General features: G+C 41.5%; 4 protein-coding genes across 5 annotated transcripts in view; 3 read left to right on the top strand and 1 right to left on the bottom strand.

Annotated features, from left to right (window-relative positions):
- The window catches only part of LOC100539497 (carboxymethylenebutenolidase homolog), a 6,658-nt gene extending 1,141 nt beyond the window's left edge, over positions 1-5,517 (top strand). The window contains exons 3-5 of the mRNA XM_031552782.1: positions 1,634-1,776; positions 2,179-2,270; positions 3,930-5,517. Coding sequence (XP_031408642.1) covers positions 1,634-1,776; positions 2,179-2,270; positions 3,930-4,109 — 415 coding nt within the window. The 3' untranslated portion in view covers positions 4,110-5,517. The remainder of the gene's footprint in view (positions 1-1,633; positions 1,777-2,178; positions 2,271-3,929) is intronic.
- A 9,416-nt stretch (positions 5,518-14,933) lies between these two features.
- On the top strand, positions 14,934-26,621 carry LOC100538725 (carboxymethylenebutenolidase homolog). Of its 2 annotated transcripts, none has more exons than XM_019613834.2 (7): positions 14,934-14,958; positions 19,751-19,914; positions 22,414-22,628; positions 23,369-23,476; positions 24,573-24,715; positions 25,117-25,208; positions 26,117-26,621. In XM_019613834.2, the coding sequence occupies exons 3-7, from the start codon at positions 22,414-22,416 to the stop codon at positions 26,294-26,296; spliced, it is 738 nt and encodes a 245-aa protein (XP_019469379.1). In that variant the 5' UTR covers positions 14,934-14,958; positions 19,751-19,914; the 3' UTR covers positions 26,297-26,621. The 2 variants fall into 2 exon arrangements, with proteins under 2 accessions (XP_019469379.1, XP_010706811.1); XM_010708509.3 differs by having other exon boundaries at positions 14,941-14,958; positions 22,354-22,628.
- Positions 26,622-42,838: 16,217 nt separating this feature from the next.
- Positions 42,839-59,866, top strand: SBK2 (SH3 domain binding kinase family member 2). The gene is given in 5 exon segments (XM_003204831.4): positions 42,839-42,880; positions 42,883-43,089; positions 49,993-50,182; positions 50,954-51,156; positions 51,413-59,866. Coding segments are annotated over 5 exon segments (1,197 nt in total). The 5' UTR covers positions 42,839-42,853; the 3' UTR covers positions 51,983-59,866.
- An 8,734-nt stretch (positions 59,867-68,600) lies between these two features.
- The window catches only part of CCT5 (chaperonin containing TCP1 subunit 5), a 7,246-nt gene continuing 6,384 nt past the window's right edge, over positions 68,601-69,462 (bottom strand). Inside the window, exon 11 of the mRNA XM_010708510.1 lies at positions 68,601-68,884. Coding sequence (XP_010706812.1) covers positions 68,757-68,884 — 128 coding nt within the window. The 3' untranslated portion in view covers positions 68,601-68,756. The remainder of the gene's footprint in view (positions 68,885-69,462) is intronic.

Raw genomic sequence — 69,462 nt, forward strand, 5'->3', positions numbered from 1 at the left:
TGCTGCTTGTTGTCCCCTCCTCACAAACTCTTTTCTAACTATGTCACACTGCCTGCACAGGCCCATAACTGGTGTCTCACAGGCTATGAAACACCTAGAAATCTCACTCATTAGTGTGGATACTGCTTCCAGGTCCTCAGGATAAGGAGGAAAACTCTTCCACAAGTACGCATGCTATCTACCAGTTATCACTTGCCCATCTTTCTTTCTGCCTTGTAAATGATAGATGCAGCTGATAATCTCCTGAGCAGTACTAGGTCAAAATTTGCAGAATTTGCCCAAATACTCATCTGATCAACTATGCTGTTTTTCTCAATATATGGAGTGGCCACTATCTGTACATCCTAGCAGAACCAGTAAAAAAAAAAGCTTCCTTAAATTAAGGCAGGCATTACTGCTTCTTTAGTATCTGTTACCACAACCTGAAACTTCAGAGAACAATAGACAGTGACACCCTATTACTCAGCTATCATCTTGTAAGCCGCAAAGTGTTTATCTGGCCCCTGCAGCACTCAGGGCCCAACCAACATTTCTCAGCAAAGCTTTTGACAGTACAGTTGCAGAGTTGTGACTGAAATTTTGGAAAAGACAAATGATTAATACCTATAAGAATTCCTACTCCAGACAACTATCTTAACCATTTAAGACCTGAAGAACATAGCTGTGTGGTCTACTAAGTGTTGACTTGTAGCTGCCCTTAAGATGTCTCAGAGCACCAGGAATCCTGCATACTCATGACTTACGTTATACTATCTCAAATAAACCAGAGCTGAAAGAGCTCATTCATTCATAACGTGCTGCTCATACAGCCCTGAACATGATCTGCTGATCATGGCACTTTCATACTGCTTTTTTGTCAGACTATCCAAATTTGTGATAGACATACTAATATACCTAATACTTGAAAATATGGTTATTAGTGTACGCAGTCTGCATTTAAAACTCACTTAAAATTCTGTAGATAATGAAAAAGATAAAAACATTACCCCCATGAAGTTAGCAATAAAAAATTAATTAAAAAAAATTAATTTAAAAAGTGACCTGCTCTGATCTATACAATTTTTTGTATTTAATTCATTATACCTCATGCAATACTCATTTTTGAAAACATTGTAGCTGGTGACATGTTAATATTGAGTAATCATTATTTAATATAGTAATTTTGTATATGGCTTGGTTGGATATTATTAACTCATGAAACAGGAATGACACACTCGAGATAATTCCTTATCTAAATAGGTAGACTCTAGAGATAACACATTCAAGCTCATCTATTTCCACATTCCATAATGCAAGATGTTGTTCTGCTTGCAGATATGTCTTGTCTTTAGTTGTCCTGTCCTAAACAAAATGATTCAGTGAAAAAATGCTTCTTTTGAAAACAAAGGAGCAGGTCACAATTCAGGTAAGTATTTAAGCACTACAACTGTGTATGGCTACTTCCCTAAATTAGGACCAGAAATGTTAACTCCCATCTAAGAATAGAAGCCATTGCTTTTTAATGTACTCTCTGTTTTAAATGATTGGAGGTGCAGGTACAGAAAATTTCATGTCTCTTTTAATTTACTTCTTAAGCAGTCAAATATTGATTATGCTACAGATCCCTTAGTTCTCTTTTGTTTGTATGTCTTAGGGAAGCTGATGTTGTCTTGAAGTATCTAAAGGAACAATGCGATGCAAAGAAGATTGGTATCGTTGGGTTTTCCTGGGGTGGAATGGCAGTACATCACTTGATGCTGAAAAATCCTCAATTATCCGCTGGGGTGTCCCTCTATGGTAGTGTAGAAATGAAAACTTACACGGGCTCACATCACTATATGTAGTTTGTAAGTCTAGTTACTGCTTTGTAGTGTTTTCTGTAAGTACCCAACTTAAAGGTGAGTTGAAAATTTTAAATATGGCTGTTTCAGCAATGTGCTATATTGCTATCAACATTATAAGAATACTGTAAATTGGAAAAAAAAGTGTTTCGTTGTGCACATATATTTTCTAATATTTTTTCAGTGCTTGGAGAATGGAAAAAATATTTTCCAAATGCTCTTTTCATCCATCAGAATAGAAACTCTCCTCAAGTAAAAAAAGTATCTAACAAATAAACCTAAGTAGAAATTTTGTCACATAATTTTTCATTCATCTTGCAAGAATGATAACCTCATTAACATTCTTTTTCTCAAATAGGAATAATAAGGGACTCTGAAGAAAGATACAATTTACTAAATCCCACGTTTTTTATATTTGGTGAGAAAGACCATACTATTTCTTATGACCAGGTAGGTTGTATTAGAAATGATTTTTATTTTCCCTTCTTTCTTCTATCCTAGAGAGAATTCCTAGCCTGTCAGAAACCATTTTCAGATATGAAAAATCACATAGGCTGGATTGTTTTGCTTATATTTCAGCTTACTTCCCCCATATCTTGCTTAGGTTATTCAGAGCTTCTCTTTGAGTTGAGAAATGCAGTAAAGATCTATTATTGGTCTCTCAGAGGCTATGCAAGTAAAGTGTGAAACTGGGCAGGAAGGTCCAACTTGTATGAACCAAACACCTCAAGAATTTGGATACCACAGTCATATATGGGAGAAGAGATAGTTAAATTACTGAATTTGGACCTTCCTTGAATGGAAAAAAATAGTGTCAGCTCAGTGACAAAACTTTCTAATGATGTAGACCAATGACAGTTGCTTTTGGTACAAGACAAAGTAAACTCTGTCAGAAGAGTGGTTGTGAATTTTTAATAAGTTGATGACAACTTGTGGATTCTATTTTGACTCCTGACTGCAAGCTATATTTTTACATAACCCATATAATAAACTCATCTGAAAGATTGGATAAGTATATGTGTAGTAAACTGAGGCCCTCTTCTGTTGCTTCATTTTTTCTCTTTATAGGCAATGATAGCATACCACCTCTAGCACGGTTTGTTGCTGCAATAATAGAGTCTCACTGGGGACCAAGCAGCATGCTCTGTGAATGAAGAAGCCAACCAAAATTTACTTCTCACTGTGTATTCCAATGTGTTGATCTACACCTCAAATATGAAACTTCTCTGTGCAGGAAAACAAATTTTTCATTCACTCTCCCTCTTTTCTGGCTAAAGCATTTTTTACCAGTCATAATTTTAATTTTAATTTTTATTTTTTCCCATCATATGTCAGACACTGAAATATCCCATTTTCTCCAGAGATTTTCCCTTTCAGAGTTTTTGTATCCAGAGTTTAATTTAAAAAATCATCCTCAAACACATTATTTTCTGCACTGAATAATGAAGGGTTATGTGAAAAAAGAAACAACATAAACATTAAATTACATGAGATTAAATGCACAATGAGTAGAATTAATCTTGCAGAGGTAAAATAAGTGATCATCCCCTATTTCCTGACTTCCTTATGGAAATAAGCACAAAGTGTGTCTATAAACATGTTCAGGTACAGTGTCATATGGCTAGCACTCTGCATGTACTTAACATCAAAAGATTGTGCAAGAACAGTGCCTTTTTGTTGTACAGTAAAGTAAGAAAAAACAACTGCTTTCTTAAATGTTATTACTAAGTTTATCAAAATATTTAGGACTGTCAATTATTAAAACTTAGGCAATATGTTCTCTTGGGAAATATGTCCTCTCAAGATCAGAGTTTAAAATCAGGTTATAAGCCATGTTATGCCTCTGAATAGAAGTGCACTTATTCATTGACAGCAACAAGATTCACCAAACCATCTTAGCAGTAGCTGTTGGGGATACTTAGGCACCCCCAATGGTTCGAAAACCATTTCAGTCTTACATTCCAAAGAGGGATTTTCTCATGTACTGAATAACAGAATCCACATCAGTTGTGACAACGGAGAAAAAGCAAAGATGTAGCAATATGATTAATGGCAGGTTTGTCAAACTTAAAAAACCACAGCCTAACAGAAAAATGCTTTATTTTACAGATAACCTTATTGGATGAGAAGTTGAAACAGTACTGTAAAGTTCTGTATAAAATTAAAGTTTATCCTGGTCAGGTTCATGGGTTTGCACAACTGAAGCCAGAAGATATGAAACCTGTTGATAAACCTTATATTGAAGAAGCTAGAAAGGATATGGTTGATTGGATCAAGACATTTATTTGACAAAAACATAAAGGAACACCGGGCTTCAAAATCAGAGTTCAATTAATTTTAGAGAAGAAAACAGTCAAGAGGAAGATGGATAGAAACAAGGAACAGAAACAGTTTAACTTACACTAATTTATTTTTTGCAAGGTTTACTGAAGATTGTGAACTCAAAATTGGATTGAAGGACCATTAAGCATTAAAGCACTGTTTGAATTTATCTTGATTTGTATTTGTTCATTATTCTACATTGTGACAACAACAGTAATGAAACTGTTTTGCCACTCATGTGTCCTAAAGAGTATGACTTTTCATTCTGACATTACCTGAGTATTTTCAGGTTTTATTTTGGTATGAGAATTCTTAGTTGCAGTTATTAGCATAGAACTACCCTAAATTTGCATGAAGAATATTTTTATTACCTACAATGCATTTGTCTCAGATATACTGCTGTAGTGATCAAAATTCCCATTCATGAAGTGAACAGTTGGCTGTGTTAAGGACTTAGGAGGGAATGATGCTGTTTGGCAACTTCCAGGTATTCCATTAGCACTGTTAAAAAAAAGTACTTCCAGTATTGCTTCATTGACATCAAGGAAAAACATAGACAGCCCCTCCTGACTGTGAAAGTAAGTCAGGCATGAACATTGTGGAAACAGTGAGTTCACTGTGCTGCTCCAAGATATGATGATCAGGCACAGGGCTGACCAACAGGTAAGCCAGGTAAACAAACAATCAAAAAATATAAACAATAATAAACATTCCTGTTAACTTTTACTGCACTAGTTCCAGTTTTGCTGACCAGATGACCTTTTTTTTGAGTATTTTGAATTTAATTGCCTTGGCGATAACTGGGTAGTTTGTGCTTATTCAGAGATCCTCAGTCTTCATCTCTTCTTATTTTATTTTCTAAAACATCTGCCAGTTTCTCACATGATTACCTTAACAAGGTCCATAAATCAAAGCCACCATAGGCATGGATATTACTTTCCCTCTGATAGCAAGAAGATTTGGCAGTTTCACAGATTGCTGTGCTCTCGACCTAACTATATTGTGTGCCATTTGTCTGCATACCTCAACAAGATGAATGTGTTAGACAATATTGCTGCAAGGTGTGAAGTCAGAGATGCTATAAGTGGCATGAAGCTCAGCTCTTGGGCTGAGGTGCCCAAAGTATGCTTGCCTTTCTGTCTGCTGTCAGCGTGTCCATCTTGCCTTTTGGGCAGCTGTATCAGTGGAGGTATTGCCAAAGAGATGATAAGCAAAGATGGGAAGCAATGGAGAACATTCACTAGCTGTAGGAGAGAAGGAAACATTGGTAAAGTCCACTAAGATAATCCAGTCTAGCCATTAGCCACCGTGCCTACTAACCCATATCCCTCAGTGCCACATCTACACATTTTTTGAACACATCCACGGATGGTGACTCCACTGCCTCCCTGGGCAGCCTCACCACTCTTTCTGAGAACAATTTTTCTTAACAACCAACTTGAACCTCCTCTGGTGCAACTAAAGGCCTTTATCTGTCATTCTATCCCTGTTACTTCAGAGAAGAGGCCAACCCCATCTTGCTACAAGCTCACTTCCAGCAGTAGCAGAATGTCATAAGGTCTTCTCTGAGCTCCCGCTTTTCCAGACCGAACAATCCCGGTCCTCTCAGCCGCTCCCCATAAGAGCAGTGCTCCAGACCCCTCACAGCTTCCACACCTCCCCCCCCATGCTCCGGATCCCCGCAGCCGGTGCCGTCCGACCCGTTCCACTCTTGTCTCCATTCATTCCTGGCTGCCCTCATCCTACCCTCCCCTGAGCACAAGGATGGAGCCAAAATTTAGGCTGGGCTCCTCACACCACCTGCAGGACAGGTAGGAATAGCCCAAGTAAAAGGAGGTGCTTTCAGCACATGGATCCTGGCCGCTCGGCCGAGACACAAATCCCAAGCTCAGGTTAAGTCCCGGTGATAGCTACGGGAGCTGGCTTTACAGCGCTGCTTTACGAGCACGGAGGCTGCCACAGCCGTGCGTACTCCAGGAAACGTCCACAAGATGGGGCCCCTCTCCGTGGTCGTCATCAAGGAGGCCTAGGGGAGGTTTGGCTCAGGCTGTGGTAACCAACGCTCAGAACGCCCCGTGTCAAACACTGAGAGCAGTGCGCTGCTCTCACACGCAGCCTGGCTTATCAGTGCTCAGCCGAGCTGCTGAGTATTGTGTCTGAATGCAGCACGGAGCTGTAGGATGCTGGATTTGGGTAAAGTGTGGATTTTCACCTGCTCGGGACTCTGAAAGGAGGAGCCCTGGTTGTGTTACATCATCGTGACACCTTGTATTTCGTTTTGTGTTGCTGAATGTTTGTTATCTGGAAGATTAGCTTATCTCCAGTATGCAACAAAATCAAATCGTCTTGGGACATCATTAAAGCTTGATAAGGCAGTAAATTGGAGGAAGCATGCTTTTGATTGTGCCCCGAGGGCATTCTGTTTGTGCTTGCTCATCGTGAGTGTGAGCTTTCTTCTCATGCAAATATAAATAGTGGCATGCTGAGCTACTGAAGGGAATTGTAACCATGTTAAATGGCATTAGTTCCAGTAGCTGAATTTGTCTTACAATTCTCTGTTATATAAACTTGTATGGCCAAATAGTACAAAATCACATTAAAATGACTCAGCAAACTGAAACACAACTGAGGAAGGATAGACCTTATGCAACCCAGATACATTTATTTGATGAAGCAGCTTTGAAAGAACAGCAACCAGCAAACCCAAACCTCTTCCACCCAGCATCATCAGCGCTATGAAAGGCAGGAGGAACATCTGCCAGCTCTTCTGCAAACCATTCTTCCCAGTTTTGTCTCTGATGTTCTTAGCATGTGGGGATAAGAACTCACTGGGTGAGGAGATGGGGAGGTGCCACTTTGACACGGTGCCTAGGAGGAAGCAGGAAAAGGGCTTTCAGAAAGGTGTTTCTGAGCAACGGGAAAAATAAACGGAGGGATGAAAGAGGTTGCTGAGAGACAAAATGAGAGCTGTTAAGAGTCTGTTTCTGTGTTGATACTGTGTTGGTAGTGTAGCCTCAGGCTCTGCACGGGGTAGGATAACAGTCTATTTGTTGTGCAGTGGTCTCAGAATTAAAAGTAAACTGATCAGTCTGTTAGCCTAAACTGAGCCTTACCAAAATTGTTTGATTGTTTTGTTTTTAGAGGAGGCCAATTTGATAGCTTAACTCCTGTAGCTGGGAAGAGTGAATCAAGACAATGGAAATGCTAGATTTGGGCTGTAAATACATCATATGTGGTCTTGATGAAAGTGTGATGAAGTTTCTAAAACTGTGAGACTGTACAGTATTGCATAGAGAGTAATTGTTTGAATAAAAGTGAGACATACAGTACTGTAAAGTCATGACAAAATTCACAGCTCAAAAAGCTTTGAAAGCAAAGTCGAAGAGAGGTGGCAGTGCAACTGATTTCTTTGGTGGAGATCAAGTCATTACCTGATAGCGCAGAATCACAGAATGGTAGGGGTTGGAAGGGACCTCTGGAGACCATCTAGTCCAGCCCTGCTGACCACGTAGGTGCTCTACAGTAGGTTGCACAGGAAAATGTCCAGGAGAATTTTGAATATCTGCAGAGAAGGAGATTTCACAGCCTCTTTGGGCAGACTGTTCCATATGCATCAGGCCATAGACACATTTACCTATTTTTTATGCAATTTCAGGAAGAACAGATGTCAACTACAAATACAAAGAGCTGACCTAAACTGCAGTTACAGTCAGCTTCCCTGAACAACCACTTCCTTCTTGTTAGATTTGTGGTGGTAGAAATACGTATGGAAAATCACAATACAGGTAATAAATAATGTCAATAATTTTGCATTCCTAAATTTTTATTTAAATGCATATTTCTCATCAATACCAGATAAATTCTACATTGAGAATGGTGTGGTGGAAACCTTTTTTTTGGTGGTCTAATCAGTATATCGACCAATCCCTTTTGTGAACTGTTCTTATGTGCTTCTAAAATCTACATCCATGTCAGTTTAATTAACATTTCATAGCATAACTTCACTCTCCTTAAAGGAATGTTAAGCATTTTGGCATGTTTCCAGTGGTAGAAACAAAGAATTTTATCCTGTGAAAAGAGCATAAGTGATGTAAGGTAATTAGTTTTGATGTTCATTGTGCTTTCCTCATTTGGTCTTAATACTATTCTTATTATGTTAAAGAGATTTGTAGCAGAGGGAAGGATGTACTGGAGGCATATTAAAGGGCTTAGCTGAGATGTGTTTGAATTAATTAAAAAATCTAAAATGAGATTCATGATTGAGATATTTTCCTAGCAAAGAGTAGACAAGAATGCATTTCATTTTTATTGCCTGCACACTGCAGAGACCAAGGAATGTTTTTACAGTGCATGCATTCACATAGGAAGAGAGATTAGCTCTTGTTAATAAGCAACCAGTGCCATTTTGATTTGCTAGGAGTGGTAGCAGAATCACGATAAACAGAGGGCAGTGAGGCCCTAACACAGCTGCCCAGAAAAGTTGTGGGTGCCCCATCCCTGGAGGTGCTCAAGGCCATGTTGGATGGGGCCCTGGGCAGCTGAACTGGTGAGTGGCAGCCCTGCCCGTGGTATGGGGTCGGGGCTGAGTGGGCTTTGAGGTCCCTTCCAACTCAAGCCATTCTATGATTCTATGATTCTACAGTTCTGTGATTCTATGATTCTATAATTCTACAATTTTATGATTCTATGAAACAGCTTCCCAAAGAGTTGTGGGCAAGAAGTATAAGTTGAGCACATTCGAGCATATGTCTGCAAACCACAGCCAGCACAGATAAAGCTGTGATTGCGATTCAGGATATATTTGGATAGCTTCAAGCTTAAAGAGGGTGGATTTAGGATATAAGGAAGAAGTCTTTTCACTAAAGATGGTGAGGCATTGGAACAGGTTGCTCAGAGATATGGTGGATGTCCCAACCCCAGAGACTTTCAAGGTGAGGCTGGATCAGGCCCTAGCAACCTGATCTAGCTGGAGGTGTTCCTCTTCACTGCAGGAGAATTGAACTAGATGGCCTTCAGAGGTCCCTTCCAACTCTAAGGATTCTATGATTCTGTGATTCTATAATTCTATATATCTTAAATATGATATTGAATGTACATTGAATGTCATATGCACCCCTGCCTTATTAAATACAGTCCCTTTCAGCCTTCCGAATCTTCATGCTCATTTTTGGTGCTTTACAAGGGTTAAATTCTAAAATGAAGCAGTACCTTATGATAATTGAATATACTACAAGCTTCCCTGCTTGTATTGTACAATATATTAATGTAGAGTTGGGACTGGGCTCCAGTTCCAAAGAGCAAGGCTCCACATAACTGTATAGCCATTAGTTTCATAAGATGTTGCCTTTAGTGGTTTCAGCCATTAGAGCATAACAGAAGTCAGATTTCAGCGGACAGTTTCCATGTGACTAAGATCTCTTTGTAAAGCAGAAAGGAGCCGAAAAACAAAACAAAACAAAAGAACATGCTTTCAACACACTTTGGTTTGCCTTAGGCAAAGCTGATGCAACCATTTCATCACGATCCTTGAGGTACATATAGTATCTCTGAGCAGGGAAGTGAGCCAAAGACACTTAGTAAGTGAAAGACAACTGTGGTTTCCCAAGGATCCCATTGCTACCCTGTGGCCTGGGCTTGGCAGAACACATAAAAGTATCTGAGGGTGATCTAGTGATGGCAGAGCCAGCTTGTTTCCTTCTGCATGCCAAGACTGTGCAATCCCCTGGTGACCGCACCTTCCTGATTCTGCTGCTGGTCATGCAACACATCTTAGCTGAGCTCACCCTGAGTCAGAGTTTGGCTTCCTTCATGGTACAGGAACTATGTAGTACTGAGTGGACTTTTACTGTACTTCTCTTTTACCAGTCACTGAATGACGTCCACAGTAAAACTCTCAGTCCATCATTATTTTTTTAATTTGTAAGTAAGGCTCATGATGTGCTCCTTAAATAATTATTTTCTGTAAATTTTCTTTTTACAGAGTCCATTAATGATGGACTTGTGTGAAATGCTATGATGCAAAATGTGATGTTTTGTGCAAAATGTTAAATTGTAAGCAGGACCTTGTTTTATCATTTCACATGGAAACATTGAAAAAATCACATATTAGATGCTTAGAAATGTTTTCTAAAACATATAGATCTTTCTGTAGAATAATTAACATGGTATTTATATGTGATTTTCTCAGGGAAAAGAAATCAAAATAATATTATGACTTAGTAGAAGTATCTCATTGTATAAAAGGCCAAAAAGTCATAGTTTGAAGATTTTGTTGAATTTTTATTTTGTCTGTGTCTGTTTGTACATGCAGAGCCATCTGTATAGTCTTTGCAGGAAAAAATGTTTGGAAAACTTCGGATGATTGGTCCAAGAACAACTGTCTCAGTGGTGGCTCAGTGAAGACATAATTATGTCATATGATGTTGATATCATAGACTACTAATTTCTTCCTCTGCCACAAAAACCACTGTTTAAAATGGCCAGTGACACAAGAAGTGAGAAAGCATAATTGCAACTGTGTAACTGATGCTCTAAGTTGTTGTGTGGAAAGAAGATAAGAGTAGTTGATTCCAGCTCTGACCAGTGTTCCTGGACCCAGGCAGCTGACATCTGGGTCATCTGTTCTCAGCATCTCTTATCTCACATTGCTCCTGCACAGGGGCAGGGCAGGCCCCTCAGAACTGACTTGGGCAGGTCTGAAGTCAAGCTGGGAATGTAAATCTGGAAGCAGGAGCAGGTTCAGAGATGTTAACCATTACAGGGACAAATCAGGAAGGTCCATAGTGATGTGGCAGGGCTGAGACGAAGCTCATAGGACAGTCTGTGGGTTTGTTACCCAGGGCCAGACATGGCCTGGCACAGGTATGGCTGCAGCATGGGAAGAACTGTAGCTCAGGCAAGGCCAAGTGGCAGTCTCAGCTGAAAAGAAGATCTCATGGCAGACAGGGTCTGAGGTCACTGCATAGTGCTGCCCAGGAGCCTTCCCCTTGGTCACTGAGGGACTGGAGCAGCCCACAGCTGTGATCCCTCCACATCAGCTCTCAGCACTTGCCAGGAAGCCCCTCAGGGGAAAGAGGATATGCGTTCAGGTGCCTGACTGCAGATTTGGCATGCAGTCTTCTTTGCACTTTTCACGAGCTTTTAAAACTACGTTTGCTGTAATTCCAGACCACAGTGCATTGATTGACTTGAACAAAATATTAACTTCAGACAGTATGTCCGAAGAGTCCTCTGCTAGTGCCTTAGAGTCAAACTTTTGGCCAAAGGAAAGGTACAAGGCTGTACACACATCCAGACTGTTTGTCCTTGCAGTTAGTGAGATCAAGTATATCTTCATTAGCTCCTAAAAATGTTATCTTGATACTGCTGCTGAAGAAACACTGTTAATTCCAGTTCAGTCCAGCTGGAACAGCTAAAATAATAGGCAAGTACTAACTGCTGCTCTTCATTGAAAAGGTTTTGACACTGTTTATATACCAGGTATGATCTGTTGAACCCAGGCTGCTACAGGATGCTGAGGTCTTTTCCCAAGCAAAGGTGTTTTTGTCTCTGCAACTTGGACAAGAATCTTTAAACCTTTAAAGCCTGGTATAGATGTAGTGCCCCACAGTCATGTGACTGTTCCTATGGTAGATGACTGTCATATCTTCAGAGAACAAGTTTGCATTGGGTCCACTGCAAAACAGAAGCTAGTGCATAACACTTGAAGTAGTCTGTGAGGAACACAGAATAAGCAGTTGTCTGTACCTGCTATGGCTCCTATTAGCTTGGGATTTAACCTGTTCTTTGATTTTAACTTGTCAGTGTTAGCATGTGAAGTGTCCTGTTACAGTCTCCTGAAGAGATCAGGCCTAGTCCTCTCACACTTTCAACACTGTCCAAACATTTCGTAGAATCACAGAATTGCAGGGTTTGGAAGGGACCTCGGGAGATTAATGAGTCTGCTAAAGCAGATACCCTACAACAGGTCACACAGGTAGGTGTTCAGATGGGTCTTGAATATCTCCATAGAAGGGCATTCCACAACCTATCTGGGCAACCTATTCCAGTGCTCCATCACCCTTACTGTGAAGAAGTTCTTTTGCATGTTATTACAGAACTTCCTATGTACAAGTTTTAGGCCATCATTCCTTGTCCTATCACTGCACATCCCCAAGAAGAGCCTGGCCTCATCCCTTTGCCTCTCACCTCCCTTTAGGTATTTATAAATATTTATGAGATTCCTTCTCTGTCTTCTTTTCCCTAGGCTGAACAGACCCAGGTTACTCAGCCTTTCCTCATACAGGAGATGCTGCAAGCCCTTAATCATCTTTGCAGCCCTCTGCTGGACTCCTTCTAGGAGATCCCTATCTCTTTTGAACCAAGAAGCCCAGAACTGGACACAATAATCTAAATGTGGCCCCCCTAGGGCAGAGTAGATGGTGAGGATCACCTCCCTCAACCTGCTGGCCATGCTCTTTTTAATACACCCCCACGTATCCCACTGGCCTTGGACACAAGGGCACACTGCTGGCTCATGGCCAACCTATTTTTTTTGGCATTTAATTTGTATGTATGTGTTGGCAGATAAGTTGATATTTGCAAGGCTAATGTATCGTGATCGTAAACAGACTGCATGCCCAGGAGAAAGGGGCTGAAAATAGTCTCAAGGTGATATAAAACACTACTGTGATACCCCTCTCTCCCACCAGTACTTTCCCTTTACTCTGCCTGCATGTTGAAACCTACTTCTGGAGTAAATGCTTTCTGAGTACAGTGCCTGGGTAAGGTGTATTTCAAATGACAATGTGAATTCTCAAAGCATCTTCCATTACTTATGTGTTGACTTTCCTGCAGTTAAAATATCTCAGATGCTAACTTACAGTTATTGTCAACATTTTGACTTTCTAATAAGTTATGCTCACTGGAGAGGCATTTATTTCTTTTTCTGTCTGCATGAATAAAACAAAAATTCATTCAGCTCTTCAGAGGATTTCAAGCTTTTTTACCTCTTAGGAAAGTATTTAATCAATCATCCATTCCATCCATTCCCTTTGGTGTATGTTATCCATGCTGTGTTTTTATTTAATTCCATTCTTTTTTTTTTTTTTTACACTATTGGATGATTTCAAGTTAACAACCCATAATATTTACTTGAAGTAATGATTTATTTAAAGTGTATGAAAGAAAATATGGTAGCAACATGATCTGGGGACGCTTATACATCTTTATCTTTTCATATTTTCCAGTACTGGTTTTACTATGGGTGATTAATTTGCCTTTGCTTATGTTCCAGAGCAGCTGATTCTGTCCTGAAGTATCTAAAGGAACAGGGTGGTGCAAAGAAATTAGAGATTGTTTGTTTCTGATGGGGTGGTGTTGCTGTATGTCACATGATGATGACATACCCCAAACTGAAGGCTGGTGTATCTCTCTATTCTAGGTAAATACAAGGATGCAATACAAGCAGGCACATGTACACATATGTATTGTGTAGCTTATGTACTTGATCCATCAGTATTTCTTCTAATTAGATTCTCAGTTGATGATGAGAGATATTTCCAGTAAAGTAGGAAAGCTCTTATGCAAAGAAGATGGTGATAAGGAAATTTGTTCCTGGATTCAGAATGAATCATCGGAGCTGTGTCTTTATTTCAGGTTGGACAGACATACATGAATTGGGTCATCTTCCCAACTCTGCTCCATTTTCCTGTTTCCTAATGTTTTGCAACTGCATACTGCAGAGCTAGGATGTCACCCCTATGCAGACAGCATTATTTTTGATCCAGTTATTCTGTACAGCTAGATTGTGGTTGTTTAACATCAACTTTCCTTTTACGCTCTTCCCAAGAAGCTGAGATATTTAAGCTGTTCTTTGCTACTGTACTCAGAATGCAAATTTTTGAACTGCTTGATGGGGACTTTCCCCATAATTCAAAAGAACCCAGCATTCAGATATTCAGTCAGTAGCTTAAGAAACTGACTTAGATAAAATTTTAAGGCTGGGGGGTGTCATACTAGAAGCCATATTTACAGTAGCTTGACAAAAAGCTGACGTTTATGGCTACATACTGCATGAGATGTGCAAACTTTTCATTGCATAAACAGGATGCTGCACTTGAATTTGAATCTCACTTTAAAAGTGAATTGAAGATTTTTAAAAAAACTTTCTAAGAATAGTCAAGTATTCTGATGGTGTATCCATTCTGCTGAACTCTATATTTTTCATTTTTGCTGAAAAAGATGACTTCATTCTCTTCCATCAAGTATGCTGACAACTGTCTTTTTTCATTTGCACGTTTAAATTTCCCTCCTGAATTATGAGTTAATGCTCAGTTTCGTAATAATATTTGAATATATATTAAAAAAAGAAGAGCAGAAAAATGGAGCCAAACATAGAAGGATTAAAGTAACCTAAGATAAGAATGGTTTCTTTTCTTATGTCTCTTTATTTTGTCAGAGTATTGCCAGTAACTCAGGTAGCAAAGTTGTATAAAAATCCTGTTGCTGTGCACTCAGGAACAATTCTGTTCTAGATGACTTTTTTTTCTATTGGTCTAGACATGGTTATTTTCTCAGACTTCACAGTGAAGAAAATGTGTAGAAGCGATGTATAGGAACTGTTGAATCATGGCCTGAACCTCTGACTGATCAGTTGAGGCAAACACTGGGTCAGCCCTGGGAGCTCAGGTGAAGGCAATTCAGCTGTGTGACCAGAGGGGGTGGAGCCTGGCAGCACCTCTCCTAGACCCCATTTAAGGGCTGACTGTGTCTAGGGAAGGTTCTCTTTCTGGAGATTGCTCCCTTTGGAGTGTTTTTTTGCAAGCCTTGGATGCAGGTGAGCGTTTTCAATTATTTTCAATTATCCCTTTCCACTGTGATAATATTTCTAGTTATTGGGTTATACTGTATAAATCTTTAGATACCAGCCTAACCACACCACTCTGTAAATTTGTTGATTGTACTGGTGAGAAGTTAGTGGAGGGAATAAAGTCAAGAATGAGATGAGGAACAGTCTTGTTTTTTCATTGCAGCTAACCCTGTTCTAGTTAATATGCTGGAGACGTGATACTTACAGGATGAAAAACTGGTTGTTTTTTTTCTTCTTCCTTCAATTCTTTGCTTCCTCCAGCATTCACAGATCTGTTCACACTGCAAACTTTTTTCTTTTGTCAAACAATTTGTGTGCTTAATAGTGATGAACTTACAGATGAAAGAAGCTATCCTGAGAGTTGCATTATGAAATATAACACAAAAGAAAGAATTAAGGTTGCTGAGGAAACTTTTGGTCTAGGATTTGTGAGCACTTAGTCATTCCATTTGTCAAGATTACCAGCAGCTATTTTCTGTGAAATCTTAATGATTGTCCATATAATGATGAATAGTAAGCCTTACTTATAGATGTCTCCACATGTCCTGTGAGCTAAGATGTCATTATGTGGAATGAATTTCTTCAGAGTTGTACTTGTTTGTGTGCATATGAATCTACAAGTTCATAAAAGGACTTCTATGGGTGATATAAGAAAGCCAAGTTTATAATTGGAGAGATGGTCTATAGGAATTGTAACTCGCTCTTGCATGCGCAGTCTGAAGTAGAGAGAGAATTTTCATGTAAAGCGACTTATGTTCATGGTTGATTAACCATACTCCAAAAAAAATTTCAGAAATCTCAGTGAGGTCAAACTGTACATGGCTTTCACAGTGCTACTTAAATTAGAGGTGATGCAAAAATGGGTAAAACAGAGGCAGACGCTTTTCAGTGATATTCAGTGAAAGCAGAAGAGGTAAGTAGGCCAATAAAGAAAACAAGAAATTTCAAGTACACATAAGGAGCTTTTTTTATTAGAGAAGTGGTGAGACTTTAATTCTTGAGGATACTCCACCTGAACAAGGCCTTGAGCAGCCTGCTGCAACTGACTCTTAGGGGTTAGACCAAACAGTCCCCAGAGGTCCCTCAGTAATTCTATGGCTATATAGAACTTGGAAGTGACACAATCCTTATCTTCAACGATTATTCTTAAAATTTTTAAAAAAGAAAAACAGAAACATCTTGCTATCATTTATGTCATTCTAAATAGTACATAAAAATTTTTATTTGAATCTTTTGGGCGCATACACTTATAGAGTGTGCATTATAAGCCAATTTGCATTCACTGTTGTCCATGTGAGGTTTTTCATCCAGTTTTAGTGTATTTAGCATTGTAATGTTTCATATGTACTTTTCTTGTATCCATATCTTTGCAGGTTGTTGTGTCTGCCTTTATATTGTAACAAATTTTTCTAGACCATCAGTGAAAGTGTTTTTTCTTAACGTAATTTTACTTTTGTTATGCCTATAGGGAACCTGTTTATTGGTTTCAGGCTTGAATGATGAGTAAGCTATGGCCTGGCAGCATGGAATATAGCTATATTAATGTAATCATGACTATGCTTTATATTACAGGTCTCCCTGCTGCAGCAGGAGATAAAGCAAAACTGTGAAGTTGATTATCCGGTTAAAATTTGTCCTGGTCAAACTTATGGTTTTGTTCGTTACAGAAAAGAACCTATCAATCCTAAGGATAAAACTTATATTGAGGAAGGCAGAAAGGATATGGTCAACTGGCTGAATAAATATTTAATAGAATACCAAGTGACTAATTTATAACATAATCATGTAATACAATGTGGAGACTTTCAATAGCACATCTTAGAAAATTAGAAATTATGTTATTTAGAAAATAGAAATTACAGAAAAAACAAACATACTTCAGCTTTTTTTTTTTTCAGTAGATTGTAACTCCTATCATGTTATATTCATTTGAAGCCATTTTAGATCCCACCTAGCAGTGCTGTGTCTTAATATGCTATAAAATATTCTCCAGTACTTTGTTATTCAGCTTATAATTAAAACAAATTATGGTAATGGTAGAATAGTCTGTATGTTATGGCCACTGTTCATTTAAGTACCATGTAAACCATAGGCCCAAAATTTAGAGACACCAATTGATTCTTTGGTGGAGATCATGTTGAGACTCTAGGCTTCTTTGACTGGTACCTCAGTGACGGGTATGTATTTAACAAGTTTAGGAATTAAAAAGTATAATACAAATTTCAAACATCACGTTGTTGTGTGCCTTACAAGCCCTCACTGCTGCTTAAAGAAGGAATGTTCAGTGTTGTTTTTTTTTTTTTTTTTTTTTGCATAATGCATCTTGTTACGTAACTTTCCCTTAATACAGCAAAAATCCTTGCATTGCAGCAGCTCAAGATTGCATCTTCCTCAGCACTCAGCCTCCAGCAGCACCCGCTCAGGGAATTTTCACTCTTGCTCCATGTCCTAACAGGCAGCAATGTAGGGATTTCCTGAGCTGAATCTTGCCATTAGGTCACTGTGTTGAACAACCACTGATGACTTACTCTCTGTGAATTTGCCAGTCCTGTTTTAAATCTGCTTACAATGTTGACCTCTAGTGCATTCCATGATGGGGACTTCCGTAGTTTAATTATGCCCTATGGGGGCAGAGGTGTGTGTTCATTAGTTTGTTGAAGTAAGTTGCCTAAGATCTTCATTGGATGTTGTCCCTTTTTACCTTCTCAGTGCTACTGACATAAACTGTTGTGTGATTTAGGGGGAAGAGAATGTAATTTTAAAAAGCTTTAATTTTTATAATGGCAATCTCTCACATTAAACATATCATCAGAGAAATATACATTGTAGTGTGTTTAACTTAAAAATGAAGTCAACAATATTAATTGACCATCTCTCAGTGGGTTTTTAATTTCTTTTTGCTTGTTTCAATGAACATTTTCCTCCTTTACTTGCTGCTGATGGCTGTCCATCTTTCCAAAGGGAAGACTGTAGACTTGGCTTTGAGTCTTCAAGGAGAGCGCTTAAGCATGCAACTGCTTAAGTGTTGCTTTTGATAAAATAATATCTGTATGTAATATACTGATAACACATCTTTCTTCCAGGACAAGAATGTAGAGTGGCAGTTCATTGTGTCTTAATTACCCCAGTGTGAAAACTGGCAAACACCAAATTCAGTGGACTTTCATTAACATTAGAAGAGTATCTCTTGTGTAAGAGGATGATCAGGCCATGCATTTAGAGAATTGTACTGATTCATAAATATTGACTTATGAAGTAAAACTAATACTGTGACTAAGCTGTAGGGGGGAAAAAAACCTTGAGACACAGTGTTTGCTGGAATTTTAGAGTAAATCCAAGTTACTACAAGTACAGCCAAATCTTCATGATAAAACTGCAGCTCACTGGAATTTTAAGATCCAGAATTAATGTGTACAATATAGTACAAAGTGTAACCAACTGCACATGGAGAGATCATGAGCTGTAAATAAAAAAAAAAACTAGAATGCATTGTCCAGCAAGGAACTCAGAACCAACAGGAAATCAAAATAAAACCCATTAAATTTTAAGATTTGGTGTTAATATTAAGGCAATGGAGAATAGTTTTAAGTATAGAGTTTCCACAGGCACAGTGCTGCAGTTCAGGGGCTAAGAAACTCCAATGGAGAGGAGGTTCTGTAAAACATTGCTTCTAGGAATGATTTCAACTGCTTATTTACTTAACATTTGTTTTACTACTGTTCTTTGAAGAAGCTGGGGAGAATCCAATACTATGTGCTGTGTAACTCTATGTGGGGACACCCCCAGCCCCAGAGAAGACTTCCCAAATAACTGGGTTTTGAATCTTATGATTTCATTGTCTATTTCTTTGTTGTTCTCCCCCCTTCATTTTAAGAACTGTAAACAAATAATAGTGATAAAATTATTTAGAACATGGGAAAACAGCTTATGCGTGAGGACCAAATGGTAAGCCAGGCTGCTTTTCCAAGACAGAAGCGAACCTAGTGATACTTTTTTTTTTCAGATGTGCTTCTGAGAAAACAGTTTTGATCATGAATGTTCTAAGAAGCAGCTCTATAGAGAATAAACCAAATTATGCAATAAAAGATCAGAAAATTCCAGCTTCTTACAAAGGTGTACAAGGCTGAGGAAGTGAGTCATTTTATCTTTTAGATAAAATGTCATTTTATTCTTTTAGAAGAAAAATAAATATTATAACACATCCAATGATATGATAAGAATGTATCAGCATTTTAAACCTTTATTATACAGATATGTAGAACAATGTACAAAAGTGTAACCGTTTTACGTTTTACTTGTTCTCACACTTTTCTTGTGCTGTGCTCTGTCTTGTACTGAGCTTTGAAATGATTTCTTTGTGTCACTGCCTCACCCTGCTGATGATTTAGCATTCCTCTATCACCAATGAATAAATAATCTGAGGGACCTCACCCTGCTGATGACTTAGCATTCCTCTATCACCAAAGAATAAATAATCTGAGGGAATAAAAATGTCAGCATAATATTTGTAAGTGATACTAGCCCAATCCTTAAAAACAAAGGAACACCCTTAAAGGAAAAAAAGGTCTAAATGGATTGCTCAGGTAAGCAAACACATTTCCTAAGTGTTCTTAATGTTGTTTTGTACAAGCTACAAGGAACATTTCATATTCAGACATAGCATGACTTGCCCCAGTAGCACCTCCTGCTTGTCCTTACAATAAAATGAAAAGCCTTAAAAAAGTGAACTTTTGACTGTTTGACGTTGTGCTACGTGCAGATAAGGGCAGTGACTGACGTAACTCCTGTCTGAAGAAACCTGATCTTGGTTCACACTCCCTCCACTCTGAGTTAGCACTTTCTCCACGCTGCCGTCCAGTGCCTGCCGTCTCTGCTGCGCTCTGCAGTTTGGCTGTGCCATCTCATACCTTGGTTGTGCTACAGGTAGGCATGGCTAGCTGTTTGTTTTTTTTTCTTTAACTTTCACTGCTTTTCCTCATAAGAATCATAAAGCCAGTGCGCACTGAGGGAAGACTTAACGCGTCTGGGGAACCTGCATGTTATCCATGTGTGTTTGTACACAGTTCACACTCACTGAATTGCCACCAGGGTGCTACTTCTTCCCTAACTGTTCTGGACAGTGGTTCAGAAAGGCTTTGCTTTCCTTTTCAAGGTGATGAAGACCTGTCAGATTCAGGACAGCCTCTTGAAAGCAGAAGAGCTGTGCTTTTATATTTTATATAAGTACCTTTATATTTTTTTCTAGTTGTAGGTTCCGGTTGCTGGCAACTGAAGTTGCTGTTTGGTCTTAAGTGCTCAAGTGTTTGGAGGTGGAGATGAGGAAGGAGAGAGCACAGTGTTGGCAGTGGGCTCACAGCTTCTCCCAGACTGCCTCTGTTGAATATAAAGCAGGGGGGTTTGTTCTTTAAGAAAAGTTTCAATAGTATCTTAGAAATACAAAAAAAGAGTATTTGTATATAGCACCTATTGGGGCAAGTGTAGAAACATAATCCAAACGGATCAGTGTTACAAAGCTCACAGGCCTATGTGGCTGATGCACCATAGGAGCCTCCACAGCACTGCACAGACTTGAGCTTGGAGCTCTTCTACCCACATTTGAACCCTTAAATATTTAATATTTTACATTAAATTTATCAGACAACTTCATTAAAAATGTATGCAATTAAAGCCTTTCAGGATACGCTTAACTGTAGGGCATAACGCTTGCATTTTTGAAGTTCCAAAATGTTTCTTTACTATTCAACTGATATGGTTTTGCTTTCTGATTTTAGTTTAATAAAAAGGAAACAGTATGTAGAAAGGAAGATACTTATCAACTTCTTCTATTATATGTTTATACTGTGCTTTGGCTTATAAACCTGTCTATTAATTCACTTTTTTCCAGGCAAACTTATTTTAAATTAGGTTTCATATATATATATATGAGAATACAGCATGTGGGGGGAAAAAAAAACCAACGACAAACACCTCTAGGGGGGTGTGGCTTAGACTTGCACCCATGTGTGCTGAGGGCTAATGCAGCTTTCAACTAGGATACAACTTGTCTTGACACTTTCATCTGTGGAAAATGAGATCTCATTAGATGTGCAACTCATCTGAGATAATTGGATTTCTGAAAATTCTGGACCACTGTGCAGATCTGGCTGTAAAGTTGGTTGGCTGTTGGCAGCTATCCCATTCATACCACTATGATTGAAGTCAACGTAGTTCAGGGAGAGGTCTGTAACCTGCTTTTTGCCACTTCTCTTTGTGAGCGTATTTGGCACAGTCAGGATGAGCCGTTCTTGTTTGTATACCAAGCAATTTTTTTCTTACACAGTGCTCACAGGCTTTGCAGTTTGTATGGGAAGAGTTCAGGCAAAGCTTAACCTACATTCTCTCAAAAATCTTGAACAACTTGGAGATGATTTTCACATATTCAGGCAACTTTATTTGAGTCATTTTGCAGCAATCTGGAGTCAGTTAACCCAGTTGGTTAAGCTAAGATCAGTCATAAAATCATTAACTTGTGGCAAAAAGAAGATACACAAACACTGTTAATTTCTGTTGGCGTTTTTTGACCTTTGTAAATTACTTGTTTATTTTCATTGAAGCAATAGCTAGTAAAAATTTAATAGTAAAAATTTAACCATACCCTTATTGCTCCTTTGTCTGTAAAATATTTGATTCAATTTCAGGAACTTTTTCCTTATATTCAGTTTTTTTCCTATAGTTGAGTTAAAATTAATTCCTTTTAATACTGACTAAATATATTTATACACTTGGCTACCACTGAGTATATTTTTATTTGCAAACCCCGTAAGCATCCTTCAAAATTTGCAACATCTGAGGCTAAAGCTGGTTTAGAGAGAGGATTTTTTGACACTGAAAAGGTCTGCTATAGAGAATGGACTTTTCTAGAGGAAAATACTGCATTTAATATAAATCTAATTTTTTTCACATGCTAGTTGTTTTAATTCGTTTTACTTTTTTTTAATGCTAAGCCCTGTATTAAGCCTTCACGGTCTATGATAAAAAAAGTGTTATACATTCTTGGCAAGGACATTCATATGATGAAGGGTAAAAGATTTGGCTTCGTCCCTATTTTAATTATTTGTGACGGTTGCCTGCCTGGTTGCCCTTTACTTTACTGTATTACTGTAGAGTGCACAAGTTCTAGCTACATACCAGATCCTATAGAATAATTGATAACATAAGCAGCTCTAATGATATTATTATTATTATTATTATGAAAAATGAGCCAATTTGCAGATTGATCCATGTTTCATTTTTGACTTGACAGCAATGAGTTTGTTCACAATATCAGTGGAGTGATTAAAAAGTTCACCAGTCTGTGACACCGCTGTATTTGGTCTTTTTCAGTGTGCTGTGCTGTGATATTCACCCCTGAGTGTTCTCTGTTTTTCCTGGGCGGCATTCCAGATGGCGAACGAGTTGAGGCCTTGTCCATGTGACATTGGAGACAGATTTGATTATGGCGGCCGTGGGCAGGAAGTACAAGTTGAGCACATCAAGGCCTATGTCTCCAAACCATCTACCAGCACAGACAAAGCTGTGATTGTGATTCATGACATCTTTGGATGGGAACTCCCAAACACGAGATACATAGCTGATATGCTAACAGCCAATGGATATGTGTAAGAAATCCTACACTTTGCAAAGTGTCTTTTTAATGAGAAAGTCAGATTACGTTTCCACTTTTCTTTGTAAGCCATACAAATATAAACAATTTCATAGGTTTCAATTAAAGAATCTCCTGTTTGTTAAAGCAGTATAAGAATGTTGTTGAGCAGTCCTACCATATTGAGGCAGTATGCAAGTACTGAAAAGAAGAGGGGGGAAAAAAAAAGCCTTATTTTGAATCTTTGGGTGACTGAAACGCTTCTGTGAGCCTGACACAGCCTGCTTCATAGCATGCTTGCATGTTTGCTGTTTTGGCAAAAATTTCAGGGAAGCTGAAAGTAATTCTATGAAAATGAAGTGTACAAGCTTGTACCAAACAAAGAAACAAGGTCTCAGATATGTGAAAGCGTCCTGCATATCCTCTTCTCTGTATTAGTGCATTATCATTCTTTCTAGCCCTAATGAGTGAACCCTGTAAATTGTAGGCTCTCACTTTTTTTTTTCCTTCTATTTTGGTAGGAGGCCACAAAGGACTTCCAATTTCAATTAAAAATGTGTCAAATTAATTTAGCAGGGCAAATTATGCTGTCTGTACTTATTAGACAGAAAAATAATGAAGGTTGCTTGTGTAATGTTTTGATGGAGATTAAATTCTACGTGTATTCAAGAAACCAAACTTGTAGCACACACAGACTTCCTTTTAATGCCTTTTTAGTGTTATGTCATGGGTATAAAATGTTTTATTTTCCAACAGAGCCATCCTGCCAGATTTTTTTGTGGGACAAGAGCCGTGGAAACCTTCAAATGACTGGGCTACCTTCTATGATTGGGTGAAATCACGAGATGCCGGCAAAATAGACAAGTACAACAGTTGTTCATTGTTCAGCATGTGGATGTGCTTATTTCGTAGGAATTTTTGCCTCAGTAAAGATGCAGGATTAGGTCTTAAATTATTATTGTGTCAAATACAGCTGGATGTCCAGAAACAAAAATTTCATGCAGTTCAAGTGTTGAATTTACAGTTATCTGAGGAGTCCTTTTTGGAGAACAAGAGTAAAAGTGACCATTGTTTAGTTCTACTGAGAGTAGAAGGAAGATTAACGACTCAAAAGAATAACCAAAAGCTGGGGGGCTTGTTCCACTTCCATTTGGTGTAGTTCCTACAGGCAAGCACAACTTCCATGGGCTTCAGGCAAGATGTAGTCACCTAACAGAACTGAATTCTTTAGTCCTTCTCCCTGTCAGATTTGGTGTGCTGATGGACAGTTAGCTGAGTATGAGCCAGCAGTGTGCCTAGGTGGCCAAGAAGACCAATGGCATCCTGGCTTGTATCAGGAATGGTGTGGTGAGCAGGACTAGGGAAGGAATCTTGCTGCTGTACTCAGCATCGGTGAGGCTTCACCTCAAATGTTCAGTTTTGAGCACCTCAGTGCAGAAAGAATATTGAGCATACTACTTTGCCATTTTCTACTCCATATTTCTTAAACTTTCCTCAGATATCTTCTAACTGTGTTATATTTTACTTACGCTATAGGACAAATACTGCCACTTGTAAAATTAATTGACATACTATATGTAAAATCCCCTCCGGTTCTAATTGCAGTGATCTGGGAAGAGTGAATCTGCGTGTTTTCTCCTTTGGTTTCTCACCTACACTTTGTCCTATAATTCAGAAATGAGTAATTGTACCATTGTGGGACCTCAGCCAGCACCAAGAACTCATGCATTTGCTCCCAGGCAGGACAATGAAGAGAATAGGAGGGAAATAACATGAGAAAGCTCGTGGGCAGTTTATTAAGTGAAGGAAAGGAGAAAAAGCACAAGCAAGAGAAAGGCAGTCACCCTGCCTCTCCCATGGGCAGTGGATGCCCAGCTGCCTCTGGGCAGTAGCAGTAGCCATCAGGGAAGCCAGGGGAGCAGAGCTCAAACATTAATTATGTTTCTTTCATCTTTCTTAGAGAAGTTGATGTTGTCATGAAGTATCTGAAGGAACATTGTGGTGCGAAGAACATTGGTGTAATTGGGTTCTGCTGGGGAGGAGCAGCAGTACAACACTTGATGCTGAAAAATACTCATTTAAAGACAGGAGTGTCTCTTTATGGTAAGTGTCAGATGGCTGTTGTGTTGTGGGAAGGCACAGCCAGAGCAGGAAGCTATCCTTTAGGAGCACTCCTGTGACAACTCAGTGTGACAGCTTACTGAAGAAAGCAACATGATTACAAAATACCATTATGTAATTTGACTACTTAAATTGGGAATGGGGCAAACCGGTAATGATCTTCCCTGAACTTTTCAAACAGAGTCTTTCTGTCTTTAACAACAACCCAAAACATGGGAACTTCTCAAAATAAAAGGGATTTTCAAACAAAGTGTTTAATTCCATTATAACCTGATCAGCTCTAACTTATTGTAATGGCTATTATTTTGACTGGATAGCTTTAGTAGTGGTTTAACCTCTTTAACTAGCATTAGTCACTTCATATGCCTTTCCTTTTCCCCTAGGAGTGATCAAGTTCTTTGATGACAAAAGCAGTTTGCTTCACCCAACCTTCTTCATTTTTGCTGAAAAAGATGAAATCGTCCCTCTGGAGCAAGTGAGTTTCCCATTGGAGATATTTGTCTCCATGCTTTTTGTTCTTGTTTTGTAAATTGATATTTACTTAAGAGAAACCAGAAGATGAATTTAGAATCATAGAATCATAGAATTGCTCAGGTTGGAAAAGACCTTCAAGATCATCAAGTCCGACCACAGCCTAACCATACTACCCTAACTCTATCAACCCTTTGCCAAATATTGTCCCTAAGCACCACATCCAAGCGGTTTTTAAACATATTCAGGGATGGTGACTGAACCACCTCCCTGGGGAGCCTATTCCAATTTGCGCTTTTCCCCCCTTTTTACTTTAGTTCTACACAAATTAATGTTGTTCATCTTTAACCCAAAAAGTTTTACTGTGAACTAAAAAATGTTTTCTGATTCTGTTGTGAAATATGGACACTTTATGTGAGAACTGCTTGTCCTGCAGAGCTTCTGCTTTCTAATACACTTGTCAAAAGTCTTCCTGGGGAGCAAGGGTGGAGAATGTCTGGAGAAAAAGATGATCTACAAAGGGGACCAAACAGGAGGGTGTGTTTTCTTTGAGTGGTGTTTTTCCTGGCAGAAATCCCAGTAACTTTGATCTGTCAGTTTTGCATCTGTTCTTCTTCTCCCTCAATTTCAAATGGATTCAAAATATTGCCAGGTTTTATTTCTTAGAGCCTATCAACAGTTACTTGTAGCAATGACTTCCTGTTATCCTTCTTGTGACAATGAGCAGTAAGTGCTTCTATCTTTAGAGGTATTACTAGAGTAACTTATACACCTTTTTGCAGTTTTGTACAGTCGCATGCTTTTATTCTTCTGGAGAAAAAAAACCCACTAGTTAAAAACATACTGAAAAGGCTGTAAATACCTAACATGCTAACTCAGTGTTCAGCAAAGATGGTACGTTCTCTGTTACAGGTTACTGTGCTGGAACAGAAGCTTAAACAAAACACTAAAGTTGATTATGAAGTTAAAATTTACCCTGGACAGACTCATGGTTTTGTGCACCGCAAAAAAGAAAACATCAATCCTCAGGATAAACCTTATATTGAGGAAGGAAGAAGGGATATGATTAACTGGCTGAATAAATACATGTAGAAGAAATCAAATGCCCATAAAACAAAACACTGTCTTATGAAATCAGAAAATAATAAAGATTGTATTGATTAAAATGATCTTAAAATCATCAAAATACTTTCAAATACCTTTTATAGTAGCACTACTTGTATGTACTTATTTTCTAAGGAGATGTATACATTTTTACAAATGCTGAAAGTTGTAACTGTAAAAATTTTTTTAAATTTAACTTTGTGTACCTTTAAAATTATCATAATATGATGTGGGGTGTTTTCTAGAATCTGAAGAATTCCCTTTCTTTATTCCTATCGGTGTAATAAAATAATTGAAACCCTGTGTCCACTCAGATAATGCTCTCATTCAAGCTGTGTTTAAAGTTGTTGGGCTGTGAGACATGTGACATCATGGAGGAAAAGCTCCTACAAAGATATCTATTTAAGTTTAAATAACCACATTATCCATAGTTTTTTTTTGTTTGTTTGTTAGTTTGTTTTTTAAATACCTTTTGAAAATGGGGATGCATGCTCCTTTTTTTCCATCTGGAGAGAGTGAACCAAGATCAGGATAGGAGGTTATTTATATGGCAGAGCAGAGACTTTTGCAGGCTGGGGCATTTTGTTGGAAAAAAATGTTATATTCAGAACTCATAAAAATCAAGCCTGAGAAAGCACTACAAAGAGAGGAAGGGAACAGAACAATGGGAAGAAATGTCTACGGAATGAAAAGGGGCTACAGAAGGTTGGGAAATATAACTGAAGCGTTGGAAAAATGTGAGGAGACTAGAGGAATGTGCAGATCAAGCAAAGAAGGACCTGAAAAGGGTGTAGATGGTAGGGCACAGAGACTGTGAAAGGATGGAAAACAGAAGAGAAATAAGAACTAAGTAGGAACAGAAGACTATCTATCAGCCATATGTAGAACATAAAAAAAAGAAACCAATAACAGACAAGTGAGTGAAAACTTTGAATCCTTCTTCCTGCATTTCCAGACAGTGCTCTAGTGGGAGTAGGGCTCAAGGGCAGGGATTTCATCTTGGCTGCCACCTTGTTAATTCCTTTAGCATCTTACTACCTACCTTGTGTCTATCAACTGAATTCAGGATAATCTATTTTAACAATTTTTGGGTATTACAGCTAGCCTGAATAGCTTTAAAATTTATTAGGGTCTTCCTTTCTTCCATGGAAATGCCTTGCAAAGACATAAGAGTCAATGTTTTGGAGAGCTGCCTCAGCACCTCAAGTGAGCTACAAACCTGCCCACATCTAATTGTTCTAATTTATCTTTCCCCTTCTTACATCTGTACTTCTTCTTTGATAAAATTAACTTCTTCCAGGATATGGCTAACATTTTGTACTTATTTTTTTTGACTTGTTTTGTAATTAATGAACTTAACAGAGTTCTGGACACTTTAGTCTTTACCAGATTTTGTGGGATTAGTTCTTCTAGCCAGCACTTTCCCTTTGTCTTTCTCATTTTCGTGACCTATACAGATACTTTTATTACTAGTTCTCTGACACTAGATAGCAGTAAGCTACCCTGAAGCCTCAGTCTTTCTACAGGGCTCGTTGTTCTCCTGTCCCAGATGCATGCCACTATCTCCCCCTCTATATGCCTGCTTCTTGATTCTGAAACAGTTGCAGACATATGGATGCAGCTGCAGTGATCTCTTGCTACGCTATCTGCCTGTCCTCCACATCAGGATCCTGTGACATTTAATAACATCTCTTCCACAAAGCACCGGTGTCCTGCACTGCTTCCTCCTTTTCATTATCTTCATAAAAAGCCCCCTTGCCAGCTCAGCTTCTGATGCTGATCCTTCCTTGTTCCATCCCCCCAGGAAAGTGCATTGCATCATTTCATAATCAGCTTGATGCAAATCATCTGTCATCTCAGATGATCTCAGGCAGTTGCTCTCCTTCTCCCTTAATCAGAGTTGAGTTTAACACAGCATTGACCTCAACATAAATCCTTACTTCCTTAAATCCTTCCAGTGCCATCAGATTTCTCTACACTGTGATTGAATCAGGTATCAGGATGGGTAACACGTAGATCCCACAATACAGCCTTTATGATAGACTAGCTGTGAGAAGAATATAACTGTATTTCAGCTCCTCTTTTCTTCCCTTTTTCCTTCTCAGTGTATTCATTTAGTGAGACTGCCTGCATCTTTGACGTTGGGGAAATAGATGCAGATGCTGTGCTAAGCATGGCCAAATTTAGCTTCAGTGAAATCCCAAGGGGCTTCTTCAGCTTTCATGGAGTATTGGCCCAAAGGTGCATCTCCATTGCCCCCCATCATCCCTCTGCCAGACATGCCTGGCAGCTCCTGCAAGCAGTTATCTTCCCCTTGGGCACCACCCTCAGCACACCCAGGAGAAAATGGTGGCAGGGAGGAATGGCAGACACTTCCTTTCACTGGTGCAGACCTATGCACGTGTCCACGCAGCTCTGCTGAAACCTGAAGATAATGATGTGTGAACCTTCCCAGAGAGTGACTTGGGCATGTGGCTCAGAAAGCCTGTAAAGTGGGAACTGAGTTCCCACCTGTGGATTCCTGCCCAATTTATTGGGGTTGCTATGAGAACAGACAGAGATGATGAAATCAAAAAGCATACAACCACTGCCCAACATGGATTTTAAATAAAACAGCTCTCAATTTCCCTTATTAATGCCCTCCCAGTATGTTTCACGGAATATTTCCCTCCCAATATGTTTCTCAGCTGGCCATGCCAGATTGCAGGGTTGTGTTTTTTTTTAATGTGAACGAGCAGATGTCACTGAGAACTGGGTTAAGCTTTGCTGAATTTTGTTGGAGACACAGCAGTAGTGAAACTGTGAGCAGCATTGTTAGTAGAATTTTGTCAAAATTAATCATCCTTGGAGAATTCAGAGTGGCTTGCTCTAGGACAGGTGTTGCATTTCATCATGTGTTCATATTTGCCATCACCGGAGGCTGTAGAAATACAGGACTTGAGATGGAAGATTCATAGTTTTGACAATGTTAACATTTACTTTACTGAAAAATTCACATATTCACAAAACTGGCATTTGAGAATGTCCTTTATGTCTGGAAAGCACTGACATATAGGCATATAGGTTAAGACATTACAGAAGTCCTTCTGCCAGCACAGTATTTTTGTAGATCTATCCAATTCCAACAGTCTGCCTTGACAATTTAATAATTTTGGGAGTGATTTCGTGTTGGCACTGTGCATGTGGAATATGAAATGTTAACCTTCTGTGATTATTTTTTTTTCCAGTAAAACCCCTCATATGCATTTCTACCTTCTAAGGATGCAGCATATGAAGAGAAATTTGAACAGCAGTGCTGTCAGCTGGTGCTGTCCTTCTTCCCCTTTCCTTGGACGAGAGTGACACAGGAACATCAGAAGTTTTGGCTTTCTGTAAGTAAGTTCATAACAGCCTTGAATAAGCAGTGCTATATAGAAAAACTTACAGAATCCTTCCCTGCAGAGGACCTACAGCTATTTTTTAAACATTGCAGGAAGAGAGAACCTAGAAGAATCCTACTCCCGCCTTCCATAGAGTGAATGGGATTTTGGCCAGTGAGAAAGTGTTATACCAAGGAAGGAAATGGAATGACCTAAAGTGAACTTCCTGAGGAAAACCACAGAGACTGGACAAGTTAGGTGAAGATGGCGAAGATCAGTGTCCTGAAGAACAAGAAGCCATATCCTGTCCACTGCTGATAACCTCCTGTTCTCAAAGAAGATTGAGCCCTTCATGTTAAAGCAAATATTAAAACATAACTCAAATCTAAATCACTTGATCCTCTGCTTTCTAAGAAGTTAAATTCTGGGACCTCATTTCTGTTCTCTGATACAAATATTTTGATAACATCTGGTCTTTATAATCAGTTTCATATTACACAGACGTCACTGTTAGTTCTCCATTTGCTTCTCCTTTTGTTTACTGAGTGAGAATTCTTTTATGGGCTTTCAGTGCAATCTTTATGGCAACAATTGATGTTTGATGAATCTTCAAGTCTGCTCTATTTTCTCCATTCCTCTCTGTTAGGCTTTACTGTTTCTTTATACCAAGGTATCTAAAACTGATAGTATTTTATTTTGACAACTTTTCTCAGCTTTTATGGCTGCCAGGTTCCAAACAGGTATGGTCTTTCAGTGTGCAGCTTGTAGTCAGATGGGAGATAGAAAAGTACTTTGCCTTTCTCAGACATAGCAGTGCCAAAACTCGTATAAATTAATGTGCAAATAGTATAAATATATATATATTATCTTCTAGCCTGTGAGCAAGATGGTATTTACACTTAATGGTAGATTACAGAAGACTGTGCACTTGCTTTAACGATATGCTCTCTGCACAGTTCCAGCTGTACAATTATGATTAGCAGCTCTCCTTCCCAGGCTGAATTTGCATTACTCAGCAGCAACATCTGGCTCCAAGGAATTCTGATGCTGGGTCTCAGGGTGTGGGGATTAACTTTGTCTTCTTCAGAGTAGATCCTATGGGGAATCTGAGTGAGAATTGCGCTGGATAAGAGAGGCTCCTGGGTTAAGAGGAGCAACCAGCTGAACCAATATAGCATCACGGAAAGGAGAGGGGAGCAGGTTAGAACCAGCTTGGTCCCAATGCAGAGCATGAAACCCATGACTTCCTATACTTCTGGCATGCTGTAACCACAGTCTTCTCACTGCAGTCCCATGCATGTACCAGCATTGTGACCCAGGACCCTGAGGAGAAGAGAAGCTGTTGGTGATGTCCTCTCCCTGCAACCAAGCAGCAGCCCAACACTTCGGCCACCAGGAAGAGCCAAAGGCAGCACGTCTCTTACATTGGAATGTTCCCAGGGCACTGCCAAAGTCCCCATCTCTGGAGGTAACTGAGATATATGGACATGGCACTAAAGGACATGGTTTAGTGGTGGGACTTCATAAGTTAAGCTGATGGTTGGACTAGGTGATCTCAAAAGTCTTATCCAATCAAGACAGTTCTATGATTTTTTTTCTATCAACAAGGAAAATTGATGGATGAGGAGAAGAGGTGACTACACCAGCAGATTCAGATTTAACCCATCTGACGACTTTGTTGTAATTCATTTTGGCCACATCCACAGGCATACTGTACTTGCTATTTCAAACTGTAATTGCCTATACACCAAAGGTTGTAATCAAACTGGACTTTGCTCCTTTAACTATTGACATTTCATTGTGTTTCATTGCAGGCTATGAATAGTAGCTTAGCTTTGGGACTGTTTTTCAGGGAAGTATGCTTGTCACATGGGCACAAAACAACCTAGCTTAATTTCACTGAAGACAAGGAAAAATGAAGGTAACACCACAGAGAGTACTTTGTTGTAGAGCTCCCTGAAAAGAGTGATGAGAGTTTGGTGCCTGTCTCCTCTTTATGCCCTTAGAAATCTCCCTCAGCACATTCTGCTTATTTGCCTGTTTCTGTTCTTTGTCTCTGCAATATATCAAAGTTCAGCAAATACCAGAAAACGTAACTTCAGAAAGTGGGGAGTGTAATGGGCTAGTAAAGCTCCGAAACAAAGTTCCCCTTTCATACTGTGGAGCAGATGGTGACACCTGTGGCAATACATTTCCTTTCCTTCTAGCTATATTCAGAGCTGTTGAGGAAATTTTGTATCTGGGCTGATAGTTTGCCATAAACATAGGCAAAGCTATGATAAAATTATTTGCTAAGGGGATCAGAAATTATCTGCACTATTAAACTGTTCTTCAGTTTTTCTACCAGGTGCTGAGCTTACCAACTGTTGAATATTTCTTGAAGAATCATTCCTTTTTCCAGACTCTACATAAAATTAAGAAAATTGCCAGAATACCTCAGATAAGTGACCTGATAACCAAAAAAACAGTGTTTCTCAGTTAAAAATAAAACAACAATAAAAGCAGTGAGACAAAACATTATGGCTTCCTTTGACTCTTTTGAGCAAAAAGAGAAGGTAACTATTACTGGGACTACCAGCAGGGCCCAGTGTAAGGACCAGTGCAAGAAAAATGAGACCTTCTGATCTTATTTTTGGCTGTGTGAATACTCCGCTGTGTGGCTCAGGCAATGTTTTGTTCTCTCTTCCTGTAAATGGCTTTTCCCTCCATTGTAAAGCACCTGGAGGTCTCATCGTGATTCCTGTTTAAGATCTAAAAATTAAATTGAAGTTAGCTATGGGAAAATGAGACGATTCCATTGCTACCCTCTATTTTTTCAGATATGATAAATAGCTAATGCAGCTATAAATTCACATCATTAAAATCAGTGAAAGCCAGAAGACCAGAAGTAATGATGCCCTTCAGATACGTTATTTATTGCTCCTTGTTCCCAGCCCGTACTTGCTGTTACCATTTCTCTGTGTAATACCAAGGCAGAAAACAAACTGTTGTGTTTGGCTCTGTGAAGGCTGTTGCAAGAAGCCATAAACTTGTTCCCCTTGTAGTCTGAGCCAGGCTATAAGCTGTGTAGCCTAGTTAGCAGGGCACTTTGCTTAAACAGTCTTTGCTTGTTATGTCATCTCAAAATTGTTATTCATAGCCAAAGGGCTTCCAGGTAGGACTAGACTTGTACTACATGGCTGGCAACATGGCTAGAGCTCACTTAATCCTGTTTTTCTGCCTTTCCAAAATACTGCTGAGGCCCATCCCTGCCTATCTGTCTGTCTATGGAGTGGAAAGGTAGTGGGAGTCAGAAGTCGGGCACTGAAGAGAACAGATAGTGGTGGTGGCTGCTGAAAGTCAGAAAGTTGTGGGAAAAGTAAGGGCTCATGCATCTGAGATAAAAGGAAAAGAACCATTGTGAACAAGGGGCAAGCAGACCCAGAGCTGACCTTTAAGGACACCTTCACTAGTTCAAGTGCCTCCTACCTATGCAGAGACTTTTTGCCTGCCAATAATCTATTGAATGTGAGCACATAGGGGTGGAAACACAACAAAAAAGTAAGGGAAAGACATAGGATGCAGATGGTAGGGCAGAACAAGGAGAACTGGGTTGTTAAGATGAAAAAGTCGCTGACAATGATGATGATGATACTTCCTAAAAGGCATGGGTATCCTTGACTTATTAGGCAAGGATAAGGAGACAAACACTGCTCACTATAGCAAGTCTTCCTCCATTGCACTGTGAGCAGTGGCACTGCAAGAGAAAAATGGCCTTGTCATGTTACTTCATGACTATTGCCAGGTCATTTTTATATCTTCTTCCAAACTGAGAAATTAGATTCCCAGGAAGAGCTGAACCCAGGATAACGGCAGGGAAGTAGACATAAAGGTTTTTGGGGTAATGGAAATTAATCCTCAGTGAAACAAAAGCAGCCTGGGAAAGATGGTTATCTCTTTGATTTTCCCCCACTCCCCTCCCTTGCTTATCTCTTGATGTATTTGTTTCACTGTGCTGATACCAAGTGGTAGGAGCACAGAGGATAGAAAAGGAACATGTTAGGATGTTTCAGTAGAACAACGAGGAGCTAGAAATTAATTCAAAGGAGGAGGAAATAGAGCAGGAATGAATAAAGAGGAACATATTTTAAGTATTAATTTTCCTCTCCCAAGCAAATTGAGGAATGATAGTTTGAAGGAGAGAAAAGACATGGGAGAGAAAAGAAAACTGTGTGAACTGTCTCATGCTACACCAGTAGAAGGGAGGAGGGAGGGTCCAGCAGAGGCCCTGCAGGCTGGTGTAGTTGGAAGAAGACCTCTCTGTTTCTTGTTGTCCAGCTGGCTTGTTGCAAACTGGTGATTGCTAGTCCCATGATATCTTTGATAGCATGTTTGATGTACTAATGAGGAGAAGCTGAAGATATATTTGGTAGCATGTCTGATGTACTAATGATGAGAAGCTCCATTCACCACTCAAAAGAGGGATTAGGACTCACATCACCATTCCAGCTTGTCACTCACCAAGGAATTAAAACCTTCTTTGAAAGTGGAATTTACTTACCCCACGGGAGAGCCTTAGGCTAAGGAAATGATGCTTTAAACATGAGATCACTGAAATAAAATAATGCATTAGCTAGAGAGCTTTTAGCTTTCCAAGCTGTGACAGAAAGCCACTGGGCAACATTACATAGAGGCATCTGATTCGTACTCCAGCCAGATCATCACAAATGCTGTTGTCATTTCATCCACTGAAGAAACAGTGAAGATCTGCAGAGATTCCAAGATAGCTTTTAAGAGTTTGTGTGTCTAGTATGGAAGAAGTTTTGATGTGCGTCTTTCCTAATGGAGGAAAATATCTATTTACTGTCCTGGTTTTATCACCAACAGCTGGCCATGTTGACCAGAATGGTTCAGTGTCTGTGGAGAAAAGCACCTGGAATCTCATGAACCAACTTTCTCATAAGGGAGGACTCTGAGCCTTCCAAGAGCGAAGCTTCAGTTTTCATGTGATCCCAGAGACTGACGGTATCTCCATTCTGGATGAATTAAATTGGATCTGAGCTCCCCTAAAGATGGAGAACCACTGGGTGCCCTATAGCTCATGTCATGCCTGCAGATCATCCGTCAGAGGGCAGATCCCTGGATGCACAGTGCAAACAGATACATCTGTAAGGACTGAAAGAGTAGACAGCTCCTACATGGAGGCAGACCCAGGCCAGCAAGAACCAGAGGCTCATTAAAACAGCCAAGACTGTTTTGCCTTCTTTTTCTGTGGAGAAAGAAGAATGTGATAACAAGGTTGTTGAAGCTGAATTCCCTACTCCCTCATATATGTCCGTTCAATAATGTCTCACCAGGACAAGGAATTTTTTCTTCCTGTTTTGATTCTGCTCGCTTATTTGTGTGTCTCTTTTGTTGTGTGCAATAAAAATGTGTGTCTTTTGTTACACATCTTCAGGCATTCATGTGTAGAGGTATTTGTCTGATCTCATACCAGAGATGGATCATGGGACTACAGTGACAAACAAAACTGTAATGTGGGTCCTGGGAAGTTACCAATGCAGATAAATGAATGTTTGAAAGGTTTAGATGCAACACATCACTTTTGTGACACTGAATTTCAAAGCAGCTAAGTGAAACCAAATAATATACTTCCACTTAGTTTAATATCACCCCCTAGTGTCACAGGTTGTATTTTTCCACACTGGTCTTGGTTTGCTTCTGCCTCTGAATATCATGACCTTGAAAATGCAGCAGCAGCCACACTACCGATCATGCTTTCAGGAAAATGACAAAACAAGCCTGCTTTTTAGAAGTAGATTTTTTTCCAAGACATCTGACTTCAAATGTTTCTCCTAGGGAGTTTAGAAAGCTTTCAAGCTCCTTTCTTTTATCTATGCCTGGGAGAAGCCTTGGGATACAGTTCCTTCTTCTATTAGTGAGCATGTAGTACCCTGTTTGTTGGGGAGATTTCAACTCCTGATGACATGTTTGCAGTAGACTGATCAGAAAAGACAGTTTATTCTTGAAATAAGACCAAACAGATACCTTGAATATTTATAAGTCACCATGATTGGATGACATTTTCCTGAAAGTCGTGAAGGAATTCAAATGTGAAACTGTGAACTGCTGGCCAAGCTGTATAACCTGTCATTAATGTATCTGTGCCAGAACCCTTGTGGATTACCAGTGTAACTCCGCTATGAAAAATAAGTGGGGAATCTGACTTCCTTGTGTGGCAAGACAGTAGTGTCTATAGTAGATAGTAAGATTGACAAGTATGTGAAAACCATCTGTTGAGAAAGGGTTAATATGGCTTTTGTAAAGAGAAATTATGGCCATGCTGTGTTCTGGAAGGATGGGGTTCTGCAATGATGTTAATATGCATATGACTAGAGACAAGCCAGGCAAAAATAATACATTCAGACCTCCAAAGCCCCCTTGACAAAGTTCCTCACTGACAGTAAGTAAAGGAACTAAATTACTTCAGGGTTAGAGGAAAGGTCATTTTGTGGAATGAAAGATGAGCAAAGGATACGTCGCATTTGGTACTTTTCAGGATGAAGAAGAATGAACAGTGAGCATATCCCAGGGGTTGCTGCTGGGACTAGTTTCGTTCAGCATGTTTATGGATAAACTGGAGAAGCAAGTAAAAAGTGAAATCAAGTCTAAGGCTGATACTGACTTACTTTGCGTGCAGAAATACTGTTCTGATGGCAAGGAACTTTAGGAGAATCACACAAAACCAAGAGGCTGAGCAGAAAACGCTCAGATGAACTTCACTGTAAATAGTAATAAAAAATTAAGCAATCAAAAACTTAGTAAATCTAAGTAAGGTTATATTCTCACTTAGAGAAAAGATTTCTCATCTAGAGAAAATAAACTAACCTATGCTGACATGATGCTGATCTCAGAACTTGGATCTGCAGTTTCAAATTAGGAAGGAGATCTTGGAATTCACATTTATTACCCTTTTGGCAACAGCCACAAGAAATGTTGGGCATATTGATAGTAGTAACTAAAATTAGACAGAGGATGCCATTTTAGCTCTAGATAAAATCTCTGTGCAATCTGATGTTGAGCTCTGGGGACTGTTCTGATCTCTGTATTTCAAGAAAGATGATGAAATTACAGAAGGTACAGAGAAGGGCAGCAGAGATCAGGCATGGAGTAGTTGCTTTATGAGGGATTATTGGAAAGCTATTCTTTTGGAGAGGTGGTAAAGTTGAGAGAAGATATGACTGACATTTATAAAATCATGAAGATGATGGACAAGATGAATCTATCTTTCACAAAGAAGTTCTGCAACATGGCAACCTAGAGGATACACAGTGAATTTAGTGTAAGAGGGATTAAAACAAACAAGGGAAGTATTTCTTTACATAGTATCGAGTGAATGCGTGGAACTTGATGCCACAGGAACTTGATGCCTTGATTGTAGAGGCCAATGCTATCAGTGGGTTCAAAAAAGGGATGAAATTAATTTATGATATTTAAAGAACTGGACTGGGTTTCACCCTCCAGCTTCCATAACACAAGACTTTAAGATGTTGGAAGATTACTAGAAAAGTAGACTGCAGAAAGTGGGTAGGCATGTGCTTTTAAACATTATCTATTACTGCTGTTGGAAAACTGAGTGAGTACTGCTGAGGAAAACATTGGGTTAAATGGGCCATTTTATTTAAGGGCCTATTTCTTACTCTCTTGATTACTTTCAGATGTGGGATGCTGAAGATCGATTCAATGTAGCTACAGCTCTTGAGAAATAATTTTGTCCTGATTAAGCAAGGTGGACCAGACTGCCACTGTCAGAGAAGTAATCCCTTTCTCCCAAAAGTCTGAGAAAAGCTGGAGAAATTCCTGATAATAAAGAATTATGTTCTAAAAGATTTTCTTGCTGCCCACTGCTATGTTACCATTATTTTTCTTTCTCTTAAAAGGCCACCTGTGAAGACAAAGCATTCACAGGTGGCCTTTTAAGAGAAAGAAAAATAATCCAAGATGCTGCAGCTTAGTGTTGGTCTCCTCTCCATCTCTGGAAACCTTCTGTACTCTAAGGGCTCTGATCTACCTACCAGGCAAGCTCCCTCCTATCTCCTTGACCCTTCTGAAAGATGTCACCCTGGCAGGGAGGGATTGCAAAGATCAAAACCCAGCCTAGGACAGAGAATCACTCACCAGACATTCAAATAAGCAAGTGTGGGGCTGTTCTGAGAGAAATGGTAATGTCACCACAGAATTTCATTAGGAGAATAAATGAGGACAGCTGAGCCAGATCAGAATAAAAGACCACTTAACTACATATCATGGCTGTGAGACTGTCCAGTGGCAAATTCCTCGTGGAAAATACAAGAGCATGAAAGTATGTAGTCAATCTCTCCAAATATTCTTTTAGCTTTGAGCAGCCTGAGAGACAGATGTTGAATCTTTGCATTTAATTGTGTTCTTCCTCTGCAGTTTCTCTGTCCGGTTATTTTATGAAGCCATATAAATACTTTTTACTTACACTTGCCTGAGGCAAGGTATCCAAAGGATGAAGGCATGCTGCGTGAAGAAGCCTTGTACTTTTTTTTGCACCTATCTCTTGTTCTGATATCTTATCTTTTGAAAAGATAGTGAGCATTAATTTATTTTCTTCTCTTTTACTCCATTCAGTTTTTATAATACCTATTTACTGTATCTACTACATCTTCCTTCACCTGTCATCTCTTCTCCAGAGGAGGCACTGTTACAGGCAGTTGGAAGCCTGTGTCACTGGGTGTCTTTCAGAGGAATTTGGAGAAAAATAAAGCGGGCCTAGAGCAGGCAATGGGAAGCACCAATTGGCTTCAGAAGGGACCTTCCCACACCATCATCATAGAATCATAGAATCATTAAGGTTGGAGAAGACCTCTAAGATCATCTAGTCCAACTACCACCAATATTGCCCATTAAACCATGTCCCTAAGTACAACATCTACATGTTTCTTGAACACTTCCAGGGATGGTGACTTAACCACTTCCCTGGACAACTTGCTCTCAGCCAGCAGCAGAGCCTAGCTGACCAGTGTGTCCCATCTGTGTGGCCATGAGTGCTCCCAGCCCCTCAGCTACCCAGACCTATCAGAAAGCAAGGGTTTGTTGCTGACACTCCACTGGGACTATCTCCCTCCCTTCTGACACATGGATTGCCTGCTTGGCAGTCTCTGGACTGTGTCTAACACTGATTAGCAGCATGGAGACTGACTCTGGCCTACAAATCAACTTCTCAGCTAGTCCTTGGACTTGCCTGTCATTACAGTCTTTACTGATGACTTGGTCTTGCAGCTGCACCTGGCTCCCATCATTGGGCCTGCCCTGCTCATCTTGCATGGATACTGTTGTCGGACAGGCCCTGTTTGCCAAGCACCTGTACTACCAGCCTTGTTATCTCTCTCATCTCCTGTCTCCCTGTTACTTGGCTCCCTCTCCATGCTCAGAGAGAAGAAAGATTTCCCATCAAAGAGCAGCATCTCTATACCACCATTCAAGTCCTACTCCTCCTCTGCAAGTCCAGCCTTTTCTCCTGCGAAGACTCCCCATAATCTTTCCCTCTCAAGGATGTCTCTAAGTTGTCTGTACCCAGCCAACTCATCCTGCTCTGACAGCACCTTTACCATGCTGGCAGTGGTGAAAAGGACAGCTCAAAGAGAGGAGGTTGGAATGGAACAGGGCAGGGTGCTGGCAGGCAGAAATGGTGGTCAGTGGGTAACCAGAGGCCATGGATGCTGGAGAGCATGATTGAGAAGCACCTGTGGAGAGTGGGGCCTGAGCTCAGTGAGAGCCTGTTGTGCTAGCTGGCAAGCGAAGTGGGACATTGTGCTGTGCTGTCAGGAAGGTGGCCAGCAGATTCCTCAGCGATGGGGTAGCGCTGAATGACCTCATAGCACAAATGGTCTGTGCAGCTGGTGGATGACTCTGTGCACCCTGCGTGTGCCGAGGAGAGCTCAGGGCCCCAGCTCTGTGTTCATGAGGCAGCCCGTTCCTTGTAACCCCCTTGCCTGCTTACTGGGGCTGGAGGGGTGGAAGAGTTGGAAGCTCATAAATCTATTCATAGAAGAAGATGTAGGAAGGCAATGGGGAAAATCAAAGAGCTATTCACACTCCAGCATCAGGTGCTAAGTTGGTTCTGAAAAGATGTGAGAAAACTGCATGCTGGTAATGAAGAATTCGTGGTTGCTCTGAAAGCTATCATCAATGATGTTCTGTGAAAAGGTTTATTATCAGTTTGAGCATGTATAGACAATATGGATATTGCCATAAACTTCAAACTAAAGAGAGCAGTCCTGGTAAAAGGAGCTTGATGTTCATGTTCATCAGTCTTCTCTCTCATGTGTCCCTGCTGATACTTGTGTGTTGCCAAAGAGTGCTGTCTTGAATTCAAATGCTCACCAAATCTTTTGTCACACTATGTGCTCCTGGTGGCTTTGATAGTACAGAAGGGGAACTGAAGAGCCATGTGGGGTCAGGTAACTCTGAAATGAGAGTACATACCCCACCACCTAGTGCAAAGGGAGCATTCACACTAGGGCCAATACCAGAGAAACTGAGTATCCTGCTGGTGATGTGTTGGAGCAGCCAATACCCTCAGTAGCTCTTTTCACACTTGCTGAAGCCTGGTGGAGTTATCTGTGAAGGGCCAGTGATGTTGTCAGAGCACTCACTGATAGGAATGAGGCTTTGAAGTTGCATACAGTGTGTACTTTGAAGTTCTGCTGCTATTCTGAAGGTGAAAAGGACTGCAGTGTATACGCCAGTGAAGAGGAACAAGGAAGAAGTCACTACAATGTCTTTGTGACTCTAGCTGCCATATCTGGCTTTTGGGAATGTTCATATTCCATTGTTTTTCTGCATGCTGCCCCTTCTAAGCCACGCATACAAGGGAAAGAATATTTACCATGCTGGTAAACTCAACAACAATTCAGAGGCAAAGAAGGAGACATTTTTGTAATGTTTTCAGACAACATTGATCAACCACAGTATTTGCGTGCATCACAAAGCACAAACACATTGTAAAGGAGTTTTTGCAGAAGAAAATATTAAACCATCTGAACAGAAGAGCTATTAATACCTGTAAATCCTTCCTTCTTTCATATTTCCTCTTCCATTCACCTTCACTGTTTGTTTTTTTTTTCTGAGGACTGTGCAGATGAGTTCCTTTTTCAGTTTTTCCTTGTAACTCTGTCTTCAAGCAAATCCTCAGAGATACTTTTCAGTTTGACTTCTGACTTGTATCTCAATTGGAAGCAATGGTCTTACTCTGTTCCCCATAGAGCTAGATTCCTTGTTCCTGTGGAACTGTGGTTTCACTATCATATTTATTCTAAAGCTGAATCCTCGGACACTGAATAATTTTCTCTTATATATTTCCACCAGCCCCATAGTAATGTTTCTGGCTGTAGGAACACTGAAGGCCTTTTCCAATCACTATACCATCCTCCAAGTCTGAGTGAGAAGGGGCAGCCTTGGGTGGCACAAGACCTTTAGGCCATGCATCATTTCCAACTTCTTATCCAGAAGCACGATGACAGCTGGGAGTTTGGCTATGCTACTCCTCTTACCCTTGGATTTCTTTCACCATCAGAGCTAGGTGACAGCAGCCTGGCTCTTCACCAGTCTGTGATGACATTCTTGTGTCTTGCATCTTACCTTGCTGCCCACAGGCCAACTAGAGCCTGTACTGACAAGTCCTTCCCTCCCTTCAGAAAGCAGACATAAGATTCAGCCCTGTCCTCTGTTAGACTTCATTTTTCACCTCTGCCCTCTTTCTGCCTTCCTCATTACACTGTATCCCCACAGTGGGTATGGAAGCTCATTGGGACAGCTTAAGCCTTTCAGGTTCCCTTACATGGTCCCAGCTCCAGAGAACATGGAGGCCAGCACTGTGACACTCCTGTGCCACAACCACAGCTGCATTCATCACTGCTGCATTCATCACTGCTGCAGATACACAAACTGATGGATCTCTTAGAGTGTAAAACTCTGTACTCTGCAGCCAGTATCTAAGACATGCATGGTGTCCATATCCACAGGAGTTTCTTTCCTGTCCTTGCTCAAGTAGAAGAAAGAGAACTTTAAGGTTGAAGATAAGCCCTGCAGGGATCTGGGGTTCTGGCTGGCAGTAAGCTGAATGTGAGGCAGCAGTGTGCCTTGGCAGCCCAAAAGGCCAACCGTACCCTGTGGTGCACCAGGCTCAGAACTGCCAGTGGGTGAGGGGAGAGGTTGTCTGCTCTTTTCTGTGCTGTGCAGCCTCACCTCCAGTACTGTGTGCGGGTTGGGTGCCACAGTATAGGAAGGACATAGAACTATTAGAGAGCACCCTAAGGAGGGCTATGATGATGGTGAATTGTTTAGAGGGCGAGATGTATGAGGAGCAGCTGAGGTCCCTTGCTGTGTTCAACCCAGAGCAGAGGAGCTGAGGAGCTGAGAGGAGGCCTGATGGTGGCTGCAGCTCCTCACATGGAGAGGAGGGGCAGCGCTGAGCTCTGCTATCTTTTACAGCGACAGGGCCCAAGGGAACGTCATGGATCTGCGTCAAGGGAGGGGCAGCTGGGGGTTAGGGAAAGGGTTTGCACAAGAGGGCAGTGGGCATGGAACAGGCTGCCCAAGTGCAGGACTTCAACAGGTGTTTAAACAACACTCTCAGACACGGTTTGGGCAGTCCTGTTATGGGGCCAGGAGTTGGATTCAAGTTCCTGTGGATCCCTTCCAACTCAGGATAGTCTATAGTTCCATGAATATCAGCTAGGTGGAAGAACTGAGCATAGATGTAACTCCTACAAGCCATTGTAGTTACCATTAATAATTTCACCTTCTCTGTAACTGTAGTACTGGTCTGTGTGAGGAGCCTGTGTCATAAGCCCCATGATGTGGCCTTGAACTAGTTACAGTCTGTGCCTAGACTCTGATGCTCACTGACATAGGCAGCTGTGACCAAAATGCCTTCTCCCCCTCCAGTGACCAAAAGAAAGTGCTGGCTACCCACAGTGGTCCTCAGCCCTGCTGTGAGGGCTGTACTGTGACTTGGCATGGCTCCATGTTCAACTGTAGGGACAGCCGAAGCTGGAGGGAAGGTCTGCAAAGGGTGGATCTTCTGAAGGATCCCAGGGGCTTGTGATGGTCCGACTTGAGCAGAAACAACAGCTCCACCTCCATCCCTATGACGCCTCCCTGTCCATGAGCTGGGCGGATGGATAGCCCCTTTCCTCCCCACCACCCCCCTCTTCTCCTCCCACTGAGAGGTCACCTTCAGCCCGGGGCGGTGTGCCCCTGGACCAGAGGCTGAAGAAGGGGCGGAGCGTCACGCTCAGCCCTGTAATGCCTGGCAGCCCCTCCGGCTGCTTGACACAGCCTGGTTCCAGCCCAGAGGCAGCAGAGGGGGAGTCGAGGCTGCCCACGGCTGTCTGCCCTGCACTGCTGGAGAAGGTGAGAGGCCTGGGGGAGACGGAGAGGGTGTGTGAGAAGACAGGCTGCAGTCATAGTAGGGTGAAGGAGACTGGACAGGCAGGTAAAGGGGCACAGCTGGGCACCCCTCACGGACCAGTCTCTGCCTTCGTGTGCTGCCATAACTTGTAGTGCACCCATTCCCGCATTTGGTGCTCAATGTGGTCTGGTTGGTGGTGAACTCCTTTGGGCAGCTGTGCCCCAAAATCTTTCTCTACTTACGGGAGATTGCTCAGCGGTTGTATCTGGTGCGGCAGTGCTGCGGTGAAGGCATGTTGGTTGGGAAGAGAGCATGATGTGGCTTGGTCCCAGCGAGATCACTGCCGATTTCTGACCAAGCTGCCTGTGGGGAGGCTGGTAGGGGTCTGTGCCTGAGGAGAGCATTGCACAGTGCTGAGAAGGAGGCAGTCAGCAGTTCTGCTCAGTGAGATTTGCTTGCTGGCCTGTTTCAGAAAGCAGCTCGTAAATCTATCAATAAAAAGGCCAGAAACAACCACTGTGATAAAATGTTCTGGTACCATGCCTGTATCCACAGTTTGCACTTGAGTGTAGCTTTTAGGGAAAAAAAAAAAAAGCAAATTCAGGTTAGAAGTCCCGAACACATAGGGATAATCTTGCATAATGTTTGATGAAGTTTTTAGGAGTAAATGACCTTCTTCATAAAATGTGCACCACACCTGAGGTCTAAAACCACCTCATTTTGGCTTCAGTTATTGGTTCTTGATGTAATGCTTTGAATTAGTGGGAGAGTGTCTCCAGTGATTTTCTAGGACCAGTGAAGGTATGTGCAGAAGATAAATTTTGGTACCTTTCTCGGTATCTATTTAATAAGCTAAAAAAAACTACCACTCTGAAAATTTCCCCTGCAATACAAAAATGCTGTCCTTTCAGCATTCTCATGGTTCTTCCTATGATTATTCTCTGATCCTTTTTTTCTGTCAAATGTGGTCAACAGTGTTATTTTGCTGAGTTGTGGTCTCATCAATAGCATTAAAAAGATAGCATCCAATCGCTAATTCTGTTGACCTTCAGACATCAGCCATCCTCCAGAACTGCTCAGGAAATTTATCCTAGGGAAACCAGACTTTCACATTAATAGATTTTTGACATTCCAAAAAATACCATAAAAAAAGGAGATAAATAATAATGCAAAGCAGAGCGAACTGAAGGAATGCATTTCTAATGAAAACACAAGTCCGATGGTGCACAATATTCTCAGTTTCAGTGCAGAAGTCACTAGCAGGTGGCCAGCTCTTTAGAAATACAGCTTTCCTAACTCAGCTGATTTTCAGAGATTAAGTTTCAGACTGTCTCAAGGCGTATGCATGTAGAAATCTTGCAGAAACAGAGTTCAGTGTAAAAGGCATATAATCTCACAACAGATATCTTCTTTTATTAGAACTACTACAAGTAAAGTTGAATGGCTATATCTGGTTTTGGTTGCATTTTGTTTGGTTGGTTGATTTTGCTTTTTTTTTTTGTTTGTTTGAGTGAGGCTTAATTTTTAAATTACTATCTGGCAAATTCTAGTTTATCTCTCGTTGATGTTTCATGCTTCTGATGCTCTCTGGACATTCTCTTCAGCAAATTGAATGCAAAGATTGAATCTGTAACATCAGTAGCTTGTAGTCATTATCCTCTTATGCTTGTCCCTGTATCATTCAGGTGTAATCTGTATCAACTGCAGTCTATTTCCAACACATTAAGGTCTACAAAGGAAGTGAGGGCATAGCAGATCTACATTTATGAGTTTACAAAGCATTCACTTTATTGAAAAAGTGGCACAGAGAGCTTAGATTAATCTAATTACCATGACATTTAACTTTTTTTTTGTCCCTCAATACCAGACTGAACTTCTGTCTTCTTTGGTAATTTATAACACTTTCGACATGTGCATCCACATGCGTTTTATCAAGCAACACATTATTTATCTAGCTCCATTTTTGTGTTACTAGCAAACATTTTCTGATGATTTCAGTGCTTTTTCAAGATCATTATGAAAGGTAACATTATTATAATGGAGTTGAAATTTAATGAAATGTGTAACATGAGGACAGCAATAAAACATGGTAGTTTCCACTCTACAGAGTCTTGCAAGTTTGCTTGTTCTTAAATCCACTGAAAATGTGTGGCTGGTTGATTTTGATCAATGCCAGAATGAATTTGTACAGATATTTTTTAGAGAATGTTCACTGGGTGGGATATTTCTAGCAGGTGCCTTACAAAAAAAACAAGGCTAAGAATGGTTCAGGACATCCACCAAAGATTTAGTGGTTAATGGAAAAATCCCTGAAGGTCAGTTCGAGAATAACGTGGAAAAACACTGGAATCATAATGGATTTATAAGGTAGTGCAACTCTCAGTGCATTGTTCTTGCTGAAAGATGTCTGGGGGTCACAGGAAGAGGCAGAAGGTAATTTTGGCTCAATGTTTCACAGGAAGTATTCCCACAGAAGAGTCTGTGTTATAAGATGGAGCAGCAAATCTGGCAACATTTCAGAAAAGAGCTGTAAAATGGATCTGAGAGCTGGAGAAAAAGTCTTATTTTGAGAGCTGAATAGAAAGTTGTTGGAAGGTGGCTGATGAATAAAGAGACTTAAAGGTGTCTTATCTGATCTGCTTACTCAAAGTACAGTGTGAGTGAAAATGTACAAAGTAAAATTTCAGGAAACATTCTCTCTGTTTTTAAACTAACTGTTATAGACATTGCAGAAGCACAATGTGCCAGATGGTTTGTAAAGCCCATGCAAGGTGTTGATTAAATACACAGGCTGAATTTAAGGCTGTACCCTGCTGCTTTTACTCAATCTAAGTAGATTAAATATGTGTCTTCATAGGCTGTAGCCATATCTCTGAGCACAATGTCTCTAAACCCTGCAGTGGTCAGAAGGAAGGACACTAGAAAACTTTTCTCTACATAGCAGCATCAGGCAGGTAAATTCAAATTAGGATATCATATAAATACATAACACACTCAATCACAGTTTGCCTTTGGATCAAGAATGCACAATGGAGAAGCCCCAAATTGTTTTGTTTATTTGGTTTGTATTAATGCTCTGTAGAAGGTTGGACTGGAAAATGATCCCAACATGCCAGATGCTCAGGGACATTTATAATGGAGGATTTTTTCTATGAGGATAAACTGAGAAAGCTGAGACTCTTCTGATCAGAGAAGAGAAGTCTCAGAGTTATACAGAAACCAAATGGGAGGCAATGATGAAGATGGATCCAGGATCTTCTCATCAGGAGATCCCACTTACAGGACAAGAGAAGATGTGCACAAATTAAAACAAGGAATTCCATTTGAATGAGGTAAAACAGATTTGAAGCACGGGAAGGATAGTGGAGGAAGGAACAGTTTTGAAAAGGGATCTGCCTGCTGCCTTCAGTATACCCCAGCCAAATGGTGAGTGTATCTTGGCCAGTGCCTTGAAGGTCTCCTGTCCAAACCTGATCGCTCAGCAAAGGGCATCTGCACTCTAGAAGGTAACAGTGGTATATGCAAAGCACCCAAGCACACTCTACTCATTGGTGGCCCAAATGTAGCCCACACTTAACTTCCTAGTGAAATGTCAAACTCATGTCAGCATTACCTCAAGGATAGCAATGGCCAAATCCTGCAAACTGTTCTACAGTGAATGCAGTTGATTTAGAAGGAATCCTGATCAGACCTCTGGGTTTGCCATTGTCCCTAAAGACAATTTTAGCCATGTTATGTGACTGATCTGCTTTTCCATGCTGGCTATTTCACTGATTCTTTGCTTTGCATCTGAAGAGTTTACAAACTGAAATATGTTGACTCTGAGAGCTGGAGTGAGAACCAAGAATATACAGAGAAGCATATCCTCTCACTTACAAGAGCAAGATATGGTGTAGTGAATATGAGAAAATTATATAATTAATAGAATAGTTGAATCATATATTAAATAATTGATGATAATAAAAACTGATAAATCAATATGTAGGTGCTTGAAAATTATATCACTATTGAATGACTCATTAAGTGGATGCAATGATAAGATTCCAGTCTTTGGATTAGATAGTGCTAACAGGTGGCCAGCCTACAGGGGGAGAAATTTTATCTAAGTCAAGTTGAGAAATTAAGTTATCTGAGAAGATTGTGAACCATTTGCTGACAAGAAATTGTATAAGACCATGAATTTGATACAGGAGAAATACTGTCATCAGAAGAAATCTTTTTATGCTTTATCAGAAATATAAATCTAACAAGGCAAGCTGATATCTTTCCTGTTACTCCATTCCCTAGTTACTGTGACATTAGCCTATCTAATATCACAGGGAGGACTATGTGCTTTAAAGATCTACTACATTTTTTTTTCTCTATATCCCTAGATAGGACTCTTTAAAAGGCTTTCTCAGATATTCCTTTTAATGCCTAAATATGACAACATCAATTTGAAAGTGTCAGCATCAAAGTGAATTCATGGACAGGTTCTGCAATGCCTTTGCTGTATGCAGTTTCGTAGGCTGCGGTGGCTGAACAGCAAACAGGAGGACATCAAAACAAAATCTCTAAAATACTTTCCAGAATGACTTTACTGTGTCTCCCCACCCTTCATTTATCCCCTCCCATGCACACACTTGTTCAATGTTGAATAACCCATGGACTGTGCTAACTTTGGTTGCTGTTGGCTCTCTCAACAAGCCAAAGCCTGTTCAGAAATGTAAGGTCAATCACTTGGTACTTATGAGTTGCATTTAACAGTACTGTCTAGGTGAGAAGGGAAGGGAAATGAAGGGGAACTGTTCCACAGGCAGTCTTATACTCCTGTAGAAATCTAGGCTTTTCTCTTAAATAATTCTGTTTCTACATTACTGGACTCTACAGATTTCGCAACACTGGGGGCTAGAAATTGAAGGAACTGCAATAAGCTCTGGTTGCAGGCAGAGCAATGTAAAACCTAAGAGAAAATGCTACATTCTTTCTTTCATTCTTACTCCCACTCATATTCCCAGGATGCCATCAGCCTTTATAACAACTTGAGATCCTACTCCCTTCCTTAAAGGTTTCATGTCAGTCAGAATATTACATGGAAAGAGATTTTGAATTTATGGTTTTATACTGCATCTCTGTCTCAGTGCACAGTAAAGGTCCAACCTTCTGTCTTTGTGTTGCACTCTGGGCTGCAGTAGGCAGTTACCAGCAGCTCCAGAGGGGTGATCCTTCCCAGAGGAGGTTAAGTTGGATAGCAGGAAAAACTTCTTTATTGAAAGGGTTATTAAGCACTGGAATAGGCTCCCCAGGGAGGTGGTTGAGTCACCATCCCTGGATGTGTTTAAAAATTGTCTAGATGTGGTGCTCAGGGACATGATTTAGCAAAGGGTTGTTAGAGTTAGGGTAGTATGGTTAGATTGTGCTTGAACTTTATGATCTTTAAGGTCTTTTCCAACCTGAGCAATTCTATGATTCTATGATTCCCCTCTGCGCAGCACTGGTGAGGCCACATCAGCAGGTTAGGTCCGGTTCTGGGCTCCCCAGCAAAAAAGGGACATGGACGTAATGGAGAAAGTCTGTCAAAGGTCTGCAAAGATTATTAGGGAACTGGAGCATCTCTCATACAAAGAGACACTCAGGGAGCGGGAGCTGGAATTGTTTATCTGTGAAGGGATCTTCTTACCTGATGGAAGGGTATAAAAAAGATATGTCTAGAGTCTTACCAGTGGTACTGTGTGACAGGACAAGAAGCAGTGGGCACAAACAAACTCAGAATTCCTATATAAGCATAAGGAGAAACTTTTTAACCATAAAAGTGATTAAACACTGAAACAAGCTGCCCAGAGCAGTTGGGGTATCTCCATCTTTGGAGATATTCAAAACCCACTTGATCGCAGCCCAGATGAACTTGCTCTTATTGACCTTGCTCTGACCAGAAGTTTGCACTCAATGATCTCCAGAGATCCCTTCTGACCTCAGACATCCTGTGGTTCTGTGGTTCTGTGACCTTGTCCTGAAACTGAAACTTGGAGGGTTTCCCAGGACCAGAATGGCAGAGTCTCTATTTTCAGAACAGAGTATAGACTGTGGGAGAATGTTGCCATTGATACTTCAAAAAGTTCCCGTGTAGTATGTTAGGGGTACAGAAAACAAACAAACAAACAAAAAACAGCAACAACAAAAAATATTTATCTGAAATGAGTCTGAACCATTTGGTTCTGGCACAAAATGACACTGATTATCCAAGTTTCCTTCTTGCTTAAGTTTCTTGGCCTCACAGATGAGCGAATTTGGGTCAGAAATGTCAGAAGACACATGAGTTACTGATATCCTTTGCCTACTCAGTGCATATCACATCTGATTGTTGCCTTTTTGTCATGGGCTAGCAGTGCCTCTTTCTAAGGCAAGTCCATTTATGCTGCTATCTTAAATTTTTTCTTCAGTAAGCACAAGGGCTGGGCCTCTGTGTAGGAAGTCACAGATGTGGTGTCTGCAGTAGGCTGAGGAGGGCAGGAGAGTTGGGTCTTGCTTCACAATCTGGAACGCTGTTGATGTTTTACTTACTGATGAACATCATAGAGAATACGAAGAGGCCTGGAAAGCCAGTATCCAGTACAGATACAGCAAGACATTTCAAGTATTTGAAATGAGAGGCCTCAGGCCTACAATTAGAGAGAGATGAGCATTTGGCTGGAGGCCAGAAAGGATTAGAAGTTCCTTCAGTACATGGACCTTCCATATGGTGACAGCCTTTGCCTAGAAATGCACTCTGAAAAAACCACCAACTCAACCCTAGCACAGCCAAGAGAGTACCCAGAATCCGTGTAGCAGAAATATCCCTTGCTGTGGTATAGTCTGTGGCATGTTTGATCCATTTTTGCTCTGTGCATGTTGTTCTGTTTCTGACTCAGGCTTTGGTGTTTCTGCAGAGCTCAGCAATGGCTGAGAACTCAGCTGTGGCAGTGGCACCAACAGCAGCACCAACCATGCTGGAGGAGCTCCTGGAGATCACGGCTCAGAGCCTGGTGCGCACTGAGGTGGCTGAGCACTATGAGGTTATTCGGGAGCTGGGCAGGGGCAAGTACGGCCATGTGATGCTAGTGACCCACAGGCAGAGAGGTAAGGAACTGGCTGCATCCTGTGAGCTGTTGTGCTTGGTCTCCTCTCCACTTGCCCACATGTGTGGGCTGATGGGGGCTTGGGTGTTTGGGACCAGGAGTGTCAGAGAATTCCCAAGGGAACCAACAGGGCAGGGGACTTCCAGACAGGGATCTTCCCATTGCACACAGCCAGGAGGTAGGTAATGATGGGGGGACAGCTCAGAGCAACGGGCAAGACTGTGATGATGAGGTAGGCCCAAGGCCAAGCTGGGAAGTCAGTCCATCGGTCAGGACCATCAGGACTCATGGCCCATGCATAGGCATGGATATCATATAGCTGGAAACCAGCACCCCAACAACATAGCGCAGTCAGGGAGTAAGTGCTGGGCTTGAGCTTAAGTTGGTCTTCTGGGCCCATGGATTGCCATGGTGTGGGTGAAGGTCTAAGGTGGGACTGCCCAAGGCCATTAAGGCCTATGAATGCCCTCAGAGCATTAAGAGTACTCATCTCCAGGAGTCTCAGGTTGAACTGATGAACTCACATAGCCTGAATTTCTCTTCCCCTACCCAATGTTCCTATGGCATGAACTGAATAGCTCAAAATTCACGTGAGCAGCAGTATCTGTTTTCTTATCTGGTCCCAGTATGACATACCTCAACATAAAACTTTTGGCCAGAGACCCCAGTGGCCGCTATGAGTTTCTAGGCCCATTTCTGCCCAGTGCTCTCTCTGTCTGGTTTGGTGTGAGTGACTTTCAGGGGAGATCTAACTCATTCTTCCCATCCCCAGGAACTCCTATGGCTCTCAAGCTGCTGCCCAAAGCCAGTACCAAGCTGCACACCTTCCTGTATGAGTACTGTGTGGCACTCTCCCTTGCTACCCACCCTGCTATCATTGGCATGTTTGGAATTGCAATCGAATCCAGTCAATATTATGGTTTCCTCTATGAACCAGCAATGCATAAAGACCTCATATCAATCATCAAACCCAGGGTGAGTGCTGCTACAAAGGCATGGGAATTGGGACAGCAGTGTTTGGCCTCTGCAGACTGACTGGGGCAGAGGGAGAAACTCAATGGGATGTGGGTCTTCCACTTCTGAGATTTACAGCTTTGAACAAGATTTGAGCTTGCAAGAACAGAAACTCAAAGACATTCCCGAATGGAGAGCAAAAATGAAAGCCCACCATCTTGATAGGACTGACTAGGCCTGTGCAAGTGCAACATTGTTTATCTTTCTCCCTCTGCAGGATGGGATCCCTGAACCAGCTGCCAAGCATTGTGCCAAGCAGCTCGTGAGTGCTCTGGAGTTCATCCACAGCCGGGGGCTTGTGTATCGTGATGTCAAGCCTGAGAATGTGCTGCTTTTTGACCCTGAGTGTCGGCGCATCAAACTGACTGATTTTGGGCTAACACGGCCCAAGGGTACCAAGCTCAAACTGGTGGCTGGAGTAATCCCCTACACTGCCCCTGAACTAAGCAACACGACTGATGCCCAGGGGGTGCCCATAGATGCCAGCATGGATGCATGGGCCTTTGGTGTGCTGCTTTTCTGCTTGCTGACTGGCTATTTCCCTTGGGAGCAAAGCCTGCCCAAAGACCCTTTCTTTGAGGATTTCATGCTGTGGCAGGAAACGGGCCTGGAAGAAAACCTGCCTCGCCACTGGAAGCGCCTGACAGCTGAGGCCGCTCTCATGTTGCGGAGCCTGCTGGCGCTGGATCCTGCCAAGCGTTGTCCTGTTGGTGGGGCTCTGCGCTATGTCGATTGCCCTTGGCGTCAAGATGAGGGGCACAGTGAGGAAGCTGCTGTGAAGCCCTAGAGCCTGCTCCCCACAGGGGAGGGAAGTTACCCTGCAATGAGCTGTGGGGCTGAGGGCATCATAGTGGGCCTCCAGCAGTGTGGCTGTGAGATGCCATGGTAACCCAGAGATCAACTTCTCCACAGCACTATCCCTTCCATCATAGAACCAAGCTTCTTCCCCAAGATGTCCTCACTCTAGGCTCAGCATTGACCATTGCCACCTCCTTCCTTGAGACTTGAAAATATTTCCTTTCTCACACAGATAAGAGATGTTCACACATGATGCTTCATGTTTGAAGCATCTACTTGTATCCTGGCCACTGGACACTCTGAGGTGGTTTCTGGGGATGCAGCGCCTGCCTAACCTTTGAAATAGAGCAGATATCTAGTTCTTTGTTTCCATGTGTGGCTCTTCTTCTCTTGTAATAAAATGTCTGCAGGGGATCTGTTTGCTGTGGGAGAGCATAGGTATGACAATGCCAGTGGCCATCTAAGGACAAACTGCCAGAGGCAGGGGCCGTCTGACTCCACCAGGGCCCTTGAGGGGTGGATTCAGGTATGTGAGGTGGAGGTGGTGGGAGCCCTCACCATATCACTGTGGATGTTATCTGAGGACTGATGATGATGCTGAGAAGATGGTGGGAGCCAGTGTGGCGGGGTGTTGGAAGAAGGACTGTTAGTAGCAAGTAGACATAGAAGAATGTTCACAAGGTGCTGCAAGGAAATGAGCAGAGAAGGGATAGGAGCTAGATGTGAGTGAGAAATGTAGCACTACAGATCTGTGCCTTGCCTCTATCATGTATTCTTGCATTAACTGTTCAGAGATTTTCCCATCAACAGAATTAGACATACATTTTATATCTAATATGTTTCTTTGCTGCCTACTCCTCTCAATGTCTCTGAAGACATTTGTCCTGTTAATTCTACAGTGATTGCAACTGCTTGGAATTCTCTTTTCTACTTTATTTTCTTCTTGTAAAGTTTCTTAATACCAAACGCATAGGTTGCTCTGTAGGATTTTCCCTCTGAAAGACCTCCCTTGTGAACAGGAAGGAGATACAAGGAACCACAGGTGATGTTTTTATATATTTCTTCCCATTTCCTTCCATTGAGGAGCAGATGACAGTGGGTTATTAACAGCTGAAATTACAGTTTATCTGGTTCATGAGTATCCTCCTCTAGTTCCTTTTATTCAGGAAAACATCCTTTTGCAAACACTGTCATACTTGATGAAGCACAATTCACCCCTTTCCCTCCATGAGTGGCCAAAGTGCAATTTGAAAGGGAAGCTCACTGCCATGAACATCTTGATTTATGATTCAGCTGAGAAAACAGTAGTGGTATGAGGATGGTTTGTCTGGGTTTTGCTGGGAAAGGATAACAGAGGAACTATAGTCACAGGCAGGGCACATTAATTTATCCATTAAAACAATTATGAAGATACCTCCCAACAGTTGTACATTGTTGCCTTGCTCTCAATCCTAACCCTCCTTCACTTGGACCACTCCCTCCTCACAAAGCCAGACCCCTTCTGTACCAGCATCTACTACCACTTCATCCTTCCTCCTGACCTGAGTCTTTCAAACTCAAGGAAGAACTTCCAGTGGCAGCCCAAGAATACCTCCCTTGTTCAGCTTGCAGGTCCTAAGACAACATCGTCTATGATCTTTTGATTCCTGCCTTTCCCTCTAGAAGACCTTCCTTCTCCCATTTCTTACAATCTCTCCAACCACACCCCATCCCCATCAAAACCCCTCTCCTAATCCTAATCTCTGTAGGTATACATTTTAATCTTGAAAAAAGTTAACAAGGAGAGAATTAGGAGTTAGAAGCTCTTATTAGTTTCCTACCATTTTCCTCAGACAACTGCTGTTGGTAATCCTTTCCAACTCAAATTACAATGCTGTTGTTGGAAATGTCTTCAGCTCAATTTTCATTTTCAGTGATTATATAACTTTTAAAGATGTGTTACCTGGCATCTCACCCTTTCTAAGAGCAAGGGATCTATAGGCCAGGTAGCTAATGCCTATCCAGTGAAAAAACAATGCAGAATCTAATAGAGGTGCTTATTGAAAGAGAACTAAAGATCAGAAACATCATTTTGTGGACCGCAACCCTCGGTGTTCTACCTGAAAATCGTGTTTGATAAAGTTGTGATTGATAAAGTAAATCCATAGCCTTATGGTGCAAAATTTTGTAAGGCGTGACTTATTGATATAAATAAAATTATAGTACATTGTATTAGTTAAAACAAGACACTATGCAAAGTTATTAAAGTATATTAAGAGAATTGAGAACTTGCAATTTAGAGAAGAAATAATTGGGAATGGTCTTTGATTATTTTGGTTGGTTTCTGCAGGGATCAGTAATAGAATGAAAACTATCAATACTTGAACCAGTGATTTGAAGTTATATACAAAACCACTTCAAATAAAAACCTACAGATAACACGAAACTGAATAGACTGATAAACAGGCCACTCAAAGAGTTCTGTATAACTTTGTGAGATGAGTGTATTCAAACAAAATGCATTATCTTGCAGATAGAAGAAATGTGTTCAGGTAGGAGCATATAGGAATAAAAATCATACTTGTACAAGGATTCCTGAAAAGCACACAAAAATCTTTGTAATACCTAGAGGAAACATAAGATTGTGTGAGTTCTCATTGTGGTATTCTGCCAAAAATACTGATGGATCCCTTGCAGGGCTGGACGGGGTGCAGACACACAAGGTGGTCAAATCTCCAGCAAAGATAGCTAGCAAGATTCCTGCTGGCCTAAATAGGAGTGCAGGAAGTAGGAGCAAACGATCAGGGTTTGATACCGTGGAGAGAAATTCTGGAGATGGTACCATTTACATGCAAAGTAGAAACAGGAGACAATTTAGCAAAGAACCATAGTGCGACCATTGCTTGAAGCTGTAAGAAGGCATTGTTACAGTCCTGAAATTTTGGCAGAAGGTGTTTCTGCTGCCAGAAAGTTGTGCAGTATACAACTTAGTGATGGAATCAGCACTGTGACTGCACCAAGCTCCTGATGTTGGTGCAGAGTTACAATGAAGACAGAGCAGCAGCCAGCACTGTGGCCAAAGACCTGCCTGAATCCAAGTGCCCAGCCTGGGCTCTTTTATCAGGGCTTACCCATAATTGCAGCTGGATTTCTTGAATCAATGAATAAGCGGACCTGTTGAAGCCTATCCACAGGGGGTCTGAAAGAAGATCTACTTGTCCCCATCAACCCCACAGCAGCTGCTGGGAGAGGCCAAATGGAATGGAGCTGCGTGCAAACATGCTGGCCCTTTGCATGCTCTGCTGCTTTCTGCAAGAAGGCTGGCTGAATGCCTGATGCAGTAAAAGGGCAAGACTTCAGTTAATGTAGGCACAAGGTATGGGGCGGATCTGGTGTCGTCCCCAAAGAGGCATCAGGTGACTGCAAGTGGGAGGGAAAGACCTGGTACTTCGCTTCTCTCTGAGATGGAATGAAGAGGTAAATTGGTTAATTACAGAGCTCAATGCACTGTGTGAATTTTGGATGCAGCAACAAGAACAAGAATAAGAACAAGAAGTGTGAACACAGCTCCTGATGCCCTAGTGCATGCATCCCATAGCTCTGGAGAACATGTGGTCTGTACAGTTGGATGTTGTGGTCAGTGCCATCTCTCCCTTCTATAGATAGATTGAGGAAAGTCACACTGTTAGACTGGCTCACCCTGTGACAATAGACAGAAAACAGGTCCAGCTTTCAGGATCTCTCTAATTAAGCTTCTGTGCTCATTTCTAGAAGCTTGCAGCATATAATCTTCCTTCTACCATCTGCCATGTCAAGTCTGACCCTCTGTTACTTCCATCTCTTCCCACTTGAATCATTGTGAGAACTGTGCCTTAGGTTTATTAGGAAAGCTAGAGAAAGACTAATCCTCTGTATTCCTCAGACTTCTCTTGTAGCACTGTCTTCTGAACAAGGCTCCTGCTTGACGCTCCTGTGATATCAGGTGTTAAGAGTATCAAAGAACTGAGCAACAGAGCCCAAAAGTGGGTGCAGGAAGCATAGCAAGCCAGGGAATATAACAGGGCAGATCCGAGACTACATACTACCCACTGCTGCTTCCTCCTTCACTGCTTTTTCTTGACTTTTGACATTCACCTCAAAGGCAAAATGGGCCAGAGCTTTGATAAGCACAATTAATCAAACAAACAAAACAAAAAATAAGACTCTGTTCTGAACAAGCATCCTTCTGAGCACAGGACTGGAAAGAGACAATATCTGGAGGATAGAGAAGGTGAGGATTTGTTACCTTTCATCCTTACTGATGCGGGCAGTCTGGCCACAACTGCAGCCCAGTTGCTTTCTTCTAGACTTTCTAGAGCTCTTCCCTGACTGGAAAATATGAGATGGCTCATGGAGAGTCAGCCATAAATCTTTAATTAAATTTTTTATTACTGAATCTTATATCATTGAGTGGAGATATGAGAACAAGAGAAAAATGGCTTAGGCAGAGAGATCAAAGGAACAGCTTCCATATTTCCCTCATCCCATACCTTGGGTTGCACTGTACCTCATTGCCCAGAGTATAACATTAAGTCTCCTTGTGCTTTGATGGGCTGTCAGTGTTAGTGTTGACCACAAAATGAGAACTGACTACTACTAAATCCCATAACTGTTCTCTGAGTCCTAGATTTCCCTGCTCACAGACCAGCCAAGCTCTGCCAACCAATAGTCTGGGCCTGTCCATTTACAGGCCTGCCCATATACAGGCCTGTCCGTTGCTATGGCCGTGTTTCTGTTTTTCCCTGGGGCTGACAGGCAGTTGGTCATGTGTGTAAGCCCTATCCCTTGGCTCAGCTTTGTGCAAGAGAGGGAGGAAGGGGGATTTGGCTGAGCCTAGGGTGGTGACAGAAGGTGGTCACAGTTGTCACGCAGACTAATTGCACTTCTAACTCCTCTTTGCTGTTTACAAGCTGCCCCCCACCAAGGAGTTGTGTCTCTGGCTGACCCCAATGCTCCAGGATGGAATAGCACAATATTCCTGCTCTCACTTGGGGCCCTGGCAGTACCTTTTGAGTATTAACTCTGACCAAGGTCAACCTCTGCCAGAGCTTTCCTGATAGAATTTACTGTAAGGGATTAATACAGTCTGTTTTTCAGTTTATCCCTGATGTGCAACTACTGGTTACTTGTCACTGGTTACAGGCTGCAAACAGTCGCTTGAACAGACATCTCTCAGCCCCCTGCCCTTGTCCCCAGCCATGCTCCTTGCCTGCCTCAGATGATTGTCTTCCACTGATGGAGTGGGAGACGGAGGCACAGCAAGGACAGCCATGTGCTGTCATTGTTTGGCTCTGCTGAATCTGCTCTTTCCAAAGCCAAGTAGGAAACAGTGACAGCTTTCACATCCCCTTGTCCTTCTGTTGACAGTTGTTGCTATTGACACCCTCTCTTGAGAAATTGTTTCATCTTATTAAGAACAGTAAATTTTGAAGAGATTGCTGAACACAGGGCTAATATAATCAGCATTCCCAGGAGCACGTTGGGGAGGCTTAACTCCTGGCAATTCCTTCTGCAGAGCCTCTTTGCTTGCACTCCTTTCAGAATCTACTGAAAAATCCATGGCTGCTCAACCTTATTGGTAGGAATATATTTAATGGCCTGCACTGTTATGATGTGCTGCTACAGGTCAATGCTCTGAGGTTCACGGCAGTGGACAAGAGACGCGGGAACAGGGCTGAAGAGACAGGTGGAGCAGAGACCAAGAAAGGGAAAGAGAAGAAACAACAGCACACAAGGAAGATCTCTGAGAGCTCCTCAGGTCATGAAGGAGAGAAGAAGTCGTTAGTAAGTGTCTTTCTTCAGTGTAAGGAATATTAGTCCATAGCAGCATGAGCATTGCAATGCCATCCAGGCCCCACATGCATGGAGATATTCTCACCACCCAGATAGTCCCTTGGGCATAGCACAGCTTCCATGTTTCCATGATCTGTGTGGATCATTGCATAGCAATGCAGCGCTGCTATGAGCCTTGGGCTAGGACAGTCTTGTGTCGTCTGTGGTTGGATCTATTGCATAAATCAGCTGTACGGTGCAAAACTGCTGCATTCAGTCCATATTGACTAGTCCAAAGGCATGGAAGTTCACCATCTGCTCATGTTGCTCAGTCTCTGGACTCCGGAAACTTATGTCCTCAGGCTTGCCTTCCTTCGTACTCACACTGCTCATAGCATATCAGAGAAGACTGCAGCACCTTTATGCCACTAGGACTGCTCATCACTCAGCTGGAAACATATGAGCACACTTGCCTGAGGAGCAGCTGCTGTTTGGGTAGGATGGGCACCTTCTATTCCCGGTGCTGGAAGAGTTTAGGGCAAGGGGATGCTGGGGCTCCTGGCAACTTTCTGCATGGCTTTGAAGGTAGCCATTGCCAATCTCTGTTTGAATTTACTGTTGCTGGGCTACCTCCAGGAACTGCTGAACTGGTTGGCATCTTGTGGACTGCTTCATAATGGAAATCTGGGATTAAGGCGAGCTGTGATAGGCAGCAATTCTGACCAGCCCCTGGGCAGCCTGCAATCCTCCCACTAGTCTTTGGCTGCACAACGGCATGTCAGGAACTGGATAGGGCTGGCAGAGACTGGGCTGTAACAGGATGCCCCTGTTCTTTTCTTTCCTTCCACTGGGTTTATGGCACGTGGTGTGTGGGGGCTGCCAGGTGGTCATAGGAATGTTGAGACATCAAAAGGGAAAGTATTGTTGCTGCAGCAGGGTAAATGGATGTCATTGTCAAATTCTGCAGCCTTTGCATAACTGGCCACCCACCACCAAAACTGGTTTGGTTCAGTGGGTGGAATCTCACTGATTAGAAGTTTGGACACTGAGCTGTAAATTAGGTCACCAAGGGGAAAGGGAACAATATTCAGTAATTCTGACTTCAGAGCTCCTTAACTGGCAGATATGTTACTGTATTCCCAGAGCTGGGCAAAGAACCAGAAGTCCTAACCCTAAGTATCAATTTTCTTTCCACTACTTCCTCTCTATTGCCATTAACCCCCACTCACTGGACTTCATCTTGGGATTGTATTCTTTGAAAGGAGACTTTGACATATTAACAGCATAAGATTGAGCTGAGCCAGGGAAGTACGAATGCCTAGGACTGGGGCTAAACTGATCAGTGACAGGAATGTGTTTTCCAATAGGGAGGTCACCAGATGTACCCACAGAAGTATGTAGAAATAATATATTTAGAAAAGAACTGTGAGAATTATTCAAGGTCTTGAAGCTTTGCTGAAGGAAACAAGGAAAGAGGATAAATTTTGTTTAATAGCATGGATCTGAACATGCTTGCATAGAACAGTTGATTGCTGTCATGATGCAGGTTGGAGTTCTTCCAAGGATCTTCACAATGGAGTCTCCAGATGAATTAAGTTAGACTTCATGAACTGCTGTTTTGCTAAATTCTTATATCCAGCTGGACCACAGTCCTATGTATCTTCGCTAGCATATGCATAGTCCATTGCTATTACTTTTCTTAAACAATATACATCTCCTGATTATCTGAACTATCTACAAAAGACTGTTCTGTTCACCCATTTCTTCATCTGCAGAAACAAATAGAAACAATTAGAAACAAACCCTAACCCTAATTATTTATGTATAACTTGGTGAGTGCTCAGTTCCCACATTAGTCTCTGAAGTCTCCAGATTCTCCACTCATTTAATTTACATGCTGAAACAAAAGAGTTGGTCTGGGCACAGCAGGAACTGCTTGGGAGGAATCTCCATGGAATTCCAAAACGCACATTTGAATACTCCTGCTGCAATTAGTTAAACACTTAGTTGCGAATGTGGATAGGAGTTCAGTCAGTTACAGAATCACAGAATTTTAGGAGTTGGAAGGAATGTCTGGAAATCATCTAGTCCAACCTCCCTGCTTAAAGCAGGTTTCCTACAATAGGTTGCACAGGAAAGCTTCCAGTTGGGTTTTAAATATCTCCAGTGGAGACTCCACAACCTCTCTGGACAACCTGTGCTCTGTCACTCTCAAAGTAAATAAGCTTTTCTTCATGTTTGATAGAACTTCCTGTATTCCAGTTTCTGTCCATTGCTCCTTGTTCTATTGCTGGGCACAGCTGAAAAGACCCTAGCTCCATCCTCTTGGTATCCTTTCTTAAGGTTTTGATAAGCATTGGTAAGATCCCCTCTCAGTCTTCTCTTTTCCACACTGAACAGTCTCCTTGACTTTCCTCATAAAAGAGATGCTTCGGGTCCCTCATCATCCTTGTGGCCATCTGCTGGCCTCTGTCTTGAAGTTCCCTGTCTTGAAGTGAGGAGCCCAGAACTGGACACGTAACTCCAGATGTGGTCTCAAGAGGACAGAGTAGAGGGAGCAGATCATCTCCCTCAACTTTCTAGCCAAACTCTTTTAATGCACCCTAGGATTCCATTGCCGTCTTGGCCATAATGGCACACTGATAGCTCACAAGTTGACATCATATCTCACTGTCTCATTTCAGTCCATTGCCTCATCTGTGCAGATGAACAGCCTAGGAGTTCCTCATCCGTCAAGGGAATTAATGTCTTGTGTGTGCTAAATGTGGATAAAGGCAGAGCTGCCACCCAGCTACACAGTAGGTTTAACCTTTGGATGAACTGGAGTTTGACACTTGTAACTTAAATTGCACAGCTCTTGCCACACACCAAATGACTATAAATAACGACATGGAAGTCTGACATGGTATCATTCAAAAACAATACAATTTTGCTGTAGCTGAAGAATGAGGGGCTGATTGGCACAGATGTATGTCTATCCTACACAATCCAGAATTCCTACAGAAGGAAAATGTTTGAGGATTTTTATTGCTGGAGTTGTGTTCTGGCAAAAGACTGTGAAAGCAGTATCTCTCTGTGCAGTCAAACAAATTTCCTCTGACCAGCTCTAGTAGTTCCTTTCCAGGTCACTTATTGACTAATGTAATTTGCCTTGTTTAAAACAGAAGTGCCTATAGTCGCACTGTTTGGATCTTATATCAGCTGTGTTAAGCACATGCCTCACCACAAACCTATAGGCCATGAATTCCTAATGCTAGGGAAAGCAAGAGCAATTTCTGCATGGCTTCATGTACTGTTGTTTCTTGTGTTCCAAATATTTGGTATGAGTACTTATGCTAAGCTCTGATACAAGTTTTGTTTCTCTTTAGTGGCTCTTTGGACTCTTTTCAGCTTGCTGCCCATAGGATGGCTGAAGCAGGAGCGTTTGCAGGTTAGAATTGTGTGAGGGAGGGCAGCAGATCAGGATGAACGCTGAGGATGGATTTCACAGCCCTGCCTCTAAACTTTCTGCTTGTTCTTAAGGTCTGGGAACAATTGTATGGGGAAATTGCTGTTCTCACATAGATAATCAGAGATAGCAAAGAAGAAAGAGTAATAGGAACTCTTTGCTGGAGGTCAGGGACATTTGCTTACCAACCAGAAAAGCAGACATTGTTTCTGAGACAGAATCACTTTAGGAAGGATAGTGTTCCACTCCCTTTTCCAGCTCTTCCCTTTATCCCAGGATCTCTCAGGATGCTGGCAGAAACGTTCATGCTGATTCACAGAGCTATTGCCTTGCAGATCTGCCTCATTAACCTTAGCTTCAGTGTCTTTATTTGTATTTGTGACTTGGACAAATCACATATATCAAATGTGCAATCTGCGTGCATGCTGCTGCCTGCCACTCATCTTCTGCCTTCCACAGAAACAGACCATGAACTATCAGGACCAGGACTATGATCCGGGCAACTGAGACACCAGAGCTGCTAAATTTCTTTCTGTGTGGGCTTGAAAAGGCATCTATTATCATCTTATCGTTGCCCCTACTTAAATTCTTATAGGAGCTAGCCCATCTTGAAACTTCACAGGAGCTGGTCTGTCCTCATCCTGCCTCATCAACAGAGCAATTCTTCCTCCCCACTTAGTTTCTAACTGGTATCCTGTTTTTTGCAGGTACCTCCAGGGGGTGTTTCACTGCAGGAATTCTCATGACCACTTCTCAGTCCTTTGGATGCTCATACTGCTGTGTTTCAGCAGCTAAGCCTTCAGTGCTGGGAGTGAGCCAAGGACCCAGACATTCATATCCACTAGCTCCCGTCTCAGCAATCCATATTGGCTCAGGATTTAGTAACACAACCTGCTTTTAACTGCTGTGAGCCTCTCCCACTAGACAGAGTTCCACCTCCTCCATGCTCAGTTTCAGATGGAAATTGAAGCTAACACTTCAAATCAAGCTAGCACTACTAAGTATCTGCTGAACTGTGCTAGCCCAGTTAGCTTCTGCACTTCTACTCAGAAATAATGCTCAGTGCTCTGTTTTGAGAGCTGTATGCCTCTGTTTAGGTTATCTGCTCTTCCTAAGCAACCAGGAGCTAGGTAGTTACACGCTTTTTGCATTACCAGAAAAGTCTCCAGAAAAGCAACTTTCCACTGTCAAGGAAGACGGGACTAGGCAGCTCTGATTTGTTCCTCTCCTATAAACTTGCATGATCCCAAAATGAAGGGAACAGAGAAAGATCCTGTCAGAGATCCTGAGGAGTCAAAAATGGCGCTCCCACGAGATTTGTAGCAGTAGCTTTTCTTAGAGACTGAGTCACCATAGCTGAAAAGCAAGGCAGCACACCCAGCATTAAGATGATGTTCCAGTGCAAGCCTGTGCCAAATCTACACAGCAGAGGATCTTTCCTAAGCAGGTTTTCAGATATGTCTGCTTCACCAGCCCTCTCCACACATCACCTTCCATCTCTCTGAACTACCTTGCCAGTCACTACCTCTTGTAATCACTTAACTTTTGGCACTGCCCTTAATTCAAAAGCAGTGCTGGAGACTTGCCTTTCCTGGCCTTTGGCCTTTTTCCACTTACTAGAGACGTGTTAATGAGAACACCTCATATCTAATCACCCAGTCAAGGCACTAGCAAAATGCCAGCCAGCACAGTAGCTAGATGTGAAAAATAAGAAACCAGCTAATGTCAGCTTAGACTGCTGCTTGAAGGGTCCTTAGATGAGGGTTAGGTTCACTGGAAAACTCAGCTGAGGGTGGGGGCCATCAGCTCCTGCCCCCGGTTGGAGAGACAGACCTGGCAGTGAGCAGCAGAGAAAGCGGCGATGTATGCGTGGGAGAAAGGTCAGGAGATTGCAGAGGGCTTTGCACCTGCGGCCTGGGTGGTGGGAATGGCCAGTGAGTGATGAATAGGAGCAGCTGGCAGAGAGGTTCACCACCAGACAGTCCAGTTAGAGAATGGGAACTCAGCAATTTTCATGCTGGACGAGTTTTTTACGATATATTGAGAACTAGGTGACATAAGGCACATAAATCAAGGCAGCTTCTTGAAACTGAGACAGTCTGTGGCCTTGATGCCCTCAGACTGGAGCAGCTGAGGTGACACTGGATAGTCCCTGTGTACACGGGCCCTGTCTGTGCTAGCAGGGAGACCACCCTCCTGCACTGGAGGAGGGAACAAATGTTGTTTTTTGAGGATCCAACTTGGTTATGTGTGAATTTTACAGAAACCAACAGTTTTCCATCAGAGATCATGAAATCTAAACTCCAGCCAAACATTTAAATGTTTCATGTGCATTTATTTTTTGGCTTATTATACTATGAAACTACACTAATGAGTTTTATTATATTTGCTCACACACATCCATCTGCTTTGGTTTTCATGAAATTATTAAGGTTGAAAAAGACCTGTAAAATCAACCAGTCCAACCATCAGCCCATCCCCACCATACCCACTTGCCATGTGCAACACACCCACACTGTTCCTGAACACCTCCAGGGACGGTGACTTCAACACCTCCCTGATCAGCCTTTTTTTCTATTTCTTGTCTCCTGTTTCTCTCTTTGGGCCTCACAACTGCCCACCTCAGAAAATGAGAGTACAAGTGTCTGCCTGCCCCACTGTCTCTCCTTGAGTCATTTGAGGCAAGCCCTTTTTCCCTTTCAACCCCTGCCACTCATGTAGGCATTAAAACTTCATTCTCTCTCAAGAGACACCAGGAAGAGCGAGTGCTGCCTGTGGATGTAACGTGGGGACATTGACAAGATGCAGCAGGAACAGGCTGCTCCACAGGAAAAGGTGGGCCAAGGACTGAGGGTGACAGCAGGGCAGGCAGGGACAGCTCATAGGCAAGGGGGACAAGCAGGAAAAGCAGGGCATCCAGAGATGGTGACCAGGGTCAGCCAAGAGCCCAGATCATCAGGCAAGCCCATCACAACAAGGCAAGAGCAAGTCACTAAATCAAAGCAGCACTGGGGTCAAGGAACAGACATAGATAAAAGGTAGCTCAGGTGAGGATTGAGGGACTGGGCCTGGGCTTAAATGCAGCTCCTGAGGGAAAGGGAGAGGCATCTCCCACTCCACACTTTTGACAGCAGCCTAATTGAAGATGATGCATCTGTGCTTCCTGCACAAGTATCCAAACCCTGGGAAAGAGGCAAGGAGAGTGCTGTCAGAGCCCCGGAAGTGGTGTCCCATATTCAGGGAGCAGGCAGATGCCAGGCAGCTGGCAGGGACCCGTTCCTTTCAGTGCCTGTGCTGCTGCTGTTCAGTACTAAACACCAGGAGCCTCACTGTAGCACAGTCTGGTCCTAAATAACCTAGGGAGAAATACCATAAAGATGCAGATTCTAGCACATGTTCAATAGGTTCAGTGTCTTGCAGAGAAATGCTAAAGCATTACCCTCCTATCATCTGAGTTTAGCAAACTGTCTCTGTTGTATCACAGAGAGGACTTGTTTACAAAGCAAACATTGTCAGTCCATTTAATTGGCTCTTTAACATGGTGAGAAATGTTTCCTGGCAAAGAGCTCCCGGGAAGCCCTCCAAGATGTGAAATGGAGAGGTACTTCTACGCAAAGAGAACAAACAGGGCTAGTTCCTCCTAACTGAATCATCCCTCCTGGGATGATGGTACAAGTTCAGGAGCTGTAACAGCCACAGCCCATATAATAGCAATTTTTAACGGTGCTTGGCATGGTTATGATGGAGGAGGGAAGTTTTCCCAGCTTGTTCTTTAGGGTAAAATGATTCAAGGTTGGTTGTTCCCTGGCCATCTGAACAGTGTAAGGGACTCGCTGCTGCTTATGCAACATGTGGCACCTTTGAAAAGGGAGCAAATGTGCTTTATACAACAGAAGCCAGTGGATCCCAGTCTTTTCTTCACAGCTTTAGCCCAAACAAATACTTGCCTGGACTGACTCTGGAGCCAGACAGTTTAGCTTGTATAGGCCACGCACCTTGGTAATGCAGAGAATATTAGCAAGCCTGAATATTACCAAGACTGCTCAGCTCCATTTGAGGCCCTGCTTATGATTGCTTGTGCTTTTGTCAGATTGGATTGCTCAGACTGGAATTGCTCACGCTACAGTGCATCTTCCCCCTGAAGGACACAGCCAGAAAACATCAATCTGAAAGGTAGCAGTTTTTCTCCTAAGTGTAGGAGAAACACATTTGTAGTAGAAACGGTCAGTTTGTAGAGAAACAAAAATGTTGTTTCATAGCTCTGCATAATCTTCTTCCTGGAAAAACCCACCCAGATCCGACACAGCTGAGTCACTGCTGTGCACCCAAAGCCAGGATCCCAGCCCTGGACAGACTGCACCCAGCAGCTGCTGGCTGCCACAAACTGGGTGTGACCAAGGGATGGAGAGGAATCTGCAGACTGTGCTCTGGGAACCTCCTCCGAGCACCTGTAAAGATGAGCGTAGTGTCAGGAGACAGGAGATGGAAGAAGGAAAGGAACTAGGCCCAGGAACACAGCAAGAGAGGCATAGAAATGGGTCTGAGTTCTGATGCCAAATGGCTTTTCCATGAGTTTAGCTGCACAATGAACGATCAGAGTGAGGGTCCTAGGATGACAAGAAACTGAGCTTTTGAAAAGATTCAGATCGTGCTGGTGACAAACGTGTGGCATGCTGGTGTTACTGGGAGAAAGCTGCCACGCTCCAGCTTACTGTTCAGTCCAGCTGCAGTCCCCTCATGGCAGAGATATACTTACATTGCCCTCCAGTGGTGAGCATTGCATTTTGCCAGGTTAAAGGAAAAATTTGAAGGCCGGTGAAACGCTTCATTTCAGTATCAGTGTTTACTTCCCACAATTCAGATTTGGCCCCAAATCGTAACAGTGGGTTTATGGTTAAACAAAACAGCGGGCATGACAATTATTCCTGTCTTGAAAGCATACCGCCTTGAGTTGCATTGCTTTCAATAATCTGGTTTAATGCTTTCAGTTGCATGTCACTGTCCTCCTATTATCTATGCAAGACTTAAATGTCAACTACGTGCATGTGTTAAATAACATAGATGATAATGCTACATGTTCTGGTTGAAAACCAGAAGTAAAAGCCTCAGGAAAAACCCTTCATTTTTAGAATTTCGTCAATGTTCCACTACCAGTCTTCAAACATTCCACATGAAGGTGTCATTTAAGATTAGATAATATTTACATACATACAAAGACTTTGTTTCCTTAAGTCAGATTAATGAGAAGGATCACCTTTTCCCTGTTCCAGAGGCTTCTGGACTGCAGTAAAAAAAAAATCCCCCAACCCCCTCCCAAAAACTAAACCCCAAATCTGACCAAATTTCAACTTTCACATCCCCAGAGCCTCCTGGCCTGATGGCCTGCAAGTCTTTTTTGGAATTGGGAGTGATCTTGTCTACATTACAACCTGCAAGCTGCAAGCTGCTGTGAACCAATGCAACATACAGAGCAGAGCACTATCACAGCTTTCTCCCCTCCAGTGGCTGTGCTGCCGCACAGAGCCCTCCTTCCTTCACATCTGTAAAGCAGCTACAATGTTCAAATGCAAACAATAGAAGGGGTGTCCAGCTTTGCTCTTTCACCTGGACATCCTACATTTAAAACAAACCATGTCTTCTAAACCATGCTGAAAAAAACTATGTAACTGAAACAGCTAACAGGTGAAGCTTTTAAACAATCTGGCAATGGAATTGGACAAGACAGGAAACAGGATTTCATGAGAGAAACGAATGAAACACGAATAACAAACCATTTTCTCACTTGCTTTCTATCATATATACACCATCAGGTGGCAAAGGTACAATACAACTCCTATGGAAGTTATAGCAACAGTTGTTTTGTGGTGTTTTTTTTTTTGCTACTGAGTAACAGAAGAGATGGCACTGTATGAGCCAATAGATTTATGGGATATTAAGAATCACTATTACAATCATGAATTGATTCAGAGTGCCAGACTTCAGCAGCAGTAAAAGTGACTTACTGCTTTTGCTCATTGAACTGCATGTAAATAAAACAATTTTTGAACAAAGCAAAAAACCCAAAAAACAATAAACAATCACCAAACAAGTTATGCTACTCAGTTTCTAACAATTACAATAGTGCTTCACAGGACTCTTCCTTAATTAGTTCTAGAAATACACTTTTATCCACATCTTAAGGTGGAACTTTCTCACCACAAAAAATCAATTTTCTTTACCCTTCCTCTGCTGATGCTCGCTGAAGGACATTGTTTCATTTAAAGTGGTGCATAATCTTAATACGTTGCAGGAACAAAACATACCAGCTAACTGTATTCCAGGTAGTTTTCTCTGCACTACTATGCTCTGAAACTTTAAACTCTGTATATGAAATATAATCTGTGTAATGCTGGTATTTTCAATACTTTGTGCAGTTCTGGTCTAACCCTTCTATGCATGGAAGTAGTACTTATTGGTAAATTTTACTCTGCCACTGTAAACACACTCCTTTGTAGTAGCATAGGTAAGTTCTAGAAAAACAAACAATTAAAAAAAAAAAGCCCACACCTGGATAAACATGCATCCCTCTGAAAAAAAAGAATTCACCTTGCACATAGCTCAGCAACACCCTACAAGGAAAAGATTAACCTCAGCTTTTAATGTGTTAATACACCAAATGAAGATTAAAATACTCAGATAAGCTGTTTGAAGATTCTGTAAGGATCGAATAAGATTATTATTTTCCTAAACCCTTCCAGAATGGCACTGAAACGCCCATTGCCACGTATTTTATATATGGCATAGAGCTGTTCATTTAGCTCGCTTCTTGTAATGTGATGTTCATTCGTGCCACTATTCAAATGGCTCTAGCACTGAATAAACTCAAGGCTGTCAAGATCTGGGAATGCATCATGGGTGTTTGAGCAGCTTGTATTCAGTATCACAAGTAAAAACTGGCAAGCAACTGGAAACATGTTACATGGTACCTTAAATCTTCAAATGCAAACTTCATAATCAATATATTTAGCATGTAAGAATTACTGGAGGCTATAATTACTTTCGGCTTCATGCACTACAGAATGACAGGCTTCTTAAAATGGAAATCTGAGGGCTTTGCTTACAAGCAGTTAAAGAACTTAGCTGTAAGAACAATGGAAAAGGACCAATGAAATTTTATTCATGCATAGAGTCATAGAATCACAAGGTTGGAAAGGATCTACAAGATGATTTTGTCCTACCACCCTCCTACCACCCTCACTACCCACTAAGCAACTAAACCATTAGCATTATCCACACCTCTCCCCCTCTACAAATGTTTTTTCAAAATGTTTTTCCTAAGAATATTCACAACTGTCTACAAAAAGACGCAATGACAGTTCTGAAACAAGTCTTGAAACCATCAGTGCTAAATTGCCTTTTATTTCCAACAATTAGCCATTACAGTATCTGAAACAGTGTCCAAAATAAATAGCTGAAGATGAAGCATCAGAATACTACCGTCTTCGCTACTGCTGTGGCCCCCTTAACTTCTCTTGATTTTTAACCTTTACTCTTCAGATTCTCCAGGCCTACGGATATCATCAATCTTCAGAATCATTCTAACGACCTGAGTTGCCAGAGAAATCTGTTGTTTCTTACCAATCAAGGTTTCTATAACATGTTGCTGTTTCATATCTGTTAAAAAAAGATGTGAAAGCATTAGATACCTTTCTCAAACCCAAATGTAATATTTACCCGAGATAGTTATTTTCTATGTCATTTTAAAGAATGTAATAACATTATTTCTCTTTGCAATCATAATTAATTTGTATAAACTACAGCTTTAAGCCTGGGTTCTTCCCAAAGACCTTAGAACATTAATATCAAACTCTCTTTTCACAACTAACTCTTCCTCATTTGTTACTTCACCTTCCTGCATTTCTGTATACAGATATAAGAAGCACCCTAAGAGTAGAGCAGTCAATGAAAGCTGAAGTGTCACAATACAGAAATATCAAGGAACTATTACGCATTTACACAAGCACAACACCTGATGTTTCAAAATTTCCTTTTTTCCCCATAAATAAACATCAGAATAAGAATTTGAAGTGTAAGTTCAGATGAAAATAAATGCCCATACACTGACATTTTAAATCTGTCAGTTACAGATTTTCTTCTTCTTCTACATCATTCATCTCTCCACCCCCATTCCCACTTACAAGGTAAGATAAGACACTTTGTAATACTGACAGACATATTAAAAAATAAAATTT

This window comes from Meleagris gallopavo, chromosome 3, assembly GCF_000146605.3.
Source record: "Meleagris gallopavo isolate NT-WF06-2002-E0010 breed Aviagen turkey brand Nicholas breeding stock chromosome 3, Turkey_5.1, whole genome shotgun sequence".
In the NCBI taxonomy this organism is placed as follows: domain Eukaryota; kingdom Metazoa; phylum Chordata; class Aves; order Galliformes; family Phasianidae; genus Meleagris; species Meleagris gallopavo.

Coding starts and splice junctions, on each gene's coding strand:
- LOC100538725 (XM_019613834.2), top strand. CDS start 22,414: ATGGCGAACGAGTTGAGGCCTTGTCCATGTGACATTGGAGACAGATTT. Junction 22,629..23,368: donor CTAACAGCCAATGGATATGT/GTAAGAAATCCT, acceptor ATTTTCCAACAG/AGCCATCCTGCCAGATTTTT. Junction 24,716..25,116: donor GACAGGAGTGTCTCTTTATG/GTAAGTGTCAGA, acceptor CTTTTCCCCTAG/GAGTGATCAAGTTCTTTGAT.